Source organism: Camellia sinensis, chromosome 9, assembly GCF_055761805.1.
Source record: "Camellia sinensis isolate YWXY chromosome 9, ASM5576180v1, whole genome shotgun sequence".
Taxonomy (NCBI): Eukaryota; Viridiplantae; Streptophyta; class Magnoliopsida; order Ericales; family Theaceae; genus Camellia; species Camellia sinensis.
Genome location: NC_138969.1, coordinates 12474267 through 12546355, shown reverse-complemented (window position 1 = coordinate 12546355; position 72089 = coordinate 12474267). Strand labels below are relative to the sequence as shown.

General features: G+C 34.2%; 2 protein-coding genes across 3 annotated transcripts; both read right to left on the bottom strand.

Moving 5' to 3' along the window:
* Positions 1–15401: 15401 nt before the first annotated feature.
* LSD1 (LSD1 zinc finger family protein) lies at positions 15402–25476 on the bottom strand. 2 transcript variants are annotated; one of them, XM_028206681.2, is made up of 7 exons: positions 24950–25476; positions 23525–23638; positions 19903–20013; positions 18689–18801; positions 16299–16379; positions 16127–16198; positions 15402–15789 (listed from the first exon to the last, which is right to left on the bottom strand). In XM_028206681.2, exons 2-7 carry the CDS (start codon positions 23634–23636, stop codon positions 15748–15750), a joined length of 531 nt encoding a protein of 176 aa, XP_028062482.1. In that variant the 5' UTR covers positions 23637–23638; positions 24950–25476; the 3' UTR covers positions 15402–15747. The 2 variants fall into 2 exon arrangements, with proteins under 2 accessions (XP_028062482.1, XP_028062485.1); XM_028206684.2 differs by lacking the exon at positions 19903–20013 and having other exon boundaries at positions 24950–25459.
* Positions 25477–33621: 8145 nt separating this feature from the next.
* LOC114265854 (vacuolar protein sorting-associated protein 2 homolog 2) lies at positions 33622–49372 on the bottom strand. Its single transcript, XM_028206680.2, has 11 exons — positions 49099–49372; positions 48485–48529; positions 47688–47722; positions 47561–47611; positions 46580–46684; positions 46387–46458; positions 46166–46237; positions 45761–45841; positions 45623–45658; positions 45469–45527; positions 33622–33909 (listed from the first exon to the last, which is right to left on the bottom strand). The coding sequence occupies exons 1-11, from the start codon at positions 49130–49132 to the stop codon at positions 33849–33851; spliced, it is 651 nt and encodes a 216-aa protein (XP_028062481.1). The 5' UTR covers positions 49133–49372; the 3' UTR covers positions 33622–33848.
* Between the last annotated feature and the right edge of the window lie 22717 nt (positions 49373–72089).

The window sequence follows — 72089 nt, the reverse complement described above, 5'->3', positions numbered from 1 at the left end:
ATAGTCCATCTCTATTCTTGACTCTGAAACTTCGTATTTGTTTTCTGTTTTTTTATGTCTTTTCCAGATCTGTGCCTTTAATCTTCATCTTCATAGCTTTAGGTTTGGGATTTGTTTGTAGAACCCACGACTTAGGGCAAAACTGAAATATTCCCTACAAATTTCTGTACCAGCCTAAACCTAGGTCTTTGCCGAGGTCCCTTCAACAAGAAACATCTTCTTTCTGAATTTCAACCCTTCTAATTCAGGCTGATATCATGGGCATGTAGAGACATAGGGTAGATACCCCGACCAAACTTGAGTACTTTAGGCAGGAGTTCTCCATCCCTGCCGATGTCCATCTGAGACTGGCTGGGGATAATGACTCCATCATTCCTACAGAAAACGCCATGCCCCTTCCCATTGTAGCTTTTACTGAGTGTGGACTCCGGCTCCCACTCAACATCATTTTTCGCGAGATCCTTCATTATTATAAGTTGAACCCCATGCAGCTGGTAATCAACTCTTATCGAGTGATTTTTGGTATTATTGCCTTAGCTAGACAAGAAAACGTTAGGATCACCTTAGCCGATATACAGTAATGTTACACCATGTGTGCCCTGAACTTGAAAGAAAAAGGCTTCATTTATTATCTTAAGCCGAGGTCTATAGAATTCAAAATCGTAGCCGACCTCCCAGACTCTAACAAGGGGGCTGGAGATGACTATCTTATTACCTCGGGAAATTGGGAGTTTGCTCCAGACGAGGACATCCATCTCTACCCTCTTCCCCGATCAGTTTTAGAGGGCAAGGGTAAGAGCCCTGCATTTAGCTTTACCAGTTTTCTTTCAAAGTCTTAAATATTCTATCTGTTTCTGACGCCTGTTCTTTTTGCAGCTGTTCGTCAGCCACCAAAAAATTTTCGCCAATCCTTTGTCCCTAGCAAAGACTTGAAGAGACTTCTGGATTTGCCAATTGAGAAGCGAAAAGCACCCCTGCTTCTCAACTTCATCCCAACATACAGATCAGCTCTCCCCGACATCCCCAGGAAAAAGAAGAAGAAGAGCTCATCTCCTTCCTCTACTACAACTCTTCCAGTTGCTTCATCATCGCGAACAGACCAAGGATCAACCTCTGATCCAGTAGAATAGCCGTCGACCTCGGCTCCATACCTCATTCCACCATCCCAAAGAAAACGTCGTCGACGTCTTGTTCTTGCATCCGAGATGGGTCGCGCAAAGCCAGTTGCTACAGACCTCCTAGCCGACATTCCATCATCCATTGATGAACAACCAACACAAATCTAACCTCCAAAAAAACCAAAAAGAATAAAGAAAGCACAACCGAAGGCGAAAGTGGCCCAAGTTGAGACTGAGGACGCTTTGCCAGCCTCACAACTGGCTCCAAGTCAGAGAACTGCCTCTGTCCCTTCGAAGAGGTCTATCGAAGTACCTTCTTCTGAATTTTCCAAATCAAAAAAGCCGAGGTCATCCGCAACGACTTCGGGGTCAAAGAAACCAGCTGTCCCCTGGGCCCCCGAGATCACCCTAGAGGATAAGCCTGTAATGGCAAGTGACAGTGCCGACGATATTAATGTCGGCGTTGCACTCAGTACCACCTTACTTCTCCCAGGCGAATTGGAGCGGAACGCCAAGTACAGCGAGTATGAAAATTATGCCTTGATGTTACAGCACTCTGTTCAGGTAAATGTTTTCTTCTTGGCAAATTTTTCTTTCTCTTTATTTCACACTTTGAATATCTTTTGATATCTTCGTTCTCTTTCAGGCCATCCAGCACGCCCATTCATTTTCAATGCAGTCTTTTGAGAATCGGCAAAAGCTGGCCGATATGAAAAAAGAGTTCTCTTCTATTCAAAAGGTCAATAAAGGCCTTGAATAAAAAATGAAGACGTTGGAGGATCAAGCCGAAGCTACAATTAAAGCCCAGAATAATGCCGAGGAGAAAGCTGAGGCTGCTGAAGCTATCAGAAAGGTGGCTGAATCTCAAAGGAGAGAAGTCGAGGAGAAGATGGCTCAAGCTGAGAAAGAGCTTCAGGAGGCCCTGGCCACCAAAGAAGCTGAAATCAAAGACGCCGATGAAAAGGCATATTCACAGGGTATGGCCGACGTCACTGAGGCCTACAAAAAACAAGTGAAGGAGGCATGCAACAAGGGTTTTACCCTTGGTTGGATGTCCTTTCTTAAAAAACTTAATATTCCTGATGACTCTCCACTGCGAAAGACTGATGCCATTCCCTTGCCATTTCCTCCTGTCCCAACTCCAAGTGAAGATATAGGCGAATCTGATGCTGAGGATGAGGCCGAGGAGGAAGAGGACGAGGCTTTGATAAGAAAATCAAAAGATGCTGATGGGGCCAAGTCCCTTTCTCAGAATGAGCAAGTCTTAGACTTGACTCAGGATGAGGAAGGTGATGAGGTTATCCATGAAGCTGTTCCCGACATCACACCAACTGACATCCCTTCTGAGGTCAAGACTGTTGAAGAAACTCTTCAAGAAATTGACGCCGAGATAGAGGCAGAGAAAGAGGCCGAAGTGGTGTCTGATCTTCACACTCAATCAGCTGTTGGGGAGGAGTCTTAGCTGTTTATGTTTTCTTTGTATTTTCTTATTTCTTAATCTTAGGGAACAATGTATGTTCTTTGTATGGCCGATGTGCCCCCCTTTTTACTTTGAATGTTAATACAACTTTTTCTCTTTTATTGAATGCTTGTACTCCTATCTTCTCTTCCTTGTCTTCATATGATTCTATACTTAGAATATTCTGCATATATGTAAACATTCTTCTTTGTACAATCTTCTCGGGGTAACATACCTCGGGTATGCCACCTGATAATTTACCTCGGCAAATACTTGTCCTGTAAATCACTTTATAAGTTTCAACAAGGATAAACATGTAAAGGTTTAATTTTTGTAAACTTTTCTCAAGTTATAACAAGTGCTAAACAATATATTGGCTTAACTTCAACTTATAAATTGTTACAAATTTCAACAAGTGAAGATAATCAATTATCTCGGCTTAACTTCAACTTGTAAATTATTACAAATTTCAACAAGTGGAGATAAATAATTATCTCGGTTTAACTTCAACTTGTAAATTGCTACAAATTTCAACAAGCGTTTAAGCATTACTTTAGTTTGGCTTCAACTTGTAAATTGCTACAAATTTCAACAAGTGAAGATAAACAATTATCTCGGCTTAATTTCAACTTGTAAATTGCTACAAATTTCAACAAGTGAAGATAAACAATTATCTCGGTTTAACTTCAACTTGTAAATTGCTATAAATTTCAACAAACATTAAGCATTATTTCGGTTTAACTTCAACTTATAAATTGCTACAAATTTCAACAAGCGTTAAGCATTATTGTCTTCTCTTTACTCCCAATGTGAACTTGAGTTCTACTTGGGTTCTCATTATTTATAAACAATCATTATGTATCTTTTATCAATTCACAAGTCTTGGAGAATTCTGCTAAGATTTTATTGATGATGTTTGGAAAAAAATAATAAGGAACATCTAATGATAGAAAAATTTCAAATTACAAGTGTTCCAAGGTCTTAGCAATGCTTTGCCCTCATTATTTTCAAGCCGGTATGCTCCATTGCCCAATACCGAAGTAATTCTGTAGGGACCTTCCCAGTTTGGGCCAAGCTTGCCCTCTCTTGGATCCTTCTTGTTGCCAATAACTTTTCTCAGGACTAGGTCGCCAACCTGAAAATCCCTTGGATTGACCTTCTTATTGTAAGCTCTAGCAAGTTGCTGCTGGTATGCTACGAGCTGAATTGCTGCTTTCTCCCTTCTTTCTTCTAAGAGATCCAGATCTCAGGCTAGAAGTATATCATTTGTGCCATTCTTTACTCCTTGGGTTCTGATCCCTGGCATGCCGATCTCCAGTGGGATGACTGCTTCTGTGCCGTAAGCCATGGCAAAGGGGGTTTCCCCTGTTGATCTTCTCGGCGTAGTTCGATATGCCCAGAGTATATTGGGCAATTCGTCTACCCACTTTCCTTTTGCTGCCTGCAGTCTCTTTTTTATCCCATCCAAAATTACTTTATTAGATGCTTCTGCTTGCCCATTGCTTTGGGGAAAACTTGGTGTTAAAAAGTAATTCTTTACCTTGAATTTCCCACAGAAGTTCTTGATGAGTTTGCTGTCAAACTGCGTTCCGTTGTCGGCAACTATTGCTCTTAGAATGCCAAACCTGGTGATGATGTTTCTCTATATGAAATTATTGACATCCACATCTCGGATTTTGGCAAGAGGTTTTGCTTTTATCCACTTTGTGAAGTAATCTGTTGCTACCAGCAAGTACTTTCTTTGCCCAGTTGCTTGGGGCAACTGTCCAATAAAATCCATGCCTCATTGGGCAAATAACCATGGACTGGATACAGGGTTCAGGTTAGCAGCTGGCTGGTGTATCAAAGGCGCAAACCTTTGGCATTGTTCACACTTCTTCACGTAGGCTTCTGCATCTTTTTGCATATAGGGCCACCAATACCCCTGGGTAATGGCCCTGTGAGCTAGTGATCTGCCCCCAGTGTGGCTTCCACAAATCCCTTCATGAATTTCGTAAACAAAATCTTCAACCTGCAAAGGGTGTACGCACCTCAAAAGAGGTCCTATGAAGGACCTTCTGTAAAGATGTCTATCCGCTGTCAGATTGAATCTTGCCGACTTCAATCTGATCTTGTGTGCCTCCTTGTGGTCTTCTTGCAGTTTTTCCTCTTTTAAGAATGCAACAATTGCATCCATCCAGCTTGGACCCAAGTTCACGCATATTGCCTCTTGCTCTGTGATCGGCTGTTCTATGCTCGGGCTTGACAGATAGTCAATCATTATTGTTCTTGTTTTTCCAGTTTGCATTGAGCTTGCCAAGTTGGCCAACGCATCGGCGTGGTTGTTATCATCTCGGCTGACTTGAAGAAATCGGCAATTGCAAAAAAAGCTTGCCAGTCTGATGACCTCCTTTGCGTATGCCGACATCCTCTCATCTCGGGTTGCAAACTCTCCTGTTGTTTGATTTACTATAAGTTGTGAATCACAAAAAATTATTATCTCATCTGCTTCTGCTGCCACTGCTAGCTTTGGTCCTGCAATCAGTGCTTCGTATTTTGCCTCATTATTTGAGGCCTTGAACCCCAATCGAATAGACTGTTCCAATATCTCCCCATTAGGAGATATTAACACTACTCCTGCCCCCGCTCTTTGTCGGTTTGAACTCCCATCGACAAACAGGCGAAAGGAGTCGTCGATATAAATACTGCAGGGTCTTAGTTTTTCTTTTCCTTGTTCTTTTGTCTTTGGGTGGGCTTCTACTTGCTTGCTTGGACATCATTCATCTCGGCTCAACGGAGCCTGATGTTCGATGGATTCCGGCGTGAATTCTGCCACGAAGTCAGCCAAAACTTGGCCCTTAATTGCTGTTCTCGGCCTGAACTTCAGGTCGTATTGGCCCAAGGCCACTGCCCATCTTGCTATTCTTCCAGTTAAGTCTCCTTGTTGTAACAAGGACTTCAGTGGGTGTTCTGTCAGCACTATAATCTTGTGCGCTTGAAAGTAATGGCTCAGCTTCTTTGAGGCCATTACTAAAGCTAGCGCCAATTTTTCCAAGGGTAGATACCTTGTTTCTGCATCGGCTAAGGTTTTGCTTACATAATAAATAGCCCTTTGCTCCCCTTTTTCCTCACGAATTAATACCGCACTTATTGCATGTTCTGAAACGGCTAAGTACAAAAACAGCTCTTCTCCAGGTTCAGGTGTTGAGAGGACTGGAGCCGTGGTCAGATACTTTTTTAGGTCGGCCAAGGCGGCCTCACATTCCTCAGTCCATAGGAAGTCTGTGGCCTTCTTTACCAGGTTGAAGAAAGGTTTGCATTTGTCCGAGCTTCGACTTATGAACCTATTTAGGGCTGCAGCCCTTCCAGTAAGCATCTAAACTTGTTTTGCCGACGTTGGGCTTTTTAGCTCTAGGATGGCCTTGATTTGATCTGGGCTGGCTTCAATACCCTTTCTTGTTACCAAGTACCCCAAATATTTACCTGATCTAACTCTAAACGCGCACTTCGATGCGTTGAGTCGGAGCCGGTATGTTTTTAGTATCTCAAAGACCTCTTTTAGGTCAGCAAGATGACCCTTTGGATCGTTGGTCTTCATGACCATGTCGTCAATGTAGACTTCCACTGTTTGACCAATCAGATTTTTGAACATCTTGGTTACCAACCTTTGGTAAGTTGCTCCTGCGTTTTTCAGCCCAAAAGGCATTACCTTGTAACAATACAGTCCTTTCAGGGTGATAAACGCAGTCTTGTCTTCGTCTGGGGGGTACATGGCTATTTGGTGGTATCCTCTGTAAGCGTCCAGGAAGCTCATCATTCCATGTCCAGATGTGGCATCTACCAACTGGTCAATCTTGGGTAGAGGAAAGCAGTCTTTGGGACAAGCTTTGTTCAAGCTTGTAAAATCTACGCAGACCCGCCATTTACCGTTCTTCTTCTTTACCACTACTGTGTTGGATAGCCATGTCGGGTAATGAACTTCTCGGATGGCCCTGGCCTCCAGAAGTCTGTCCACTTCTTCTTCTACTGCTTCGACGTGCATCAACGTCGGTCTTCTGGCTCGTTGAATCACAGGTTTTGCCGACCTATCGACATTCAGTCTGTGGCAAGTGACCTTGGGGTCAATGCCAGGCATTTCGTAAGGTGTCCAGGCGAACACCTCAATGTTGGCTCTTAGAAAAGTCTCCAACTCTTTTTCTTCCTCTTCGGCTAAGCCCGAGCCGAGAAGAAAGAAGCGTTCTTCATCCTCATCCTGAACGAGGATTTTCTTTAACGCCTCTTTGCTCTTCTCGGCTGGTTCTTTGCCGATGTCTTCTAGGACTTCCACGTCCTCGTCTTCAATTTCTGCCTTTTCTGGTTCTCGAATGTTGCAAGTGGATTTCATTGCTGCCATGGAGCAATTCTTTGCTGCAGTTGATCTCCTCTGACTTCTTCAATCCCATGCTTTATTGGGAATCGCAGTTGTTGATGCAATGTTGAGGGAACTACCTCCATTGCATGCAACCATGGTCTTCCCAAGATGATGATATATGGCGAAGGTGTGTCAATCACCATGAATTCTGTCCTGATCTTCTTAGTTCCAGCTTGTACTTCTAAGCTTGTTGTGTCCAGTGGCCACGTCGGCGTTCCGTTGAAACCGACCATCGGGCCATTTGATTGCTCCAAGTCATCAGGATGAAGGCCCAGTTCTTTGTAACATCTAACGTACATGATGTCGCAAGAGTTGCCTTGATCAATCAGGATGCGTTTCACTTGGCACTCTCCAACCTGGAGGGATACTACCAAGGCATCATTATGGGGATGTTGGACCATCTCTAAGTCGGCTTCAGTAAACGCTATTGTCGGTCCTTGGCATTTTTCAGGCCGAGGTCATTTATGTCCAACCTGGTTCACGTGCTGCAGGTGTCTTACCTTCTGGGTCTCCCCTCGTATGTCGTTTTCGTTCACCTTTGAGTGAATTACGTTAACTACCCGTGGTGCTCCTGCGAGTGGTTGCTGTGCTGGGGGGGTGGAGCTGCTGGTGCTTGAGGCAATCTTGCTTGTTCTTCTCTAGTCCTGGCTTCATCAACAAGGTCCCTCGGATGTCATTGCCTTACCAAGTCTTCTAAGTGTGCTTTTAGGGCTCTGCAGCCCTGAGTTGGGTGCCCTTCTTCATTGTGGTAAGCACAACGCCTACCGACGTTTCTTCCCATGAATTCCCCTGGTGTTCTTGTCGGTCCTCTAAAATAGGGTTGGTTTCGTATTTGATCCAAGACTTTATGGATCGGGACTCGGAATATAGTCGTTACTGCCTGTTTCGCCTTCAAGTCCGTTTCTTGCTTGGTCGGTCCGTTGCTACCTCGGCTTCGCTTCAGCGAGCCGTTTCCTTTCTCTTGCTTTATTTCTTTATTTCCCGACGTATCTTCCTCGGCTCTGGCGTATTTCTCTATTCTCGCAATGAGTTCTTCCATGCTTTTTGGCAATGTCTTTGCCAAAGATTTCCGTAATGGGCAGTCATTTTTCAGGCCGTTCTTGAAGGACACGACCGCCACCTCTTGGTTGCAATTGGGTATTCGATTGAACACCTCGTAGTACCTTTTTGCGTAGGCCCTAAGGCCTTCATCCTTGGCGATCTTTAAAGCCATCAGTGCGTCAACCCTCAAGGGTTGAAGTTTATTTGTCACAAACCTGGTCACAAACATCTCGGCCAGGCCTTCCCAAGTCTTTACACTTCCCTTCGGTAGTTTATGGAACCAATCTGATGCAATTTCCCCAAAGGATGAGGGGAATACTTTGCAAAGCAACGGCTCGTTCCCACTATATAACGCCATTGAATTCAGGTATAGGCCAACGTGAAAATTGGGATTTAACTTTCCATCATATATTTGGAATCTCGGCATACTGAATATCTTTGGTGCTTGAAACTTGTCCAGTTCCACCGAGAACGGTGTCTTCGGCTTAACCGGGGAAGTTACCTCGGCTTCAGCATTTTGTTACTTCCTTTTGAGGTAATCTCTCAAGTCTTCTTTACTCCTCCCTGGAGCTCGGCTATCTCTGGACTTCAATCTCTTCGGCACACTACTTTCGGCCTCATGGTGGGCTCGTTTGATCTCTCTCCATGTGTTGTATCAAAGCAGAGCGCCTGCCCTTGAACATGCCGATGTTCTTTGGGCTCTGGATCCTTCGCGTGATACGTTCTTCGGGACTCCTCTCATCTCGGCTCTTCTCATCCGCCTTCCCTGGAAGGTCAGTGAGAGTGCCTTCCGCTCCTGGTGTGCTGAGGAACTTCGCGGATTGTTCTTCTTCCTCCCTTCTGGGTGTTAGTTGCTGGCATCAGCGTATCCTGCAGCGGGTATGGTGGCTGCATGACACTATTTTGCATCATGAAGTTGACCACTGACTGTAGGTCTGCCAACTTGTTTGTCAAGTCTTTTACTTCCTCATCCCTTCGTAGGCACCTATCCCACCATACGTAAAGGTTATCTTCGTTATAGTACTTGCTTTGGTCTGTTCTCTTCGAAGTGTCACCCTCCTAGCCGACGTCTTTCTCTCCGTGGCCCTAGTCATGAGTTTCTGCATTGTGGTTGTCTCCTTCAACGTCAAGGTCAATTGGTCTGCCACTCCCAGCAAGAGTGTCGCCCCCAATGTTTTCCTTCTGTCCGCTACTGGCCATCTATTCTTCTAAGTTTCCCACAGACAGCGCCAAATTGTGTGGGTGATTTTCACACTGCCCGTCTAGTAATCAACTAGAGAGGACTGGCAGAATAGATGGCTTCAGCTAACCTGTAACAGAAAGAAAAAACTCCGGCGGTGGTTCTTCCACCCAGGGGCACTCCGACGATCAAGTCAGTATATCTCTCAAAGATAATCAAGTGCTAAACTTGCTATTCAAAGCATAAAATTGCGTACCTTAGACCCACGGGGGTGCCTCTCTTTTATGGCCAACTCAATCCTGATCCCACTAAAAGCCTAACTTCTATGGACTCCCATTCAGTGCGTACTTTGGATTTCTCAAGAGATAAAGATAAACTCCCTAAGAGCTTTATCCTTATCTTAGCTAAGTCTCCTCTTTACTCTAGGACTCTTGTCCCTCATCTTTTATCCATTTATCTCGGATTCCGATATCTTCAAATATAACCTCGGCCTTGCCGAGATAACCTCGGCGTCACAACCTGGACACGTGGCACTTCGGCTGACACGTCGGCATCACTTTGCCACGTGTTGGTATTCAGAAAATACATCCCCACAAGTAGCATTATCAATTGCCCCATCGATTAGTATTGGTTGGAAAAAAAATTCATTGAAAAAAAAATTAATTAAAACAAATTATTTGAAAAAAAAAATTAATTGAAACAGAAAATTGTTAGTAAAATTTTTAAATTTTTGTTTAAAAACCAACGTAAACTCATTTTTTGAATTTACGTTTTTTTCTCAAATTTACAAACTGAGACAACCATTTACAAACCAAAAAAATTATCAAATAAGTTTTATTTAATTTTTGTAAATATAAATTGAAAACTAAAAACGAAATGGTTACCAAATAGGCCTCAGATGGTAAAAATATCGTAAAATTAACAAATAATTAAATAAGTTACCAATGTAAGAAATGATTTATTAAAAGATTCTTAGGCTATGTATAGTTTGATTTTTAGAAATTTTTTTTAAAAATTAAAAATTAATTTGGTTTAGAAATAGAAATAAAAAATAACAACAATGATTCATCCCCCCTTTTCCCCCACCCCCTTTGACCCCCTCTCTCTCTCATTGGTTACCTTTTCTTTTTCTTTTTCTTTTTTTTCCTGCTCCTCCAATCACCACCCGCCACGTGGCAAAGGGGGGGGTGAGGGGGTGACCCCCAAAAGGGGGTCCCAAGCATTATTCAAAAAATAATTATCATTTCAGGGTAAAAAATAATTATCATTTTAACTTTTGGGCAGGTTATATACATACGTATAGCTGTTTCAATTTAATTTGTAAAAATTTATTCATAACCACTCGAAAGATAAAAATTATGTAAAAATGATAATTATTTTTTATTTTTTATTTCTTAACCAGATTAATTTTTAATTTTTTAAAAAAAAATTCTAAAAATCAAATCATACATAGCCTAAGAATCTTTTGATAAGTCATTTCTTACGTTGGTAACTTATTTAATTATTTGTTAATTTTACGATATTTTTACCTTCTAAAGCCTGTTTCGTAACCATTTCGTTTTTAGTTTTCAATTTATAATTGCAAAAATTTTAAAAACTGTCATAAAAACTTATTTGATAATTTTTTTAGCTTATAAATGGTTGTCTCAGTTTGTAAATTTGAAAAAAAAAACGTAAATTAAAAAAATGAGTTTATGTTGGTTTTTAAAGAGAAATTTAAAAATTTTACTAACAAAAAAAAATTTCAATTTATTTTTTTTTCCAATTAATTTTTTTTTCAATGAATTTTTTTTCCAACTAATACTAACCGAGGGGGCAATTGGTAATGCTATTTTAAACCTTACGGAGGGGATTGTAATTTCTAAAATGTGAGGGGTGTCAATGTAATTTACCCAATGAGGGCAAAATTGGTATTTAAAAAAATTAAATTGCTGAGAGAGAAATCTGTAATGAAACTTTAAACCTCAGGGGAGAGATGTAATTTCCAAAAGGTGAGGGGAGAAATTGTAATAAATATAAATCTCAGGAGGTGTTAGTATAAACACTAGTGATTGAGGCCTCGAAAGTTTGCCTCGAAATTGCCTCGAATGCAATCTTTTTTTTTTTTTTTTTTTTTTTTTGTTTTTTCTGGGCTAAATCATTGTAGAAAAAAATAAATAAAAATAATAATAATAATAATAATAATAAGCAAAGCATCAACCCAAAAAAAAAAAAAAAAAAGAGCAAATTCGAGGCAAATTTGAGCCAAAAAATTTGAGGCCTCAATCATTTTTGTAGTATAATTTATCCAAAATAAAATGAAATGGTGTTTTGAGAATGTAGTAAAAAGCTATGTTTTTTATTTTTTTATATATTTTTTTGATTTTTTTGGTGTAAAAAAATAGAGAAGTGGATATGACTCAAAAAAAATTAAAAAGTAAAAAAGCTAATTTTTTAACCTGTTGTCAAAACACCCTAAAATAGAAATAAAATAATAGTAAAAATGAAATACATGGTCAAATAGAATGAAATGCTCATTCATATTTCACTGTTTGGTTGATATTGTGGGAATTGAATGGCCATACTTATATCCTAATCTCATGTTTGATTTGTTAAGTAAATTTAATAGAATAGAATGGTAACAAACTAATAACTACTATATTACATATTGCATATTAATCATATTAAATTTAAAAAAATTTAAAAATAAAATCATTAATATGAACAAAATAATAAATTTTTTACAAAAAAAAAAAAAATAGTAATGTCTTTTAAAAAGAAATTTTTTAATTTGTCAACAAGAAATAACAATCACTTGTGCAGTGTTTATGTATTGAATAAAAATTAATTTTTCAAATTAGTTCACATTTCAAAAAAAAACATAAAATGAAAGATACAAATCACTTAATCTTGTGCATATGAAACAAAATTTAAATCAAGAAAAAAAATACAAACAAACTATATATATAAAAAAAAATAATGTGATACATATATATATATATTCTATTATACATTGAATATGATTTCATAGAGTTATATATATGTGCCTTACAACTAACATCTAAATAAATTGAAACATAATTTAAAAATATATATATATATATATATATATATATATATATTGATCATGATAGAAGAATAATGATGGAGTTATGTATGGCTGATTGTTTATGTGAGAGTATTCATAGAAAGAGATTGAAGAGAGAGAGAAGAAAAAAAAATTGCCTCAAACCATCATTTTATTTTTTATTTTTATGAGAGAGATCGTTATTTTATTTTATGATGATTCTCTATTGAAATAGAATTCTTTAGCTTCTCATATGTATGAGAATATGTATTCTTACTTTTTTTTGTTAGAATCACTTAAATAAAATATACCAAAATGAGGGAAAGAAAATAAAAAATTAAAATAGACATTCCATTCAAATCCATTCCATCATACCAAATGTGCTTTTTAAGTGTGTGATTAGCCTTTCTTTGAGTTATTTACAGTCTTGCCATTATTGGGTTGTTTGGTTGCAGTGTTAGGTGTGAACTGTTTGGGAAGTGACAAATATATGGAAAGCCAGATCTTGATTCACACGTTTTGTTAAAGCGAGTCACGCGACTATTTCAGGGTTTGGTTGCATGAAGCTCTATTTTTTGAAAATTAATAATTTAAAAAATATATATTTAAAAAATATCAGTATGTTTAGTTTCAATTTTCTGAAAATTAATTTTTTTATTTTTTATATTTTTTTATTTTGAGTGAATATTTTTAAAATTTTAAATAATTTTTTTATTTTTTAGATGCACCTATTTAAAAATAAAATATTTGTAAAAAAATATTTTAAAAAATCAATAAATACACGAGAATACGAAAAATATATTAAATTCTCATTTTTTAAAATTTTTTTTTGGTATTTGGTAAATTTTCTAAAAAAAAAATCACAAATATTATACTTTTTAACTGTATTTATGTTAGCTATATCTAAAATTTTTTTAAAAAATGCTTAGAATATTAAAAAATTCAGTGAAAATAAATAATAAAAATGGAAAATAAAAATTTTCAATTTTTTGAAAAATGAATTTTAAAAATCCAAACCAAACAACGTTATCGTTTTTTTGTAATTTTTGTTGTAAAAAAATGATTTTTTTTTCCTAACTCGAATTTAAATTGCAAAATGACACAATATTTTTTATGATTTATTAAAAATTATTTAAAATATAGATTCTCCCCTCATATTTGAGAAATTATATCTGACTCCTTGAAATTTCCAATTGCATAACAAATAGTCTTGATGATACAGTTTGTGATGGTAGAACGGGTCGGACAGATCCACGCTCCGTAAGCCTATGTCCGAATGACCAAGCCCACCTAAAGACCTACACAAGAGTTCAACGGGGAACGGGAAGTCCCCCAGCGAACCCTCTGACGAACAAGTTAGGGAGAGAAGTGGAGTGTAGAGATGGAATAGAGATAGAAAAGCTTAACCTTCTACATGTCTTCGACGTCTGTTTATATCCTTTGGTAATCATTACGTTGTCTCTTTCGACCTATCACCTTGGCCGAAAGTCTATGCTGTACCTTACGTTGTTTAGGGTGAGGGCATGTTGTCCTGACGGAGAGGGGTTATCGCAATAAATGCTGTAAGGGGGCCTCATTAATGGCGATATGCAGTGGCAATAACTTTGCAGATCTTTGTCTGCTGATGTGGCTTGCCCTTTTCTTGCCATGTGTCTTGATGCCATTGGTTCTAATTGCTACATGAGGCTTCGGCAGTGCTGGGCTTCAGCATTTGAGATATGTATTGGGCCCTAAATGATGGGCTCTAATCTTTATGGGCTTACCCATGTCAAGTCTCATCCATTAATTAACCGTTAAATCAAACTAACCGAGTATATTATAAACAATAATTTTTTTTCCAGAAATATCTATATTAACCTTTATTAAGTTAAACATATCATTTTCTTTCCTTTTTTTTTTTTCTTTTTTTTTTTTTCGCCTTATCTCACCATTCTTATTCTCTATTATCGCCCAACTATTAACACTACCTGACCTAACCATCAATTTGATGGTGAGTGGACCAAAATGAGGATATGATAATTTTATTTTAGTATTAAAAAATATTTGGATAATTTTTATTTTTTTTTCCCTGTTAGAGCAGTTGCAGAAATTTTTTTGACAAATGAGTACATGTAATTTCCACAACATGAGAAGTGAATCTGTATGGGGGATTTGGGTAACTGAGTTCTGTTAGCCTTGCTGTGGAGTTGCAGTAACATCATGGTACTGTTTTGGATTTTAGTATTTTTTATTTTTTAATATCATGTTCCCTTTGTTTAGTTATTTGTTAGTCATTGAAGTTACCTCTGTAATTTGTTGTACTGTTATTTTGATGTATTGTTTATTTTTGTTGTGTCTATGAACCCTTTTATGCTGGTGGTCCCTCCTGTTACTCTTGTAATTGAACTGAAACGCCTTGTTGAGAGCACTGTGAGCCTAATCCTAATTCCACTTCCGTGATTCAAATAGTTCATCTTTTATTGTCTCATCAAATTAATTTTTTTTTTTGCATAAATGATCTACTCAAAAAACACTAAAAGACGAAGAGCCCAAAGCACCAAAGTGAAACTCGAATTAGCCTCCAAATATAAAAAGTATAGTTCATCTTTTATTGTCTCATCAAATTATTTTTTTTTTTTTTGCATAAATGATCTACTCAAAAAACTCTAAAAGACAAAGAGCCCAAAGCACCAAAGTGAAACTCGAATTAGCCCCAAATATAAAAAGTAAAATGAGCGTTGAAGACAGTGTGTGAGTGCAGTTCTTCTTTCAAAATTTTGAAGTTCAATGAAAATCCTCTCATCCTATCCTCCAAGACTTGAACCATAAAACGACATTCCAATTGATTCCATACAACATATAATAGCTAACTCTTAACGCCAAATGATACTAATCCTTGAGTAAAGCTCACTCTTGAAACTTATTTATAGTCAACGTTCACAATGACCAATTCTATCAACGCTGGCCTAATGATAGCCCTTTCCCTTCTACACTTCACTTATCCATCAATATTTGATACCTCAACTAGTGTTTTAATTCAACCTATTAGTATCTTAATCCGACATGCCTGTTTTCCTCTGATACAACAAAGCATGCCAACATTAACACCTTAAAAAAAACAAAAAATAAAAATAAAAATGGAGCCCTAATGCTACAAGTCATATCACATACTCAACGAATCAAATGCATTGAAGTCAAGAAAAATGGCATCTCCATTGAAAATAATTTTCCAATTGCCAGAGATTTTATGAGCACTGATAGAAATAATTATGTTCCAAACAAATTATTCAATACAGCATCACACAAACACATCATCTTTTCCAGTTACTATCCTCTCAATATAAGCCAAACAGTCTCAATTTCTTCAAAAACTCAATATATCCCCAATGTTGTAATAACATTAATAATAGCCAATTCCATTCTAATATGCACACATATCTCCACATCCCTCTTCACAGCTTTAGGAAACAATAATTCCGAACTAATAACCCATTAATTAATATTCCACAGGATGAATCATGGAATTTGCTTTGATCACTTCTTGTCCGTCGTGACGCCAACAACAACATTGCTCACCTATAAAATTCACAATTATATCAGTCATCTGTGTCTTCTATGAAAAAACAATGTGCACGGCATCCAATCACAAAACCAAACACAAGTCTACTGCATGAGGTGGGGACCCACACATACATGAGCGAATTGTGTCTGATTATGTGAATCTTTCACAAAATAAAAGTGCCAGAGAATCTGATCATAGTTCTTCTATGTGCACAGAATCCGATCACAGAACCAGATACAAGTCTCTCACATGGGGTGGGACGATCGGATTCTGTGAATTTTTTGCAAAATTAAAGTAGCAAGTACAGGAGGGTAGGATGAAGCGGGGGGAAAAGTAGCAAGAAAATTGTACCAATTTGCCACTTTCATCGACCGACATGGGATTCTCGACAACAACGGTTTGGGTCTGAGAATGAGGCATTGCCTGCAACAGATTCAACAACGTTAAAAGGATTAAATACGGAACAAGTATAATAAGATAAACCATATAAAACTTTCACTTGGTGAACTACAAATTAACTTACTGCTGAAGTGGAGGGCATTGATGCAGGGGTAGTTGCCCCATTTGGTCTGTGCATAGGAATGGGAACCCTCACATTGCCCATCTAGAGGATAAATAAGAAAGAGAATTGAGAAATACTCAGCAGTGGGCCAAAAACAATAACAATAATAACAGCAACATTGCATAGTTGCACTACGGAATTTGAACTAAAAATACACTACCTAATCTGACAAATTTAAATTAGCATTGATTTCCAGGAATAATGATGTGGATTGTGGACCATTCAAAATGCTCAGATGCATCTTCACAGAAAATAAATGAATTCAGAACTTCTATTTGGTATCATTTTCAATTTTTATGTTCCTGTTTTTCGTTTTTCGTTTTTCGGGGAAAGGAAACAATGAAAAGTTTAAAAACATCTTGTTTTCATATCATTTTCATTTTGTGTGAAAAATAGTGGGTGTTTGGGAAGTAGGTTTTTTTAGTTGTAGGATATTATTGGAGAAAATTTTTTTTGTGTTTGGGAAGATGGTTGAATTTTTTTGTGGTTTGATGTAATGTTTATGAGAGAAAAAGTGAAATGATTATGGGGTTTGATGTGATATTTTGTTTGGATTTGTTTTTTTTAGTTTTGTAACCAATTTGTCTTTTAGTGAAAAAAAACCAAAAAACCAAGTGCCCAAACACCGCCATAGTTTTCCACCTTACAAGTGTTCTTTTATAAAAAGAGGTGTTTCCAGAAAATTTTCTCAATAACAGTTTCGGTAAACAAATTGAAAAACAAGCTTCTGGGTCAATTTTTTTTCTTATTTTCAAGACAAAGAAAACAAAAAACAATACCATTCGCACCCTTAGCCTACGGGTCAAATGTGATAAAAGATGTTCAACCAAAACTCTTTTAATCGTTAATCAATAACTAATAATTAGGGTAAACCACGCTGACTACCCCTGAAGTTGAAAAAAATAAGCTAAGTCACACAAGTTTTACATAATTACACCAATATCCCTTTTAATAAGACTAAAACAAAAAAAATTAATACAAGAAATATGTAAACACATGTAGGATTAAAGGTAAAATCTACATTATAGTATAAAAGGGATTACAACATCATTTTTCATTCAAATAACTAACAAATGACTAATAGGAAGGAGGATATGAGTTAATTAAAACCTAAGGGAGCACAGTATAATTATGTCAAACTAGTGGTGTTCAGTGTATTTTTTACAAACCTCAAGCGAGGTAAATGTAATTTACCCTTACTATTATTATTATTATTTATTATTATTATTATTGTTGTTTACCATGGTTCCATTGAAGAGAAAAGTATTGGACTTCGTAAATATTCTAGGATGAAATATTTAGAGCTTGTAAGACAATAGGGAAGGTACTACTGTTCCTTAATGTCTAATGATTGTCATACCCAAGCTTTGGGTTCAAGTCTTCATAGGAGCTTGAAAACCATCTTCATCCACTAACATCACTAACTACAAACGAAAAACCCTGAAGTGCCAATACAACAAAGTTCAACGAAATGTAAAAAAGCCTTGTCCAAATTATTTTGGCTAGCCTACAGTAAGGCTATTTTACCATTGTAGCCTGATTAGAGTCATAATTCGCATCCACCATTTTTAAATCCCCTTTCTTTTTTCTTTTTCTTTTTTTTTCCCTTTCTGATAAGGAAATAAAATTATATCAGGAGAAAGTGCTCATGCAATCCATAAAATGAGTAAGAAAAAGCAAAATTAACGTGGCGCTTGGTTGGGGAATTTGGGAGGGATTTGGAAACGGAAAGGGAAAAGGTAGGTGAAATGTAAATATATTATTTCTCTTTCTCGTTCCAAATCCCTCAACCAAACACAACGTAAAGAAAAACTAAGTTTGGAAATTGGTTGCTTTGAAGCCAAACTCAAATGGGATCAATGAAAAACATGCATAATTAAATTTTTGCTTAGTAGCCTTATTTATAATTATGTAGACCAGGTATTACTCTAGTTGGTAATTTGCAGAATTTCTGAACATGGGTTGTTGTAGGTGTCACCTATGAGTCGTCATGTGGTCAAGTGCTGTAATTGAGTTTTTTTATTTATAAGTCTTATTTAGGATTAAATTGTTTTTAGAAGTAAAAAGTCAATTGTTTCCAAATAAGAACTCAAAATCCTATTACAAAATTAGTTCTCAGTATTCTATTTAAAACCATGTAATGCTTCTAATTCAATAAAGAATATGTCAGAGAATTTTCAGAGCTTTTGAAGTCACTTTGGGATAGTGTGATGCGATTCTAACTCTAGGTGTGATGCCAAATAATATAATAATAGAGAAATCGAGAGAGGAGAGGACTATATCAAATAATAAATGATGGTATGATCTAGCAACGTTAAATTAAACTATTAAGCAGATTTCCTTATACTCACATTAACATTTGTAATGTAGTGGCAAATGGCACATTTGACGGATGGAGCTCCATAAGGGTACATCAACGTTGTACGGCAATTTCCACAGTTAACATGAGCAAGTTGGTTAGACGCTTTTGCATACACAATTATAAACCAAAAATTAGCCAGAAATAGTCAGTCAAAGAACGAAAATCTAGAGAAAAAAATAAGATGCAGCATGATTAGAAAGTTGGAAACTAGTAGTACAATCCAAGTGTCCAATCTATGAACAAAAAGGTACAAAGGCACATGCTGGTTGTCTAGCATAAGTAACAATTGGACCAAAACAAAAACAAAAAGAATTCTACATATTTACTTCACCTGAATTCCTACAGGCTTTTTTTGGTTTGCAAGTAAGGCAAGTGTCAAGTATTTTAGTAAAAAAGAGTGGGCCCGTACCATGTAAAAAATACTTCACAGATATAATTGTCACTAGCCACTACTCCGATTTTAGGGCTCAATTTCCCATACTATCATGCAGGACAAAAATATAAAGCCATGGATCTTTCCAGATCCTTGCACATAAGCTCTGAAAGTTACCATATGGACTTCTCCAAAAGAAAACAAAACAAGGAAATAAAAAATAAATAAATAAGAGGTTAATAAAATCTGTTCTTCAAAAAATGCCTGCGGTTTTCTGACTTTGGTGGTATCCAATAACTTCAAGACGAAAAATTCCTTTCCATGAGTTGTGTAGACTAATACACAGATCATAAACTTGCCACGGCAGAGAACCACAATAGACCAGTTCCTATTTATAGAATAACTAAATTAATAATTTTGCGTCTTATGTAGGCAACGGTGTCAGAGGATGGATCTGAAAGGGTTCCTGATAATTCAAACATCACCATTCATATCTAGTATATCTAAATAGGTCTTGTGACTGTTCATGGAAATGACACAAAGAAAGAAAAGTCATCAAAAAAAAGGAGGAAGAAGAAGAAGAAAAGGATGTATTGAACTGTCATTTCCCATTTTTCCTTGAACTACGCTATTAAAAAAAATGTAGGAGGACAAAATTTAATGTCCATTGAGGTAATGAGGAATATTCCCATAAAGAGAGTTTGGTTGAGGCCTGGGGCTGCAGGGGGAGCAAACATCAGAAATGAGATTACTTAACCCGAGCATTGAAATTACAATATATAGAGGGGACTCATCTCTACATGCAGATAAGAGTCACCAAACAGTTGTACCTGGTGCAAGGTTCACTGTTTGACAGCAGGAGCATCTCACATTTGTAGCCCCACGTGTATACATAAGCCATGTACGGCAACCTCCACATATGAGCTGAGACATCTCCATTCCTGCATGTTTTGCAGTAGCTTAGACGATAAAGCCAGAAAACTCAGTATCTAATTCCTAGAAAGTGTCTAATCTAATCTATAAAATGATTCCAATGCTCGCAGCCCTCACGAAGACTTAGAATTATGAATCTAAAATGTGAAATGTGTCCATGTGATGCCTGCCCTCAAGTAGAAATTAATAGAAAATGTGTCCCTTTTTTTTCCCTCTCAGATTCACTCAATTTACAAGACCCAAATGAAACCATGTCTATATCAAACTGCCTATGTTGCATTTGGGGACAAGCTTTAACTCAGATATGTACAATACAGCATCCTTAGTCTTGTTCAACAGAGCAATCTATATATAGAAAGTCAAGATGTAAGATAACACTTCCCAGCGTGTGCACCCAGCAGTCCATATATAATTCCAGTATCAACAGTCTGTCTGATTAACAATTATTTTTGGGTGGAGGGGCCACATTGATCAAATACGAAAAAAGGCTTGTCAATGAGCATGAAATGGGAATGAAAGTGAGCATGCTAATCCGCCACCAAGGCAAGTATGCAAGATGAGATGGGAAATGAAAGTGGGAGAGGCAACACATTACAACCTATGAAGCACTGGGTACTATGAAAATATTGCCATACAAGTATCACGTACTTACCCAGTACAAGTAAGCGTATCAGTATGGCTGCACATCTACCAGATTGACGAAAGACTTTGGGTACAGGACAGGTATGGCTCGGGTAGGGGATTGGCACTGCTCAAGTACTTTTGTGGATACAATGGGGCATAAAAGTATTTTTTTTTTAAATATAGGGTTACTAGAATAATTATACTGTGCTTATCTTTGTAATTATTAAAAATGTAAACAAATAATTGGGATTCTTTTTCTGACCATTACAAAAATACTTCAATAATTTTTTGCATTTGGTTTTTTAATTATTATATATTATGTACTACTACAAATTATAAAAATATATATATATATATATATATTTTTATGGACATAAACCATATCCTACTTTTTTTAATTTGGCCATGTTAGTGCAACCACACCCATGCTTCCTAGGTTACAAACAAATAAATCCATTGATGACTATAAATCCAGAAAGGTTTATGCCACCACAAAAATGAAATGCAACAAGATATATTAAAGAACAACTCAAAACATTGTTTTGACTAGTGCAGAACCATCAGTTTTGAGAGTAGATTCCCCTCGTTTGACGACGCTTCATTTTAGCCTAAAAGTCAAAAAGTCGCTTAAAAAATCAAAAAACCAACAAACTATACAAAAAAGTCAAAAATTCTCTTCTCTCTACGTTTTACACGTGTTTTCGTAAAAAGCTAAAAAGTCATCCCAAACATATTAGTTTTTTTTACCTCATATTTTTGTCAAAAAGCCAAAAAATTACTAAAATAGCATGTTTCCCCAAAAGTGGCCTTCCGATAAGTCTTAATCAGGAACCATATGCAAAGGTTTTCCTTTTCTTATCAAGCCATACTCTGATCTGATGGATGCATATCAAGGCCAAATCAACAAAAAATGGTATTCGTACGGCAGAAGTCATGACCAAAAGTAAATAGAGAGAAACTAATTATAAATCCCACATGATCAAACCCATAAAGCGATGATAAGTTCTTCCCCAACCTCTTGTTCTTAGTGTACTCCTTATAGGCTATTTCTCAAAGAATTTAATTTCAGCATGTCAATCTCCATTTCTTTATGGGGAAGAAAAAAATATACAATTGTAGTTAACATAGATGAAAAATTTTGACATCTCCATATGTTTAAATCGTTTCTTTTTTCAACGTAAACAATTTTGTTTCAAGAAGCACAAATACACATACAAACATGGACACAAGACGTGGATAAAACACGATACAGACATGCCACCAATTTTCAAAAAATCATAACACAACACGACATTGACATGGCAACAAAATAAATATATAAGTTTATGTATATACATGAAAATAATACAAAATTTATTAATTTTTTACATTATAAACAAATTTTTATTTTACTATATCAAAAGATTAAAGAAATCTGTTTCCCCATTCTATATGTTGGAGAGAAAAAAAAAGTGTGAAGATTCATAATATTTATTATAGAAAGCTCTATTCATAAACAAACTGAAAATTTTAGGCTTTAGATTCCTGAAATTGCAAAAATTAAAAGAGGAGGGATTAATAGTTTTGCATCCACATTATTTTGATCTAAATCATTAGCATCAAAAAGTTATTTTCTTCAAACATGTGATGTGTCTCATGTATGTCTAAGTGATGGAAATTTATCAAAAGTGTGTCCAATTCTGAAAAATAGAAAATAATAATGGGACACATTTGGACATATCTGCAACAAGTGTTTGTGTTCGAAGCAAAAGGAAAACACAACACCTTAGAAGCCCATGCTTCTTGGAATATAAGCATGTTAACCTCAATTTTTAATCCATGTTCTGTTGTAGTCCAACAGGAATATAAATGTTTCCAGTGATTGCATGGAAATTACACAATATTTTGATCCTTGGTTGAAAAACCATTGAAATTTTAGCTTTCCTTTTCCTTGATACCTAAGACTCATTTATACATAGAAGGATGATGGTGTAAGAGGGGTGCTTCAAGTGTATCTTTTCTTTCCAGTTTATCCTGTGATGAAATTAAAATGAAAACATTACAAGGTGGGACAAGATCAGCCAGGTGTTACAGTTCAAAATGTTAAGCAATTAAGAAACAATATGTTGACAAATTGAGTGCGGATGGATGTGTGGTACGGATGTGTGGTAAAATGAGAAAAGACAAAATCAACGATGAATAAATTTGTGACATAGAAGTACCATCTATTGGCACGGTTTTTAGAATAGTCCTATTCAAATTGCGATTTATTATGATTCATTGCAATTCAGTTATGTTTTTGTTTTTGTTAGCATAATACATGAAACAATCTCTTTTTTGTCTCTCTATCAAGAAATAAAAAAGAAATCAATTAATTATATTGATATATGTGATTTTGCATGGTTAAACATATATACAATTTAGTCATATTGATATCTACTTCATTTTAAACACTATGTATATAAATATATAAAATTATATAATAAATTAAATAAAGTGAATCTTACGATTCACTATTTCAAAAGCAACAATTTATTATTCGATTTGCCATTTGATAACAATGCCTATTGAAGACAAAATGAAAGAAAATTTTACTAAGGTGATTTGGCTCTGGGAATGAAGACCAATAAGTACACCAAGGTAGAGTGAAAGTATCAACTGTCCACATCCATAAGTAGTAAATGGTTGGTCATTAGGTTAACTAGCCAGCATTATACATTGTTTGACAGTAGACACCTGCACAACTAGTTGCATTTCCATGCAAGTCATCAATTTTTCCCCCCAATATTCACTACCAAGAATTCACACAAAAACAACAGAAAGGAAAGGACCTTGTGAGAAGTGTTAATTAATAAATGCACATGTTGATGCTCTCAGATACTAAATCAGGTTAAAGTAAAAAGTGATAGAAGATACCAGGAGGCGGGACTGAGGTTATTGCATTACATAATGCACAGCAGACATTTGATGCTCCTCTAGGGTAAAGAAGAATGCTCCTACAACCACTGCACACTATCTGGCTCTGCATATCTGTGATGCCAAAGTTTCAAAAGTCACCACGACACCCGGTAATCATAATGGAAATCTTACAAACCCCCACAAAAGAAATTACTGAGCATTTTTTAAAAGTAAGCCCAAGATAGTGGTGCTTCATTTAATATATCGAAATTAATCAATTTCTATAAAAGTCATAGCAGTACCAGACTACAATTTTTTTATGTCAAATTTTTATAGGAGTTGAGAAAGTAGAAGAAGATATGAAGAAAGATTTATGCACCACACTTCAACCAAAAGAGAATATGGCACAACTCTTTGCCAAGAGCTCTTCATCTAATTAACTTTAGCCAATTGAGTTTACAACAAATAAAATTAAAATAAAAAATAATAAATAAAAAATAATAATAAATAATAATAATAATAAAGAAAGAAAGAAAGAAAAGAAGAAGAAGAAGACGAGGATAACAAGTAAATGAAATGCACTTTGTCTCTCACTAATGAATATTCGGACTGTGCATTAAGAACCATTACCAGAACAACAAGAACATGATAATGCAAGAGCCACTGTAAAAGCATAAAGCATGTTTAAATATTGATTAAGGTGTATTAACAAAAAGCACAGATTGGACCAAGTCTTTGATCTAGATTACATGAGTGGGCCCGAGTCTATGTCCTGAAATATTCCATCATGACTGGATAAGAGTTCTACAACTTTACAATTTCTAGGAAAGCCCAGCCGGTTGTGCATATTTTGGAGTACCTTTAACTAAGGCTGCAAATCAACTGAACAAATGCTTTTGCTCAGCTCATAAGTTGGTTTGTTCACTCAGCAGACAACCCAAACTTGAGAACTATCTTTAAGCTGGCTTCATTAATAACATGTGTCCAATTTTATTATTTTATTATATATACATACGATTGGTTAACATCATTTTCTATAGTTTGTACTGAATCTTAACCATTCTCGATTCAATTTGATTTACGATTCACAAAATTAGAATTTCAATTCATGATGCAATTTTCAATTTCACAACTATGTTTGTGAACAATAATACATGCTGAAGAAGTTTAGTTGATGTACTAACTCAATATTATTCATCTAGGTGGAAAAATCTGAAGCACTACTCATAACAAGTGAACCAATAAGAAGTCCCTCAAACATAAGAATATAAAACAGGAACCAGCAACAAAATCTACAACAAAAACAAAATAAATAAATAAAATTTATAATACGGATCGTAAAAACCATATACAATTCACAAACAAAACCCATATCCCACAACCCAAATCGAACCAAATTTGAGAAAAATCAAAGCAATTGAGAAGAAAGAGAAAAGCGATTACCAAGAGATGAGGCTCCTCAAAACTTCGAGTCGAAGTGACCAATCCGATGTGAAATTGAAATATGCCCTAGACGGAAATGATTAGGGGAGAGAGAGTCAGAATTGGGAGATTTAGGAACGATGATCGATCGAGGTTTGTCTGCGAAAATTGGATTTTCCAAAGAGGGGAATTAGATTTTCCGATTGGGAAACGGAAATGGATTTGGAATTGGAATTGGATTTGGATTAGGATTAGGGTTAGGATTATTATATATATATATATATATATATATTCTTCTCGATGAAGATTTTGAAATTCTTTCCCTTCGGCGAGATGATCGTGTTTGGGGAAGAAGAAAGAATATCTAGAATCTGTCGATGAGAAGAATATATTATTAAAATTGGAAAACTTTTTTTCTATTTATGTTTCAATTTTTGTTGTTCTTGTTGCCAAGTATAATAGGGGCTTGGTCAAGTCTATATTTTGTTTTTTTTTTAGCCGAAAAGGTCAAGCCGAAAAGGTCAAGTGGCTGTATTTAGGTTGGGAATAAATTATTTTAATAAGTTTTTAGTTTTTTAAGTTAAACTATGAAGTAAAAAAAATTAAGATATTTAGGATAATTTTTTAATTTTTTATGAAAAGATTTGTAAAAAGTAGACAAAAAGTAGAATTTTTGACAAGATTTTAAACTTTTTTAATGACTTTTTAACTTTTAAACTAAAAAATAATGTTACCAAATGAGACCTTATTAATTCATTTCGAAGATAAAATAAAATATAAATAAAGAGTACATTATAATTTGGATTCTGCTAAAGATAATGTTAAAAAAATAAATTTTAATACATATTTCATATATTTTTGTTCATTTATATATATATATATATATATATTAGGATTTTTTTTAAATTTATGATATTAAGGTTTTATAAGACAAAAGACATATAATATTTTCATAATAGTTAAGATCCTTCAATATTTTTACAGAGAAAATTCGATTTACAAAAATTTTATCTGACTCAAAGAAATTTTATCTCGACTGAAAAAAAATTTAATTTTCTATCATACTGGAGAAATTTTAATTTTTTTTGAAAAATTAAATAAATTTCTTTATGAAAATTTAAATTTTTCTGAATCAAATTTTCTCTGTGAAAATGTTAAGGACCTTATCTAATAAAAAAAATTATCTTAAATCTCTCCTGTTATACAAAGTTAAATAGTGATGTTTCACTAATTTTTCTTTTTTTTTTACATGCATATCACTATTAGGGGATTATATGGATTAATCATTGTCCTAGTTAATAGTTAATATTTTTTTTTTAATTATATTGTTTGACCATCTCTTAAAATGTTATTTTTTTGCTAAATAAGTAAAAACTAAATATTATTTTTCGTGTAGAGAATGTCGTTAGAATACTACAAACCATTTTATTTCTAACAGCTTAACCTTTTACAAGAATCTATCTATACATATATATATATATATATATAACATATCGCTCAACAAATTTAGACTCTTCACTAATTTATCCTAAGAAAATTATTCGTAGGTCCTGTTTGAAATATATATATATATTATTTAATCTAACAATTTTTTGAGTGGATCTAAAAATTCTATACCTTTTTTTCTCTCACTCTCTCCGCGTTTTTTTTCTTATACTTTACGTTTTCCTTTCTCTTTTTTTTTTTTACGTTTTCCTCTCCTTCTCTTTGTCATGTCCAACGACCGAAGATCACACCTTCCTTATTCTCTTTCTCTTTCTAATACTATATAGTCACCAGTGATCGACGACCACCATTGATTGGAGTTCATCGACAACCATCGACATCAACTCGTTACTTCATCATCACCGACAGCGAAGAAGATGAGTAAATCTACTCAAAACTGATGTAGATCTGCTCAGATCTTGTAGATCTGAGTAGATCTACATGAGATTCCACTAGATCTAAACCACAAATAGTTGTCGCAGTACAATATTCTTTCTATATCTATTCTTTCCATTTATTTCTCAATTTTTCTACCTTTTTTTCTGTTACACACGCTTATTTTTCTGTTTTAATGCAGAAAAATTTCAAGTTCTGAATAAGTTGTTTTTAAGTTTTAGTTACAGGCGGCGAAAACTGTAAAATTTTAAAGTTTCAACTTTTTTTGATGCTAAAATGAATCATGCTCTAAAATTACAAAATTTTACAGTTTTATAATATTCTTTAGAACTATGAAATTTTTCAGTTTTATTACATGTTTTCCAGCTTAATAGAATAATGTTTTGAAAGTGTAACATTTTATAATTTCAAAGCTTACTTTTCAGTTTGATCAATATTACAAATTATTTGCTTAGTTGTTTGTTGTTGTTATGTTAACTATAATTTCTTCATTTATTCTTTTTTTTTTCCCGGCAATATTCTGAATATTTTGATGAGTCTCCGATGATGTTCCTGACAATTTCCAATGACGTTCAGAACACTCCGGTGAACTTCCGGTGATGCTCCGACGACTTTTCGGTAATGTTGAATGTTCTGGCAAGTCTTCGGTGAGTCTGATAGAAGTTGTTGAATGTAGCAACAGCATTTTTAAAGTGATACAAATAATTTTTAAAAAAAAAGAGTTTTTGGTAACAATTAAAAATATATAGAACTAATTGGTACAAGTATTTTGTTTTGAAATTAGATGAATTTTAAATTTTGTGTATGAGACTTATTGATAAGTGCCCTTAATCCTGTTATAAAGCCAAACAACACACTTGGTATAGATGAAACCTAACTTCTCTATAACAGTTTCTTACCTTAAAAGAACTAACTGCTTTAATTAATAATTACTGATTTAAATGTTTACACGCTTTGTATATGCCCGCCCTTCTAGTTTATCCCCACAAAACAAAAGTTTAAAATAGTCCACTAAATTTTTTTCATAATAAAAAAGCAAATTTTAACAAAAGAATTTTTTTTTAAGATTCCTGATATTAAGATTTTATAGTATAAAGGACACTAAATACTTTTATAATGTCAAACGTCCCTCAATATCGATCTAGAAATTTTCTGAATCGAATTTTCTCTGCTCAAATTTTCTCTGGACTTCAGAGAGAAATTCTGGTTCACAAAGAATTTCTCTGGACTATAAATTTGAATTGTTAAGAACTTCTCTAAACTATAAATCTGTAGTTTATTACAGGGTGCATTCACAAGGTTTCATTATTATTCAGAAGCAAAAAAGAAACAATAATTACAAGCAAACCAGAGAATTTGGGAAAGATGAGGAATGAAGTTGGAAGAAATTTTATTTGGTTGCCTCTTTAGATGTTGAAGAAACTTCAGGAGCTTTATTCACCACAGGCTTGGGTTGTATTAGGACCTCTGGTTCTTGATCATGCTCTTCATCTGCCTCTTCATCACCTTCATCAAGAATGTCTTCTTCACTTTTACTTTCTTGTAATTCAACATCATATTTGAGTGATAGTTTTCCAAGACTCGTCATTTTTTTAACCAGCTATCAATATAATGCCACAAGTGAAAAACATATAAATCCTGAACTGCTCAAAACCAGGAAAACTTCACTCACCTCAACGAGTCTTTGTTCCAAATACTAAGAGTCGCTACCTGGATTCATCTCTTCCAAACCAGGAAAATATTAAAAGATAACAAAACAAAAGAGAAAGGAGTTATTAATCAAGAAGTAAAAGTCATAATTGATATATGTATATGTATTTATATTACAGGGTAAATCTGCATCAGATACAAATTCTAAAATTTTACATAAAAAGCTTGTTTCAATCAAGTATCACAATATTAATTGTCAAATGGTCTTCAATTGATAGCATGAATGCAAACAGAAATTCCAACCCATCTTCATTCTTGGACCTTGCTTCTTAATATTGTGAAAACAAGTTTCAACTTTTATGACTACATCTCCTATGAATTGAGATAGAACCAACCCAAGCCAATGATTCTATCTCAACAAGCAATCATTATTCTACAGAAAATACGAACCATTGTCAAATATGGTGCAACCCTCAAATGTTATGGCTAGAAAGTCGTTCATAAAGAAATTATTGTCTTGTCAAAACTAAAGTTTCATTTGTCTCAATGGAAAATAACAAATTAAAAGTCCATCCTCTGAAAATTCGATCCAAAGAAAATTGCCAAATCAAGAGAAAATTCAAGGGTAATCTAGAGAAAATGCCAAATCCATAGAAAATTCAAAGATAATCCAAAGAAAATTGTAAAATTCATAGAAAACTTGATCCAAAGAAAATTGCCAAAACCAGAGAAAATTGCCAAATCCAAAGAAAAGTAGCCAAATCCAGAAAAATTCTGGCAATCCAAAGAAATTCAACATCGTCAATACAAAATTTCTCTGGCTTGTAGGAAACATTGTATTCAACACTGTCAACACAAACAATATATGCATACATATATATATATATATATATTTATATTTATCAACAATTAGGAGAAAGAACTAACTTTTTTTTCTTTTGAACTTGAAGACGTTGTAGAACCTGAGGACGTTGCTTCCGGTGTTGCCGCTGCCGAATCCAGCGGAGGAGGAGGAGCCAAGGCATCGGCAGCGACGACGCATACCGGCGGTGGCCAGGGCTGAGTTGTGGGGAGCCATTTTAGTAAGGGGGCCAGGATGAGAGGTGGAGGAAGAGGATGATTGGGACTGCGATATGCCCCTTGCCATTGTTGAAACAGTGCCAAGATTTCGAAACAAGAGTGATGAAAAAAATAGAAGAAAGAGAGAAAGAGTCGGAGACTTTAGACAGAGAAAGAGACGTAGAGATCGGTGAGTTGATTAGAGAGAGTCAAATTTCTCTGTAATATATGGATGTGAGATTAAGGGACCTTAGACATCATAAAATAATATTGTGGACCTCTTTCATTATTAAAAATGAAAGAGGGACCTTATACTAATTTTCTCTTTTAACAATTGATAAACACATAAGTTTTTAAAATTTGAATTTTTTCTTTTAAAAAACATCTATAATTTTTTTTTAAAATAATGATCAAATCCAACCTTAATGATGAAAATTTGTTGACTTTGGCTTTAATTATGAATTTTTCCTTGTATTAGTTGGTTAAAATAAAGAGAAATTTTACATATTCAATTTAGCCCCAAAAATCATTATGTAATGCACTAGTCTCCCGATATAGAATCGACAAGCTTCATGTTTACCTCTCATTGACATTTAAAAGTAAACACGACTCTTTTGTGATTTGTCTAATTTTCATATGATAAAATGGGTCCTAGATTTTTAGTGATCTCTATTAATTTCACAAAAGTTCAAGAAGTGTAACAAACTAAAAAATTTACAAATCAGTATAAAGAAATCAAAGTAATTACAAAATATAGAGGTCCAAGTAAATCTGTGTTCTTCCATATTTTTACAATTATTTCTTCTAATAAATATGGGGATGAGAGATGTTGTTGTGCCTTATGACACAGTAGCCTTACTGTGAGGGCTTCTAGAAGTATTTACCGAGTATATTTTGAGATCTAAACCGTTCATATTCTAAAATTTGTCGAATATATCATTCATATAAAAAATCAAGTTAATTGAACATCTATAACCCCATGATCAAATCCTAATTGTTTTTAAAAAATTATTGAAATCATATTAACCGTTTATTTTTTAAAAAACAAATGTGCTCTTATTATGAAGTTACAAATGTCTAATTTATTTAATTTTTTATATGAATGATCTACTCAATGAATCTTACAATATTAGTGGTTCAAATTATCAAAAAAGACTTGAGACACACCCTCAATGAGCCTCAGAACAGCCTGCTGTCCCAATTCCATAAAAATATGAGCACAAAAACAACAAAATTAATAAATGATGCGGGGGGGGGGGGGGGGTGGTTGTTTACCTCTGACTAATGTTTAATGAATTGTTTTGGACTAAAAAGCCATTTCTTATATCCATATAAAAAATAAACATATTTTTTTTGGGGGGGAGGGATGTGTTCCAGGTTTTAGGCATTAAACCCAAAATTTAGGGATGGCAATGGGGATTAACGGGGTGGATATTAATTCCCCATCCCCATTCCCCTATAATAAATTTTCCCCATTCCCCATGGGTACTACCCTCCCCATTTCTTAATGGGTTTGGATTTTCCCCAACCCACTTTAATCCCCATTTTTATTTTATTTTTATTTTTTATATTTAATGTTAACAATTTTTTTTTTTTAAAGGTTCACAACAAAAGCTAAATGTACCTTCAATTTTTTTCTTTCTTTTTTAATATATTTAATGTTAACAACAATTTTTTTTTTATTTTTTTATTTTTTATTTTAAGGTTCACAACAAAAACTAAATATACCTTCAATCTTTTTTCTTTCTTTTTAAATATATTTAATGTTAACAACCTTTTTTTTTTTTTTTTTTTAAGGTTCACAACAAAAGTTAAATGTACCTTCAATCTTTTTTCTTTCTTTTTAAATATATTTAATGTTAACATTTTTTTTTTTGGGTAAGATTCACAACAAAAACTAAATATACCTTCAATCTTTTTTCTTTCTTTTTTAATATATTTAATGTTAACAACTTCTTTTTTCTTTTTCATTATTTTTTTTTTTAAGGTTTTAGCTAAATATACCTTCAATCTTTTTTATTTCTTTTTTAATATATTTAATGTTAACAACTTATTTTTTTATTTTTTTTTAGGTTCACAACAAAAGCTAAATATACATTCAATCTTATTTATTTTATTTGGTTCAACAACAAAATCAAATACACATTAATTAATTAATTAAAAAGTTTGTTTTATAATAATCAAATATATAATTTTGAGACAATCAAATAAGTTTTAGTAATTAAAAAAAATGTGGAAGAACGTGGAAGATTAAAAAAAAATTACAACCATCTCTCTCTCTCTCTCACTCTTTTCTCCTACATGTTATAAGAACCTGTTTACAATGTTATAAGAGCCTGTTTGAAGAAATAAAATGTGAAAGTACCTGTTAGACATTCAACCATCTTTCTCTTAGCAAATTTGAACCATTCATTTTAATTTATCCAAAATCTAATTATACCTTTTAACAAATCTGAACCACTCATTTTAAGATATCTATGCCTTACCACACCCAATCCATCCTCCATCTTCTTCCTTTAGTCCCCACGAATTTTGTTGTTTGTTACTTTTAAAAAACAAAAAATATTTTTTCAATTAAATTTTTACTAATTTCGCAACACCATCACCACTATTCTCACCTTCATCACAGCCACTACCATCACTACCGCCATCACCCCACCACTATGTCACAATCTCTACTTTCACCTTCGTTTCATCACCACCACCACCAAATATAAAAAAATGTATTTTTAATTTTTTTTATAAAAATATTTTTCATTAAAAAATATTTTCTATCTAAATAAATGAAGCATAACATTGGGAAACAAGCTGATTTCAGTTAAATCTGTTCATAACTAAGAAAAATTCTTTTATTTAAAAAAAAAATTATTTAGTACAACTTTGTATCCCCTTTTTGTTTTTCCAGCACATAAATCTTTGTACCCATCCTTTCTAACCAATCACGACTCATGCTTGTTTCGATTCTCTACAATTTTTCTATTTTCAAATACATTCATATATATATATATATATATATGTTGTATAAATTGTGTGATAACATAAAACAAATAGATTCATACTCATTAATTGAAATTTTAGAACAAGCAAACCATTCTAAAAATTACAATACATAACAAAATAAAATAACATAAAAAAGCAAACTGAAACATGCACTAGACAATATCCTTAATTTTTTTAAATAAATTAAAAAAATTCTAGATATGCATAAAATTTGACAAGAATAATGTGACAATATTAATTAAAGTGTATTTGATTTTATTGTTGAGCCAAATAAAATAAAATAAGATTGAATGTATATTTAGCTTTGGTTGTGAATCTTAAAAAAAAAAATGATTGTAAACCTTAAAAAATAAAAAATAACAATAAAAAAATAAAATAAAAAAAGATTGAATATATATTTAGCTTTGGTTGTGAATCTTAAAAATTAAAAAAAAAATGATTGTGAACCTTAAAAATAAAAAATAATAATAATAAAAAAGATTAGAGGTATATTTAGCTTTGGTTGTGGATTTAAAAAAAAAAAAAAAAAAAAAAAAAAAAAGAAAAAAAAAGAAGAAGTTGGTTGTGAACCTGAAAAAAATAAATAAATAAATAAATAAAAGAAAAAAGATTGAATGTATATTTAGTTTTGGTTGTGAATCTTTAAAAAAAAAAAAAAAAAAAAAAAAAAAAAAAAAAAAAAAAACATATGGGGAAATTAGTGGGTATCTATCCCCAACCCATCCCCTGTGGATATTCAAAGAATATCACCTACCCTACCCAATGGATAAGAAAAAAGGGGAAAAACCATGTATTTGGGTTGGGTCTCCATGGATACCCACAGGGTAGGTTATCCATTGCCATCCCTACCAAAATTACAAGTCATTTTGATGAGTATGCATTGTTTCTAACCCTTAATTACCATTGAAAAAAAATAAAAATTATTACCCTAATTTCAAACCATGTCCGTTTATTCATTACGGGTACCCATTTCTTAAAATTAAAAAAACAAAAACAAACAAAAAAAAATAAAAAAAGAATAATGATAGGTATCATGAAAATGATCATAAAAGATTCTCCACCACCGTTAGATTATACATAAAAAAAACACCACACCAATCAAAGGATTGAAACTCTTGATGAAGCATTTCATAATATTTTTTTATGATCCCTAGTATTATTCTAAAAACCCACAAACGTCATAATTGACAATAGTATATAGTAACTGCAACAGGAGAAAAAAAAATTATATGACATTCTAGTCTTTAAGAGCACACATTGTTTTGCAGCAAAGAGACAAGTTATACAAGATTACGGGGATAATTTAAATTCTGAGGTATGGCTATCCAATTCAGATACGTCGAAGAGAGGCCAGCCTCTTTTCAAGATCCTCAACATCTGTACTTTCCGAGCTGCATATTCATCAAAAAAATATTTTTATAATAAGTTGAAATATGTTCAAAATTTGAAATCAAGATCAATAGAACTTTTCTATATATTTTTTTTTGTTAACCACCACCAGGGTAAATAATTTAACAAATCATTCTTGTCCTCAACAACCTTCTATCCAAATAATTTAGTACAACTTAAACATAAAATAAGATTAGTTACCGCGTCTACTCGATCATGGCAATTTCTTTAGAAGAACCACATGAAAGGGTTTTTCTGCAGCCATGAACTCCAATTTGTCTTCAAAGAATAGTCATCAACACAGGATGACGAATTTTCTCAAACATGTGTTCGTACATAAATATTATGGGAAAAGCAGAACAAAATCAGCTATAACATGTTTGTGGTGTGAAGCAACTAATCACTTGCCACTCTCTTGCTGGAAGCATATGTTTCCAGGATTGCAATTGACACTGACTAATTGAGACACTAAAAAAATTCTATGTTTTGAGGATTGCAATTTCCTTTCCACATTGCAATTGACACTGACCAATTAAGACAATCTGAAAAACTTCTATATTTTCCAGGATTGCAATTTCCTTTCCATGTTGCAATTGACACCGCCCATTGATGGCTTGCAACCAACAACCATCATATGTTATCTTTGTCGATACTATCTATTGTGATTGAGGCACTACAAATTAAGAACACAAATGGAAACCAACAAGGGCTCTAAGGGTCCGTTTGGATAGATGTGGATTTGAAATGCATGGATTTGACATTAATTGTTGAAGGAGAATAACTCAAGCTTAGGTTTTGATAGTTTGCCTATGGATTTCAAGATTCAATTTAAGCTTTATCATGATGGATTTGAAATCTATAAAATATGCAGCTTGGTTTTTGAAAATGTCTTACATTTGGTTGAAATGGTTGAGTTTAATTTTAGGTTTGATCCAACAATGTAGATAGTATAGTTTATTGAGTTTAATTTTAGGTTTGATCCAACAATGTAGATAGTATAGTTTATTGAGTTTAATTTTAGGTTTGATCCAACAATGTAGATAGTATAGTTTTTTGAAAAGTGTCAATTTTAGCTCTCCAAAATCTAGCCAGCTACTCCCAAATCTCGCCAAACCGAAATTTCTGCAACAATTCTCTCTCGTCTAACCCAAATCTCTATCGCCTTTGTTCCAAAACAACTTTTTAAACCTCAACCTAAAATTCTTGAATTTGTACATTTTAAAATGATTAAAAAAATGTCATACTCAATTTATATATTGGACCATGTTTCATTTATTCAAAAGAAAAAAAAATAAACAAGCAATCAGATCAGTGTTAGCTTTTATAAATAAAAAAAGAAAATTACAAAATGTAATAACAAATAACCAACCAGATAAATATTGAAATTTAAAATTGTTAACACTACTACCCATGATTTATGATTTTTCAAAGGTATTGTCATTTATCTATATCTATAAAATAGGAAAATTCCTTATCTATCTTTATCTATTTGCTCTATTTATAACTAATTTTTCTTTATTTGGAAACAATTTTATTTATTAGATGCAATTATTCTTTTTCATTATTTGCAATCAAGAATTGTAAAACTCTCATTCTTCCCATTGATGCTGGCCAAATATTGAATCCGATCATCCTCTAACTTCTAACCATCATCAATATTAATTCACCATTAATCATAGAGTACGTAAACCTAATGTAAAGTAAAACTTGAGTTGGTTTTATTGAATCCGATTAGGGACATACCACCAGTCCAATTCAGGTGCATGTTTGAATTTTGTGAATTTTTTATTAGTTTTATTTTATAATTATTATTTTCTTTTTGCTAGCATCGGTTTTAAGATTCTTAATCCTTTACATATATTTTTACATATATTTTTATATATATCTATTTTAACAAAAACAGAAAGTATATGAATCGATAGATAAGAAAGAAAGATAGAAAATGGAAGAATGATAGGTGGGGCAAATGATACATGACAATCTCTTTCTATTTTGGTAGATTTTTTTGACTATCTTTTTTTTTCTAAAATTATATATTTTTATGCGTCATGTTTCAAAAAGGTGCATAGAATAAGAGTCATGTTTTTCCCTTAACTTCTATTGTTGAAAAGATGAGCTACCTTGGTGTGAATATGAGACAATTCCCTTTCATGATACATGCGTTAGACGATTTACAAAGATAATTGAACTTTGTTTTGATTATTGATTTTAAATAATTGTTATAGAAAATTGGACAAGATCTATTTTACCTCAAAGTGGTATGGCATGATATAGCACTTTATCCCCTATTATTATGGGTCTTATTATCCTCTGATGTAAGGAATTAGAATTCTGATTTCTCATCAATAGTTTAGAATTTTATGGGTAGCATTGTACCCCTATTCTTATGGGTCTTAGCCTCTCATGTAAGGAATTAGAATTCTGATTTTTTTCAATAGTTTAAAATTTTATTCTATGAAGCACGGACATGGACATGTGGACATGCAAATTTTTAAAAATAGGAAACACGACACGTTGGGGACACGCTCAATATATAATTTTATTTATTTATTATATGTAAAATTAAAAAAAATATATTTATGTATTTATATTTATTTATTATATGTAAAATTAAAATATATATATTATTTTTATTTATATTATTTATTATTTATTTACAAAAAAGGTAAAAAAGAAGATTAAAAGAGACGGTAAGGAAGAGAGAGAGAGAGAGAGAGAGAGAGAGAGTCAAACAAAAAATGGGAGAGAGCAAACAAGAGAGATGAACACAGAGAGAGGCGACAAATAGAGATGAACAGAGAGAGAGAGGAGACGAATATGAACAGAGACGAACAAAGAGAGAGACGAGACAAACAGAGAGACACGAAAAACATTCCTTGATCAGAGACGAAGACGAACAGAGCTAGCCTCGATCTAGGGCTTCAACAGGTTCTTCCCCTTTCTCTTTCTCTTTCTCTATCCTCAATGGGTTAGGGTTTCCCTCTCCTGGTTAGGGTTTTTCTCTGTTTTCAACGTGGTTAAGAGTGTCTGAAAGAGTGTCCGCTTGCAAAAATTCAAAAAAAAAAAAAAAAAAAACATGGCACGTAAGGTCGAGTGTTGGACACGTGTCCACCGCGTGTCCGACACCCATATACTGCCTCCGGAGAGGTATCCGTGCTTCATAGATTTTATTTCATTGAGAGTGCCTTTAAGCACAGGCCATTCTCTAGTATATAAATATATATAAATTTAAACATGCACCTGAATTCGACTGGTTGTATGTTTCATTCTTCATTAAGTTTGCATACTCCATGACTAACAATGACGTTATTACTGGCTGGTCATACCTATGTCTACTTTCAGCAATGGCTGGGAAGGGGTGGCGCTAGTCATAGAAGGCTTTAGGCTGAGCGATGAAAGGGTATCTCAACCTAGTGGTTCGAAGAAAGCGGCGTCCACTTCTGGGTCAACATTATCAGTCGCCAACCGTGTCCGACACCCATACACTGCCTCCGGAGAGGTGTAGGTGTTCGTGCTGCATAGCTTTTATTTCATTGAGAGTGCCTTTAAACATAGGCCATTCTCTAGTATATAAATATATATAAATTTAAACAGGCACCTGAATTCGACTGGTTGTTATGTTGTCCCTAATCGGATTCAATAAACCTATAGCTTTTATTTCATTGGGAGTGCCTTTAAACATAGGCCATTCTCTAGTATATAAATATATATAAATTTAAACAGGCACCTGAATTCGACTGGTTGTTATGTTGACCCTAATCGGATTCAATAAACCAACTCAAGTTTCATTCTTCGTTAAGTTCGTGTACTCCATGACTAACAATGACATTATTACTATACCTATGTCTACTTTCGGCAATGGTTGGGAAGGGGCGACGCTGGTCATAGAAGGCTTTGGGCTGAGCGATGAAAGGGTATCGCAACCTGGTGGTTCGAAGAAACTGGTGTCCACTTCTGGGTCAACATTATTAGCCGCCAACCATAGTGAGTCGAAAGGGGTCATCCACACTAGGATGGAGGTTGACTAGTTCCAAATGTTGGACAGATTGTTGATGGGCTAGTTCTAAATGTTGGACAGATCGTTGGCAAGTAATGAATGGGTGGCAATGGCTTGAGTTTTGCGGCCATCTCGGACTGGGTTAGCCACTGGTGGCAGCAATCAGGGAAGGTGGAGGTGCGACCGTTGGGAGACAAGGCTTTCCTGTTTGGGAGACAAGGCTGAGGCGTTGATGAGACTGCGGTGGACAGTGGATGGGCATGATTTATTACTGAAATGGTGGTCACCCATTAGCCCTATTTACTTCAGGAAAGATCTTGAGGCCTGAGAAGAGTGTCTGGATTTGGGTGGTGGGTGGGTCTGCCTAATTCATCTCCGTGGGGAAGAGAGGTGTGCCGTGCTATCGGCAATCGGTGTGGCGGCTTTGTGGAGGCGAATGAGTCATTGGTGGATTTGGGCTCTATCAGGCTACGCGTGAGATGTTCGGAGAATACACCGGTGCGAGTCTCCCTCCAATGGGGTATGTGGCAATTCTCGTTGCCAGTATGGGTAAAGGCAGATCCAATGGTGAAGCTAAGATTGCCGAAGGTCGAGAAGGATGGGGAGCCAGTCCATACAAGGAAATAAGGAATTTGGTGCAATCAGAGCATAGATTTCTGTGAAGATTTGGAGGGAATGAATATATGCGGAGGGGGGGACCCAACATTTGGGGTTTGATGTGGGCTAGACAAATGGGCCTGGGAAAGGCCCAAGAAGCTAGTAAAGAAGATATGGGCCAACAAAGGTGGGCATTGACAAAAAATAAGGAGAATCAAGAGTGGGGCCATGCAAACATAAGGGTGGGAACTTCAGCTCATGATTCAAGCCCAAAAAGGGGCCACCAACCTATGGGGATGTAGGTCGAGTTGAAAAAGATGTTGATTGTTGTGCTTTGAACAAGACAAATCCAGGCAAGATGTAGGTCGAGTTGAATCGGAAAATGAAGTCGACCATTAACGACGGTCAAAGGTGACGTCGGGGTTGGAGTTGGTGGTTTGTCGAGACTCACCTGATGATGGACATGGGGCAAGGATGTTTGGCGGATGTGTGGGGAACAACTAGTCCTCAGGCGGAGAGTTCGAAGTCGAAAGGCAGGGAAACGACAGTAGTGGAGAGACGCAGGCCATGGTTTTACAACCCTTAGCGGTAGAAGAGAGTATGTTAGAGGCAATTCTGGGACAAAACCAAAAGAAGTTTGAGGTCAACAGTGGGTTGAATGGGGAGAAGGTTCCTTCAGCTGAGGTAGTGTCGGAGGGGGTGCTGGAATGCATCAGCGAAGTCAGCCGTTTGAAGGCTATGAAAAGGAGGCATTGTGACTGTTTGCGGCAGTGGAGGCATTGTGGCGACAAGGGGCTCCTAGTCAGGTGGTGTCTGGGTCTTTTGTAACTCCTTGTAAAAGGAATCGGGAGCTTAAAAATCTGAAATGTACGTGAATTACGATCACAGAGCGAATAATGTGGGATGGGAGGTAGAAGAGACCATGGGGGACCTTTGTTGTTGAAATGAAATTAAAAATCTTATCTTAGAATGTGCATGGCTTGAATGACAAGGATAAGAAGTGGCAGTGAAGGCAGTGCTGTGGAGCGCAAAAGATGACATTGTGTGTTTACAAGAAACGAAGATGGAGGTGTTGCGGATAGAGTTGATTCGGGAAGTGTTAGGGGGGCAATTGTGGAGTGGACATTTCTGTCGTCGTCAGGCACGACGGGTGGGGTTCTTCTTTGTTGGGAGGTCGGAGGTTTTTTAGTATCCTGTTTGTTCCGATGTGTGGAGGACAATTTTTGGTGGGGTTTTACTGGGGTGTATGGGCCAATACAGAATTCAGAGCGGGAAGTGTTCATGGAGAAACTGGATAATATTGCGTTTCAATAGGATGTACCATCGTGTGTGGGAGGTGATTTTAATGTTGTTCGGTGGTCATCGGAGAAGGTGGGGAATACTCGGAGCTTGGTCGCAATGAGGGCCTTTTGTTCATTCATAGATAATTTGCAGTTGGTTGATTTACCTATTCAAGAGGGAAGCTTCATGTGGTCAAATGGGTAGAGGTTGTCTCGAATTGACCGGTTTCTAGTTACTGGAGGATGGGAGGAGCATTTTGCAAAGGTTGTTCAGATCCGTCTTCCTCGGCCAGTGTCTGACCATTAGCCCATTATGCTTGATAGTAGGGGGATTCAGTCTGGTCCCATGCCATTTCGCTTTGAGAATGTGGTTGCAAACAGCATGCTTTCTGGATTTGGTTCGTGGCTAGTGGTGTAGCTATGTGTTTTCTGTGTCTCCTAGTTATGTGTTTGCTCATAAACTAAAAATGCTTAAAGGAGATTTGAAGAGGTGGAATAAGGAGATGTATGGTCGGTTAGAGGGCCAAAAAGTGGCAGTGGTGTCCTTACTCCAGTCCTTGGATGAGCTAGATTTGAAGAGGTGGAATAAGGAGATGTATGGTCGGTTAGAGGGCCAAAAAGTGGCAGTGGTGTCCTTACTCCAGTCCTTGGATGAGCTAGAGCTAGTGATGATGTCAGGAAGGAAGCGGTTAAATAGGACTTTGTTCATATTTCCTGTATGGAAGAGGTGTGTTTTAGACAAAAATCTAAGTGTTTGTGGTTGAAAGATGGGAATTGGAATACAAAAAATTTTCATCGGATGGCGAATGCACATCGGAGGGTTAATCAGATCAGTAGGATGTAGGTGGATGGCCGAGAGATGCATACGGATGTGGAGATTAGGCAAAGGGTTGTGGGCTTCTATCAATATCTATTTCGACACCAAGAAGGTGCATGGAGGTCGGGTTTGGTAGGTGTTCAGTTTCATGTGATATTAGGAGAGATTAGGGAGAAGTTGGAGCGAGCTTTTACGGAGGAGATGTTTTGGGGCTCTAGGGGCTATGAGTGGTGATAAAGCCCTGATTGTTTTTTATTATGATTTTCTTCCAGCATTGTTGGAGTGTGGTTAAGGGAGATGTGACTGTTATTTATTATGGTTAAAGGAGATGTGATGGCAACAATGGTTTTTTATTATGGTTTTCTTCCAGCACTATTGCAGTGTGGTTAAGGGAGATGTGATGATTAAAGGAGATGTGATGGCAACAATGGAGGATTTTTTTGAGCCTGGACAATTTGAGAAAAGTTTCAATGCGGCTTTTTTGACTTTGATTCCTAAGAAAGGAGGGGCTGAAGATGTTTGTGCTTTTAGGCCTATTACTTTGTTGGGGAGTGTGTATAAGTTATTAGCTAAAGTCTTGGCAGCTATGGTGTTTAAGTCTCAGAATGCGTTTGTGGGGAGGGGAGACAGATCCTTGATGCAGTATTGGTTGTCAATGAGTGTATGGACTCTCGGATTCGTCAGGAGCGCCCTGGTTTGATTTGCAAATTGGATATTGAGAAGGCGTTATGACAATGGGATCGTTGTTTAGGGCTACTATTGGTGTATCTCATTTGTTGTATGCGGATGATGCTTTGATTTTCTGTGGTGCTGAAGCGGAGCAAGTAGGACATTTAAGATGTGTTTTGCTTTGCTTTGCTTTGCTTTGACAAGGTGTCGGGCCTCCGAGTCAACTTGCAAAAGTCAAGGCTTATTCCAGTTGGGAAGGTCGATAGGGTGCCCATTCTAGAGGCAGTCCTAGGCTGCATGGTCTCGGCGTTGCCGATGTCATCTTTGGGTTTGCCGTTAGAGGCCTCATTCAAGGCGAAGGGGGTGTGGGATGGAGTGGTGGAACATGTTCAACGTCGTTTGGTAGAAATGAAAGAGTCAATATCTTTCGAAAGGAGAGGTTGACATTGATTAAGAGTGTGCTGAGTAGTGCCCCGACCTATTTCATGTTGGTCCATGTTATCCATTGATTAAGAGTTTACTTTCGTTTGGCGAAATGGAAGTGACAATATATTTCGAAAGGAGGGAGGTTGACATTGATCAAGAGTGTATTGAGCAGTATCCCAATCTATTTCATGTCGGTCCATGTTATCCCAGTGTCAGTGACGTAGCGGTTGGAGAAGCTTCAAAGGGATTTTTTGTGGGGTAAGGTACCATTTGGTTGATTGGGGGGCAGATATGTCAACCTAAGCAAACAGGGGGTTTGGGTGTGAGGAGGTTGGTGACTTTTAATAGAGCTGAGTTAGGGAAGTGATTATGGTGCTTTGCTTTGGAGCATGACAGATTTATGGCGGAAGGTGGTGGCTTCTAAGTATAGGGTGGGAACTATGTTACCAGAAAATGCTAATACCCTAGTGAATTACGTATATTGATACACACATTCCAAAACATGGTACACTTCCGTTTCAAAAAATAAATTTAGTGATCCGAAACAGTTCCCAAATTTTTTTCTAATATACTTACTTCCTTAAATGTTAACTTTGGAGAAAAAAAAATCAAATAAAATCTAAGATGAGTTTAGTTTTGACAAGACAAAAATTTAAAAATGGGTCATAATTTTCATAGAAATGATTTGCTAAAAAATTTTATTAGATACTTAATTGTTAAAAGAAAATTACTCTAAAAGTATCTTAAATTCTTAAGTATAATATATACAAGTTTACTCCTATCGAACCACATTTTACAGCATGTGACATACTACGTTCACGTCCTTGTTTCGTGTACCAGAACGATCCACGTTCTAGGTAACATAGTTGGGAAAGGGATCTAGCTGGGCAGGGTAGAGTTTTGGAAGTGGGTAGGGCAAGGTGGGGGATGGAATGAGGGTGAGCTTCTTGAAGGATAGGTTGTGGTGGGGTTTTGCTGGAGACTCGCTTTCCTTTGATTTTTAATATTGCGATTGATCATGAGGCTACGGTGGCTTCTTATTTAAGAGGTGGAGGTGTGGTGGTTTGGAACATTCAGTTATAGTGGGAGGTGCAGGATTGAGAGGTTGCTCAGTTGGTGGAGTTGTGGGGTTTCTTATATGGTTTGGGGATTACTGGGGTGGGACAAGATGTTATGGTATGGAATAGGGTGGGGACAAAGGGGCAGTTCACAGTTGTGTCAATAAATTGGGGTTTGGTGGGGGATTGTATAAGGGTTTTTCCTTGGAAGAGTGTTTCGATGCCGAAGGTTCCGTCAAAGGTTGCTTTCTTCATGTGGACGGCAGGCTCAGGACGGAATCTCACATTGGATAATTTGATGCGGCAAGAGCATGTTTTAGTGAATTGATGTTGTATGTGTTGTGCTGATACAGAGTCGGTGGACCATCTATTTCTTCATTGTTCGGTGGTTTCGTGCTTGTGGGGGGTTTTGTTCACTCTTCGAGATTGTTTGGGTTCAATCGAAAGGGGTGTTGGACTTGCTTTAGATTTGGCGGGGTGTTCGGCTTGGGCGTTGGTGTCGATGTCAGCGAGTGTTGTTGTTGGCGCCATTCTATTTGATGTGGCTTGTTTGGTTGGAACGGAATAGGCGCACCTTTTTAGAGGTTTCTCATGGTGTCTCTTGGTTAGAGAATCATCTTCTTGTAGTTATTCTATTTGTCTTTTTAGATTTTTTAGACGATGTATGGTTATGTATGGTGCTTTGTTTTCTGTTTTCCCCTATTGGAGAGGCCGTTTTGTATTTGTTGCATCATCTTGATGCTTTCTTAATAATATTTGTTTATTTATCCCAAAAAAAAAAAAAAAAAAAACAATGATGACTAGAAGTTAGAGGAGGATGTATTTACTACACTAAAATTGCATGTGTATAAAAAGAATGAGAGTTTTACAATTCTTGATTACAAAAACAAAAAAAGAAAAAGAATAATTGCATCTAATAGATAGAAATTGTTTTCAAATAAAGAAAAATTAGTTACAAATAGAGTAAGTGGATATCGATAGATATTGAATTTTCCTATTTTATAGGCATAGATAAATAAATGACAATACAGAAAAATGGTAATACTCACCTTTTAAAAACCATATTTCATGGTTTTAAATTTTAATATTTATTTGGTTACTCATCTTTTAAAAACCATATTACATGGGATAGTAGTGTTAACAATTTTAAATTTTAATATTTATCTGGCTAGTTAATTGTTATTATATTTTGTAATTTTTTTTATTTAGAGAAGCTAACACTTATCCGATTGTTTGTTTGTTTCTCTTTTTTTTTTTTTTTTTTTTTTTGAACAAATGAAATATGATCGAATAGAAATTGAGCATGACATTTTTAATCATTTTAAAATGTAAAAATTCAAGAATTTTAGGTTGAGGTTTGAAAAGTTGTTCTGAAACAAAGGCGATAAAAATTTGGGTTAGGGCGAGAGGTTTGTGGCAAAAATTTGGGTTTGACGAGATTTAGTGTAGCTGGTGAGATTTGGGGGCAACTGAAATTGACACTTTTGGGCTAGATTTTGTGAGTTCAATAAACCATCTACACCGTTGGATCAAACCTAAAACTAATCTCAACCATTCCAGCCAAATATATCTTTAAGACATTTCAAAAACTAAGCTGCTTTATTCTATAGATAGTATAATAGGAGGAAGCAACTAGAAATTGCTATAGACAAAAGTCAATCATGGAAGCCATTTGGAGTTATTGGAGTTGCAAATTATTACAACATTGGAGCTTCTTTCAAAGAGAAGTCAATTTAGAATTCGGATGTGGAAAGGTCTTGGAGGTTTCTATGTTCCTAATGTGGTGGCTCACATTGCTACTGACAGAGAGGCCCTGTTTAGTGACCACTTGCAGTTGCTTGATGGTCAGGTTTTTTGGGATGTGGGTGTTGGGGGGGGGGGGGGGGGGGGGGCGGTCTTCAGAGAGAGCTCAATGTTGGATGGTTGAGGTCCTCTGGCCAGTTTAATGTGAAGTCTTATTATTATGCTACTCTAGCAGGCATTAAAAACCCGTCTAAGGTGTTTTTTTGTTTTTGCTTTTTTTGGTGTGCTACGGATGGGAAGATTCTTACCATTGATAATTAGACTAAAGGTATTGTGCGTTAATTGGTATTGTATGTGTGAGCCTGATGAGGAATATGTGAGCCAACATGTTTCCATTGTGAGTTGTGTGCCTTGATCCCAGGGCCGTTCAGGATAGTATTGGGTGTTCTCCCTAGGAGGGTGGGGGGAGCTCTCCTTTTTCTTGAAGGGGAGCTCAAGTGGGGAAGAAGAGGAGGAAGGCTCTCATTCGCTTTGATGTGGCTCATTTGGAGTGAGTATTGAGTAAATTACTAGCCTCTAATCAATTCTTGGATTTTGTAGATACTTTCATGAAGGTTTTGGTGCCTCTTTAATGAGATTTATACTTCTTCATCTTTAACCATTTTTTTTTTTTTGGGATTAATTATAAAAAATTAAAAAAGGTAAACAACACTTCTTTTTTTAAGTACCAAACAAAGATTCCTTCAGAGATTTCCAAGCCATAGATTTCTCTTCAAATTTAAGTGGTACGTACCTAGGAACAACACTTTCTTTAATGAGATTTATACTTCTTCATCTTTAACCATTTTTTTTTTTGGGATTAATTATAAAAAATTAAAAAAGGTAAACAACACTTCTTTTTTTAAGTACCAAACAAAGATTCCTTCAGAGATTTCCAAGCCATAGATTTCTCTTCAAATTTAAGTGGTACGTACCTAGGAACAACACTTTCAACCTTCTTTGATGCAATCCGGCCTTTTGGAGCTGAAGATAACTGTTAAAAAGAAGAAGTAGGATCAGAAATCATTTACATCGCCGAAAATGAGATAAAACCTAATGTCATGAAATCCATGTGGTATGGTGACCAACCTGTGATGCGATATCCACACCAATCTCATCAAGCACCTACGGATGAACAATGCAAAACAAAGATCATGAGCAAAGAATTGGAGTGTAGAACATCAGAAAATTAAGAAAAACAGTGACTGAAAGTTACTGATATTGCACCTGGTTGGTTAGCTCTTCTGTTTCCTCTTCAGCCTCATCTTTATCTAAAGTTTCATCAATGGATTCTGACATCATCTCAATCTATATACAGAACCATCCACATTTAAGATATTTTTAGGCACACTCGTTAAAAAGAACAGATTTAAGCAACACATTTAAGGAGAAAATTTGTTAGCAATCTGTGCGCAACTAACTTAGCCAAGTCATGTACGAAGAGGAGTTCAAGAAGTGTTGCTGAAGTGTCTGATATTATGAATTTTAAATTTTAATTAAGACACGTCGAAGAAGTGTCGGACACTTTTTAAGAGTGTACTCATGTTCAACACAACACGCCTCCTCCATAGTGGAAGAGTATCTTGGAAGTAAGAGATACAATGGAAGATAATTAAGCAGTAGGTACTATACCGTCATGTCCATTTGTGCTGACTGCTTCTGGAATTCTCTTATTACTTTAGCTTGTTTTGCAGGGGCCATTTGCTGAAACGGGGAAAAAGAAAAGAAGGGAAAACAAATTAATATGATAACAAAGCCATTCTGACATGTCTCTCATAGAAAATCAGTTTTTATAAAGTGCAAAACATATGAAGCGGACATGGGATCATTTCTCACATCCTTCAAACGCATACCTTGTTCATAGCAACCATCGCTTTAGTTGCACCTTTCATTCCAGTAGAAATAGAAGTGCTCGCATACAACGCCTGTAGAAGTAAGGAAAGAGAAGAAAATATAGGTAAACAATTCCATAGTAAAAGAAAAAAATAATATTAAATAAAAAAGATACTAAGATTTTGGACAATAGTTTTTGAACATAATAATGACCTGTGTATGAGTTGCTACACCTCTGATTTGGGCGCGACTCCCCTGCAAATTTGTAATTTGTTGCCGCAGTCGAACAAGTTGACGAGCTAAAATTCTGGTGGCAGCCTGAGAATTACATAAAAACAATTGGTAATTATAAACTGAAGATGAAAATCCCTATTTTGAAAATCGGCAACAGGATTCAAAACAAAGTTACAGTTCGTGCAGGAAAAATTAGTACATTTTGTCTGTGCATGACTCAAGTAAATTTGTGAACTTAGGAATTTACAGGTATTCTCAAGAGTATTGTAAATAATAAATGTATGTCTATGCTCCAAGGGCTACACCTCAAACAACGGTCTGAAAATATTGTTACCATAGACAATGACAACACGAAAGCTAAAACAATATATAAGTTTTCTAAATCTAATACATGTTTCCACATGCTCCCTTAGCATTCAATTTGTGTCATCATTGGGTCACAACTTACATCTAAGAAGCATAGACACAGATACAAGACAACGATTTTCAAAAAATTAGAATACGGACATGACAGAGATATGCAAAAGTGTAAAAATTGTATTGGGATGTGTAACAAGTGTATATAGAGATATGTAAAAGTGTTTTGAGATATGTGGAAAGTGTGGGATTATAAATATTTCGGTGATTTGCAATTCTAAAGCTATCATAGTAGGACGCTTTTAAAAATATAAAATAAAATAAAATATAAAACCCACAAAAGTGTTATGAAGGTGTGTCTAGACATAGGATAGGTATGTCTGTAAAGTGTCGACAAATCCTCAAAAAAAAAAAATTAATTAAAAGTTAAGACAAGCCACGTGGGCATGTCCAATAGGTGAAGAAGTGTGTCCATGCCGTGTCTGTGTTAGATACATGTCAAAGATAGACACAATACCCATTTTTTGGCATGTTTGTGCTTCCTACATCCACAACATATGGTGTACTAACTTGAGTAACATCAAGAAATGAACTTAGACTTGCCTCATTTCCAGTTTTAGCTGTTTTCTTGATCTCTGCAACTAATTTCTTTTCCTGAAATGCCAGATTCAGATAAAAATACAAAGATCATTGAGGAAACTCATATAAACTGTAGCTGATAGCAACATACCTCCATCTGTAAAGATGCAATCTCACGTTCAATGCCTGCAAACAAGTACAACAGGATATATAGATCAAGCTGTCAATTATCCAAATCATAATCAACTGGCAACTGTCTCATAGGAGGAAAAAAAGACTTCTTTTAGGATTAGCCCCTTGTACAGTTATTGGCACCTACTACAACGGGGTTGTCTGTTGCAAACCTTACCTACCTCTACCACCACTGCAACCTCACCTCTTCCCCCTTCCCCTTTAATTAAACAACAAGTCTTTATGAAACTCTCACGAGTCAAATTTGAGCTACAAAATCAATTTTTAGAAATAGTTTATTTGTTGATTGTGCTGTAACGCACAAAAATTGACTTAAAATTTTTTAGATTGAATTATTCGTATGCTGCATTAGCTAGTTATGTGATTTTAATATTTTTTTTCACCCTCAGTTTTTGTTTTCTTTTTGAACTTTCCTAACCTGTTCAATCCATAAGAATAATCCAATTGACTCGCCAGATTTGAAGCTAGCTGACCCAATCCGACCCATGCACAAATCCATCCGTTCTCATACACAAATCCATCCTTTCTATGATTAACTCTTAGTTTGATCCTAGTCATGGTTCATTTTGTTACTAAAAAAGGAGGATCAACTAGTGACTGGCAGTGCACAACAATTATGATTTTTCTCCCCCTTGATAAGGGGACAACATTTATTTATTCATTTACCAATAATATTTCCATCAAAACAAATAGACCACAAATCCAATGCACAAACTTCTATAAGGGGCAATAGAAGGGGCAAGAAACCGACTGTACCTCTGGTGGCAACCGACATTTCTCTTTTGCTTGTGCGAAGTGCATCTGTCAATAGTTTAAAATCGGAAAACTTCTAATTAGTATATCAACATTAAAACGTAAAACTTCCATTGAAAAGAAATTCTACTAAAAACAAAATAAAATTACTCCCTAAAGGGTGAGACTAAGAAGATTTTTTGCGAACTAAGAAGAAAAAATCACAAAATTATCCTTATTGAATTCAATTTAAAAATAATAATAATAATAATAATAATAAAGAAAAAAAGAAGAGGTTTAGGGCATTGAGGAAGAGGAAGTATACAGTGAAGCCCCAGATTAAAGTAAAGTTCAGGTAGAGCAAAATCTGAGAAATTCATGACAATGCCATAGAAATGCAAGTAAAAGGTCAAATCTAGAAATCCAGAGAAAATGTAGTAACCCTGATGAGTTCAAGATTAAAAACAAAAAACAACCCAGATGAGTTTAAGATCAAAACAACCCAGATGGGTATAAGATCAAAAAACCCAGATGAGTATAACTAGATAGAGATTAAAGGAAAAACACTATAAATAGAAGAAAAAAAAAAAAAAAGAATTAGAAGAAGAAGAAGAAGAAAAAGAAGCAAAAGAGGGCACCTTTGGGTGAGGTTTTCTTCTTGAAGATGTTCATTGATGCTTTTCAACGACCAAGCACGAGCTCTTGCTCGATTGAACGGTGTAGAAGAAAACCCTAGTCCCTAAATTTCGAGGAGGAAATGAAAGATCCGAGTCTTAGCGATGATGATGACCCGTTGAGCTCTCTCTCTCTCGCTCTAAGCTGGAAGATTGCGGCGATGGCCTAGTGGAGCGTGCTCTACTGTTTCCACACTTATCCAACGGTACGCATCCAAGTAGCCGTTACAGCTACTCTATTTACTAAAATGCCCATCGTGTTCGTTTTGATTGGCTTAATTGTCTAAAATGATGTTATTTTGGATAGTATTTTTTTTTCTCTCTTATATCTCTGAAACAAAGGGAGGGAGGAAAAGAGAGAAGAAGAGAAAGAGAAAAAGAGAGGGAGAGAGAAGAGAGAGGCTCCACCCATCATAGGTACCTCTATCCTCTGTGTATATACACAGATTTATGTATACATAGATAGATCTGTGTGTGTATACACACATCTGTATAGATCTGTGTACCTATCTCTCTCTTTCTATCTCTCTTTATTCCCCGATCTGTATAGATCTGTGTGTTTATAAATCTATCTATCTCTCTCTGTTTTGAGTTATGGAAGTAGAAAAAGAAAAAGAAAAAAATAAAGGAAGAACAGATATAGGATGACAGGTGAAGAAGTAAGGAAAAAAAAAGAAGATGCCAAAACGTGTTGATGATGATGTGGTGTTGTTTGTTGTTGTTGTTGTTGTTTAGAGTCTAATTTTTTTTTTTTTTTGTGGTGATTGTTGGTTGTTGTTGATGATGATGTGTTGTTGTTGATGTTGACACTCTCTAAGAATGGCAACGGGGCAGGACGAGGCGGGGCCAGGGATCACCCTCCCTGTCCCCGATCCCAGAAGATTAAAAAGTCCCCGTCCCCGGCCCCGATCCCTGACGGGGAAGGCATCACCTCTCCCACCCACGCCCCAGCCCCCGCCCCCGCCCCCTAACGGGGATCGGGTTTTCCCAACCCCGAAAAATCCCCGACAGACCTGTTCACAACACACAGACACACACAGACCTATTCACAATATACACACACAGATCTGTTCAACCAAAAAAAAATAATAATAATTTTTATATGGAATGAATTAACAACAACATCATCAATAATAAATCATCAAGACAAACAACATCATTTTCATCAACAACATAATCAATGGCAACATCATAAAAAAAAAAAAAATAGAGACAGATGGTGGCGGATGGAGGATCTGCTCAGATCTGAATAGTGGAGGGAGGATCTGTTCAGATCTGCTGTGGCGGATGGAGGAGGAGGCGAGAGGCGACGGTTCGGCGGTGGCTTGGAGGAGGAGGAAGTGACAGAGGAGGATGAGGATGAGGATGAGGCAGTGACAGCGGAGGAGGAGACGGTGAGGCGACACGGAGGAGGCAACTCAGAGGACGCCATCGCCGACGAAAGAGGCGGTGAGCAAGAGCGACGACGCCATCGTCGACTGCATGCGGAAAAGAAAGAAAGAGAGTGAGTGAGAGAGAGGCGACTCAGAGGAGTAATTAACAAAGGGGGGCTTATATATATGAATAAATTAAGGGGTATTATGGTAATTTCATTTCGAGGGAAAAATGGAGACGGGGCAGGGGCCGGGGACGGAGCCGGGGTGAGTCCGGGGCTGTGAAAGCTATCCCTGTCCCCGGTCCGAAACTAATCGGGGATTCAATTTTAAATACCATCCCCATCCCGTCGGTGGTATTTTTCGAGAAAAAACCACTCTTATCGGGAACGGGGGGTCGGGTTTAAATTGCCATCCCTAGCTCTCTATGTCTCTCAGTTCCCCAACTCCCACTTCTTTCTTTCCCCTCCTTCTTATTCTTCTTCATCTTCAAAGAGAAAAGAGAAAGAAAAAAAAAAAAATCCAAAACGACGTAGTTTTGAAATTCGAGCCAGTCGGGCCAGCTCCCTCTCGAACTATCTAGCAGCGCTGTTTGATTTAAGCTTCGTTTGGCCTAAGGTTTTTTTGTTATTTTATTCCAAAAAAAAAGAAGAAGATAAAATGGGTTAAAAGATTAATAAAATAAAATGCCACATTTAATTCATAATTATTTTATTTTTTTCACACAAAAATCGAAAAAGACCATCTCAAACTAGGCTTTTTAACTCCAAAAGTCAAAAAAATCAAAAAGTCAACCCACATCCCAAACGGAGGCTTACCAACGGACATTAAGTTTTTATTTTATTTTATTTATGAGTAAAGTTAGGAATCACAAATACTCCTTTTATCCCAAAATAATAATCCTTTTGGGGAATTTAACTTTTTTTTGATAATATAATAATTATATTTAAAAAATATTAATTTTTTAAAATTATTCTTTGATATTACAATTTTTTGAAAATATTGATTGTCATAATTGTACTTTTTGTATTGTTAATAAATTTAAAAGAAGGAAAAAAAAATTATATTAGTTTATTCCTTGACCTTTGAAATGAGATTAATATTTTAGGATAATGAAAAATAAAATAAGAGACAAATATTTTGGAACGGAAGAAATATTCAATTCTACCAAATATTAAGGCATTATTTGGTATAAACTAAATAAATGCATTTATTTAGATAAGTGTAGTTATTTGAATCATATCACATCTCTATTTTTTTGTACATCTTTTTGTAAAAAGTATATTTATTTAGATTATCCCAAACAATCTCTAAAAAATGTGAGAGATGATGTGATCCAAAATGGGTTAAAAATTAAAAAATGACTTTTAACCATCTTTCCAAAATAATCCTAAATGTAGTACCCACTATAAATGTTTGATAAAACATTTAAGATCATTTTTGTTTATTTATTTATCACTAGCGAATAATTAAGGAAGTTATATACAATTGAATGTTAGAAATTTCTTCATAAATTTGAATCCCAAGCTTTCATTATAAAAATTTAGAGGTATAATAAAATTATTTGATGTTAAAAAGTTAATAATCAAAAATTAAAAAACAAAAGTATACCTCCCCAATTTCTAAATAACAAGTTTCTTTCAACTTATTTAAATGCTTTCTTCCTTATAAATTATAAATAATGCATCAAATAGACTGGTACAAAACTTCAAATTAAAATAAGTTATAATTAGTTGGAAAATATTTAAGACTCACAAAAGTCTCACAATTATACCCACAATGATGTAATATTATATGTGTCAACTTTTGATTTGTTATACATCTAATAATATAAGGCTCACCCTTCTACCACATCATTATGGGGTGGCTTTGTGAGTTAAAAGTGTGGGTACGTAACATTACTCTAATTAGTTACTTTAAGCGGCAACAAACAACCCAAATTACTTGAGCTACGCTTAATTTTCTAAATGCGTAATTTTTGGCATAGTAATATTAAATGTATAGAGTTAGAACATTGAAATTGTACAAAATAATGTACTACATATTTGAAATTTATTTTTGGTATCACGTAAGTCACACTTAAAATAAATTTCAATTATATTTTTTTGTATGCACTTTATATGTTTTCCTTGTGTGCATTTAACATTAATTTGTTTTTAGATGGGTATTTTTTTGTGCATTTTTTGTTTAGTTAAACTATCATTTTCCCTTCAAACTTTCTTAAATTTCAAATTGATCGGTGAACTATGTTGGTTCTATTTCTTAATCTCTTAAATTAATTCAATTTCTTAACAAAAGTAGTAAGAAAATTTAAAATAAGTTGAGTTGAGATGAGTTGCATTATCGTGCTTAAGATCAACCCACTAAAAATTTGTAATAACCCCGACCTGTAATTAACTGCTAACCCACGATTAAAGATGCCTAATAAGTAATTAAGATGAAATTTTGAATTATTTGCATATGTGTTGTATTATTTGTGTTTCTATCTGTTTATCGTAGGAATATCTGTTTGAGATTCTGTTAAATGTTGCAAATTGAAGGCCTTATCGGCATTCGATCAAGAAATTGACTTGATTTATGTGTTATTTAGAATTTTTTAAAATTTTATGGTAGGTTCAATTAAAATTCGATTCTGAACGAATAAAGTAGAATAAAAATAATCCCACTTAGTTATCTTCGACTCAAACCAATTAAGTTTCATTAGTTGAGCCTATATAAGGCCTCTACACCACCTAGATTCATCTTTTCTTCATCATTTTTTGAGACAAAAACATAAGGGAGAAGAGAGAGAGTGAAGAGAAGTTTAAACCCAAGGGAGGAAAGCTAGCATTTGGAAGGAACTTTGGAAATTTGACTTCCTAGCTCAAAGAATTAAGCATCTTAAACCCAATTAAACACATAAGGTAAGAAATCAAATCTTTAGTTTTGTAGTTGAGTTGGTTCATACATGAATTCAAGAGAATTGAGCTAAGAGATGCAAGAATTGAGCTTAAGAAGTGGAAAGGAAGATCAAATTATACATGTATGTGCATTTCATTGCATTTGGAACATGTTTTCTAAGAAATTCTCTCATGCATGTAAAAAGTTGAGCTTAGTTGTAGAAATTCATCATATTTTACATCCTTTTATCCCATTTGATTATGTTTTGGAAGTTTTAAACCTAAGTCAATACATGCATAGTATGTATACTCATAATTCAAGTTTGAATTTGAAGAATCCACTTGCTTTTGGGCCTTGATTTTGAGTATTGATTCTTAATTTATGATGTTTTGCAAGTTTACAAGTGATTTCTTGAGTTTTTGGCCCAAAGGAACATGTTTTACAATTTTAGAATTTGAGTTTGAAGCTTGGTAGAGCAATATGGAAATTCCAGATTCTACTTTTCCGCACTCTGTATTTTGTGCCTCTGCTCGAGCGACCAAAAGTTGGCTCGAATGTAAAATGCATGCTTCTAGAAGTTTCCAATTTTTACAGACCACTCGAGTAACAAGAGTTGTGCTCGTGCGAGGACCTCAGTCTTACGTTCGAGCGAGTCTCGAGCGGAAAAACTAAGCAACCAGTACTTTTTTAGAGTTTACAAACCACTCGAGTGAAAGAAGTTGCGCTCGAGTGACCGGTCACATTTTTGCATGTCCGCTCGAGCGAAAGAAGTTGCGCTCATGCGAGACCCCTATTTTCAGCAAGTTTTTTGTTAAGTGTTTTTAAGAGCATTTTGACATCCTTATTGTATCCTAGGCACTACTAGGCCAAGAATAAGACATAATAATGAGGATAAGAAATAAAAACACACCAAGCTAAGAACGAACTAAGTTAATGATTCCGTGTATGTAATTCAGTGTGTATTTGTTCTGTAATTGTGTAGATCACACGCCACAAGATATCTGATTTGTCTACTCTGTCTGTCTACTTTCGAATCCATCTGTGAGTAATAATTTAATAAAGCTATGTTCAACTTTATTTATTTTCTGTATATGGATTAAGATCTGTTTTATAACATGCTATATATTCTGTACAATGAATGATTGTCCAATTCCTGATAGGCGTTCGTGGCAACAATTTCATGGCTTAAGTAAGTTTTCTGTTCCCAGTCTGAAGGTTCCTTTATGGAACTGACAAGTTATCCGTACCCAGCCGGAGGTTCCTATACAGAATTGATAAGTTATCTGTTCCCTGTTCGGAAGTTTCTTTATGGAACTGACAAGTTATCCGTACCCGACCAGAGGTTTCTATATGGGATTGACAAGTATGACCCTTGTTGCTCTGTATGTGATTTACTAGCTCTAACGGATGTACTATGTAAGATTAAACATGAACTCCGATTTCTATTTATGATTCGAACAAGAACGAGCATATGAATCTGTTTCTGTTTACTGAATTAGTTATGGGATATCATTCATTTAACCATTTACTCTGTTATTATTCACTGGGCTTTCGCTCATTGTTTATATTATGTATGTAGGTGAGCAAGCGCGTGACCAGGCCAAAGCTGTTGCCTGGAGAGTTGGGTCAGCCAGCCACTATACCTCCCGGGAAGGTTCCCTTTAAGAAATCAAGTTTTTGTGGTTCAAGCTTTTAAGACCTATTTTCCTTTTTGGTGTAATACATTGGGCTAAGTCCTACTTTTGTTTCATCTGTCTATGGGAATGATGTGTGACTAATGTCTTTTTATGGCGTTATAAGTGTGTTTATAAAGTTTAAAATTATCTATTCCATATATGTTTGCACAGCTCGATGGACTATGTAAGTTTATATATTTGCTTCCGCAGCCTCTTATATTTTGTAATTCTGTTCAGAGATCTTTGGTGATTCAAGGATTACTGGCTGGTTACGATGCTAAACCCTTAGGGGCGGGTTTAGGTTGTGACAAAATTAGTGGAGCTCAAACTCGAGTTTAGCTCAAATTAAGCTTAAATAATTAAGTTCAAACTTGGTTTGTCTAGTATTTGAAAATTTCATGGTCAACTCAAGTCAAGATTATATAATTGAGTTCAGATTCAAGTTAAGTTTTGAAGGAAAAAAAAAAAAAAGAAAACCTAAAATTAATAAGCACATTAAGAGAGAGAGAGAGAGAGAGAGAGAGAAAAGAAAGATTACGAACAAAATATTAAAAAAAATATTCATATTATTATTAAATTTCCTCAATCAAATGTATAAATTTATGCAATCATTAAATATAAACAAAGAAATAAAATAAATTAATGAAACATATTTGAAATAAATTTAAAAATAAACATTATATATTCATTTATTCACGAAGACTAATTGAACTAAGATTGACTTTACTCAAGGTCGACTTGATTACTAAATCAACTGAGAATTTTAACTCAAGATTATTCATTTAGCAAACCGAACTCAATGGTTGAAACTTTAACAAACAAGTAGTCAATATTTCGATTTCCCAAATTCGAATTTGATTTTTCTTTAAAGCAATATATAGATTTTGCATGAAATTTCTAGATATGATTACAACCTATGTAAAAATCAAGCCATTTGGGCATGCCTTCCTAAGGACATCATTTTTCACAAAAGGTATGTATATGAGCAAAATAACCAAAGGCATACAGAACACCAAAGTATTATATATTTGTTCTATACCACATATTGATGATGACAAAATATCATTGATATATTTAATTAAATTTTTTTTTTTTACTTAATTATGGAAGAGACTACACTGTTGTGATTTCTTGTTCACTCTTGGTAGAGTTTATAAGGCACGCGTGAAGTGAGCATAACTTCCAATGGGGTTGCCTTAGGCAAGGCCATTCCTAACCCTTCAATCATGTCCACCTTTGTCTTCAATGTAGCCAAATCAAAACGTTGAAGCACACGACCAAGCACTAAGTACTTGAAACATTGTCCTCTCAAGTTCATTTTCCCCTTCTCGGTCAAAAGCCTCTCTAGTTGGAACTCATTAGGGTTAGTCCAGGCCTTCGGTTCTCAGTGCAACTTCCATAGGTTCACTATTAAGCATGTGCCTTTAGGGACGTAGTAGCCAGCCACATGATAGTCTGATATGGCCTTACACAATAGGGATAAGGCACCATGAGTGTACAGTCGTAGGGTTTCTTTGACAATGGCTTAGAGATATGGCAAGTTGTTGATGTCTAATTCTTCTACCCATCTTTGTCTTCCAACAAGAGTGTCAAGTTCTTCTTGGACAAGCTCTAGAGCTTTATTATCGTTTAGAAATAAATAAAGTGCCAATATCATGGGGTTACTAAGGGTAACTGTAACGGCCCTAAAATTTATAAACCCTTATATAATCAGTTTTATTTAATATTTATTATTACCAAATAAATCTATTTCTCATAAGAAAACTCTTTAAGGAAAATATTGTCTTTCATTAGGTAAATCTCATTCTCATTGAATTATATTAAACTATTACATCTTGTGCTAATAATACAAATTATAGTTCAAAAATTTGAGAAATCAAAAGTAAAGATGTCCTAATGGCTTACAAGTTTCAACGGCAACAACCACTTGATTACACAAGAAGGGTGGACATTTAGTCCCAAAACACATTAGTTCCGAAGTTTTAACAAATAATATTCAATGAGCTCACGTGCTCAATTAAAAAAAAAACTCCACCACCTTGTCACTTGGGCAGAGTCACACCATCAAGTCTTGAAAGTTTTGTTAAATTTAGGGTGAGCTAATACTCATTAGAAATACTATTAACACAGTACATAAATGATTGAAATGCATATGATCATGTTATGCACGTGCCATAATAAAATCATTTTTTTTTTGTTTTTAAAAATCAATAATGTTCAATGTACAATTTTTATTCAAAACTCGTCATAAAAACCGGAGCAATAAATATGCAATGGTATCCAAAGTAAGAGCCGCAAAATCATTCATATATATATAAATTTTTATACTAAAAATATCCTCATATTTGTCGGTCATTAATACAATAGGGTGATGGGCACCCAAAATACAATCATTTTCCCACTTTTGCCGACTCATAATATGGTAGGATCAGTGGACACTCAAAAATATTTTTCCACATTTGTCCGGTGATAAGCTCAAGACAAGGCAATTAGATAATTTGACTTCCCGCATGGGTCCCAATACAATACTCATCACATTTTCAAAATGTCACGCCCCAATTTTAATTATTCGGAAACATTACCAAAGCCTGTAAATTTAGGTCCATTTTTTTAATACATTTACAAATATCTATTACACTTGAGTAATAGATTCACAATGATACATGTTCTCTCTCTCTCTCAATAAATATTACAATGACAACAATACATGTCAATCTCCTACTGTGCTACAAATAAATAAATACAAATACAAAATCCACTTCCTTTACATCTACCATGAAGTTATACAAAAAGACTCAAGAACCCCATAAATCTTCAATCAAATAATCCAAACTTCCTTCCTATAAAAAGATAAAACAACAACGGGGTGAGCACTAATGCCCAGTAAGAATCTCATAGTTCTCAATCAATAACTAACACACATATAGAAATAATCATGCATGAAAGATGATACCATATAGTAAGATGACATTTGTAAGTTCAAAACATTATGCAGAAAGTATATTTTCTTAAAATTTCACCTGAGCCTTTAAGAAAACTCCTTGCCATAAATGTAGTCTGTCATCATTAGGAATCCATAGATTCTCTTTGAAAACAAGTACACTTAAGGAAGAACATCATCTTAAATTTATCAACTCAATTCCAAATTATTCCTCATTTTGTTTCCATTTTAATATTCCACATTCCATTTCCATTCTAATATTACACATTTCATTTCCATTTCCAATTACCATACTCCATAACATCAAAATCCAAAGGATTAGAGTTCAACATGACACAAGAATCACAAACCCCTTTTTAATTCAATTTCTCAATTATTTACAAAACAATACTCATAATCTTCCCTTTTGTCACAAGCAATCCATTGAGTTCATCATCACTAGCCCCTAATCCAATTACCCATGTGATGCCAATTTCAATCCTTAATCCATTTTCTTTCAGTTCATTTTCAATTCATTTATTCTTCTCAATTCATGAGTTAATTTCATTATCTTTTAACAACCAAACTGAGGCTATAACTCAGTGGTTTTCCAATCATACACAACACACATAAACACTTCAAACTATCATTTTACAAAAATTTCGTCCGCGGGATCGACACCCATGTATAAATTTCGGGACTTTCACCCAGGACACTCCGGCCAACTTAGTTATAATGGAATCCATCCCCTTTCTCCTCCCAAACAGTGGAGTCTATCCATTTTCTCCTCCCAAACAAACATACATATACAATGTATTTAAACACATAATCACACATAGAATATATCCCATTTCTTCTTCCAAACAATCATACATATACAATGTATTAAAACACACAGTCATATTCAATGACAACCATTTCTCAGACTTATCATATTATTTACTCTTTTCAACTAGCACAATACATGTGATCCAAAACATGATTTTCAGAATGAACAAGTGCACTAAAAACATAGCACAAGAATTTCCAAAATATTTTTTCAAAACATACAGTTTAAATCCTCAAAATCCATTGCGTGCTCCATGATATGCATGATTTATAAATAGTCCGGTTTGCCTAGCCAACATGCAATTTCTACAACAATTATAGCTATATCCTCCATCGATAGCCCAAAATAAATATATCTAAACCGATAAATAAATTCCTTTAATGATACGCTTTTCCAAAATCTCATGTGGGAGTGATAATGCATATCAAGCTCCACCATCATCATTAATAATCCTCCGATTTCACATTTACAATGACAATTTCAATTATTTATACAAAATGACAATTTGATCCATTTAGGGCAAAACTCCCTTCTTATATCAACCAAAACTCAATACAACCCAACACAACTCAACTTAATTCAACACAATTCAACATTGTCGACACACTTCAACATAATCAATACGATTCCACATAATCACCACAATTCAACATATTTTAACTCAACACCATTAAATATAATTCAACATAATTCAAGGTGTACTCTTAAATTTTCATTTCATCATTTCATCCCAAGGCTCATGTTATCCATATCATTAACTAATCCTTTTTCCTAAATTTCATTTCATATCATAGCATGATTTACAATATCCATAAATAAGGTTCAATCGCTAATTTTTAACATGATTTTCAAACATTTCCAAAATTCAATTAAACTTGTATATATACAATTCAATACCTCAATTTTATGATTCTACTTTTAATTTGGGCAAACTCATTATTTATCATCATAAATCAACTTAGGGTTTTCAAGAAAAATCAAGAATTTCAAGAAAAATTCAAACTTTTTCCACCTTTACTTTTTATTCCAATTTTCCCATTGATTATACACCTAGGGTTCATAATCCATAATCTAAACCCAACAATAGAACCCCAACTCTTCAAACCCTAAATCCCCAATTTCCATGATATAGCACTATATGCTCAAAATGTAGATTTTGCATTTATATACTCAAAATACTACAAATCTATCTATTAATGTAAGCATTGAAGGAGAACTAGGACCCCTACCTCAACATTGGAAGCTAAGGGTGAAGACCCATCTTCAAACTTCAATGAAATCCCCAAAATAATCGGTCAAAGTCTTGATCCTTGCTTGTTCTTCAACCTTGATACAAAATCCATGGTGGATTGTTGGTAAGAATGGATGAAATCAAAGTTTTGGAGGCTAGGTTTTCGGACATGGAGGAGGAGAGAAGAAAGAGGATGAAAAAGTGAAGTCTTTGGGCCAAAATGTCACTTTATAATGTCTGTCAGCAACTTGGTCGCTCGAGCGTAGGGATGGTAATTTAAACCCGGCCCCGACGGGGACCCGACCCCCCGACCGCGATTTAAGCGATTTTTCCTCAAAAAATACCCCCAACGGGACGAGGATTGTAGGAACCCACACTTTATGTCCTCATCATGTTCATGAGCATCGGTAAGATTATGACTTGTTTAGCTTGCATGTGTATGTTGTGATTTGTTTCGCTTGAGCTAATGCGATCCATGTCTTGATTTGAAGCCTTGTGATTTGTCTAGTGTAGTGTGCTTGTCTTGTTTCTCCCTTAATGCGAAACATAGGTTACGCCTTGCTTGAGTTATACTAGCCGATGTTATTCCAATGCCGAGGTCATCCTTAGTCTAGTATTAGTTTCTTGAAACCCCTTGTTGACCTCAGTCCTTGCCTTGACCACATTAGCCGAGATGTTACCTTGCACCCCAGTGATCTCGTCCTGGAGCGGTATAACCTAGGCCGAGGTGTGGCGCATCTAGGCCAAGATGTGGCACAGCTTAGTCAAGTGTTGTCCTTCCTAGCCGAGGTCATTGTCACCTTAGTTGCCGAAGTCCTTGTTAGCCGATGTCACCCCTTGCCGAAGTGTCATTCCGTGCAGACTTGTTAGATATGCCTTGTTGTTAGCCGATGTCATAGCCTGTCAGAGAGCCCATGCCGCTTTGCTTGTTGAACACCCATCCACCATGCCTTGTCTGGCCTGTCAGCCACCTTTTCAGGATGAACCCAACCAATCGCCGCCACGTGTCTCAGCAGAGGGTTAACCCCAGAACCGGGTATAGAAAACTATCATTTGGTGTCATAACCTTGTCTTGTAGAGAGAGAAGCTCTAGGAGGAAGAAAGAGTTTTAGAGTGAGGAAGTAGATCTTCAAGCTTGATTTCTAGAGATCCAACCGTTAGATCCGCATTCTAAGGTTAGATTCTTGATCTACTCGTAATGTTCTTTATGTTTATGTTATTGCATTGCATGATTGAAAATGATTTGTAAGCCATGCATCGTTTTGAAGCTCGATTTTAGAAAGAGAAAATGACATTCATGTGTTCTTCAAGAAAGTCTTGTTTTGATCCGAAAGCTTTATGCCTAAATTCACGTTTTGTGTTTGTTCTTGCATGATTTCCAAGTATGGGTACCCAGGTCCATGTTTTCAAACTCATAGCACGAAAACCTCAGATTTGTGATGACAGATTATGATCAAACATTCGTATTTTTTATGTTTTCACACCCATGTTCTTCATGTTCATCAGCAGAGGGGAACCCAGAGTTTCCCGATCTCTTTTCCTTGCATGTGGCCCTCGGGAACACACCTCGGCAAGGAGGTGTGGAACCTCGGCCTAGACCTGGTTGGTGCCCAGCATGTTTTCCGAAAACATTTGAGTACATACGAAACTTGTTGAAGGTGCATTCAATAGGCTTGCCCTGTGTTTGTAGGACTTGGGCTTGACTCGACCCCGACGTGTGAAGAAACTAAGTGAGTGGTATTTCTAATAAAGCTATGTTACACTTGTTTTGATAAATCTGGTTTTGCCTTGTCTTGAAAAGTATTTGATTTAGCATGGATGACTATCCCTATTTTGTATATTAAAGGCTATCTTGTTTTGATGACATTTCTTGAAAGTCCTTAGTTGCAGGGGACTATAATGCAACTGCACTCTTGTCTTGACAGTCCTTAGTGCTAGAGGACTCTAAACTTTCGCAGCACAGCTTGTCTTGACAGTCCTTAGTGCTAGAGGACTCTAAACTTTCGCAGCACAGCTTGTCTTGACAGTCCTTAGTGCTAGAGGACTATAAACTTTCGCAGCACAGCTTGTCTTGAAAGTCCTTAGTTGCAGGGGACTATAATACAACTGCACTCTTGTCTTGGGAATGTCATCGCCCTCTTGTATTAAGTAGATGTAATAACATCCAAAGAACTTGAAAGGCCGGCAATGAACTTGACTTTTCTTGATTGTAAAGTATACTTTGTATTGGTTTGAAAGAAATCTTGGATATCAATCATGCAAACCTTTATTTCTAATATCATTCACTGAGTATCCAAGCTCACCCTCTCTATATATATGTAGGTGATGAACAAGAAGGCATTGAGGCCTAGACGTGATTGCCGATGTGTTTTGGGCGTATAGCCGACATGTTTTGGATTTGCGTTCTGCATCGTCTTGAAGATTATGCTTCTCGGCTTATGTTCTTTGTTTGTTTTGGCATATGTCGGCTTGAGAAGCCTTTTAGTCAGGATGTGTTTTGTATCTCATTCTTGCTGTACCTAAATTGTAAGACCTGTAAAGATGTTTGATGTATGACATTCCATTGGACTTATGCACGGCTCTCATGGACTATTTAGATTTTGTATATGTATATATATATATTGCTTCCGCACTTGTAAGCCCCATATTTTATACTCTGATTGTGTGTGATTTTTGTAAGACGGCCTTCGGTAACCTCGGGTTACTGGCCATCACGGCACCAAACTACTAGGGGCGGTTTGGGGGCGTGACAAGGATGGTATTCAAAAATTAATCCCCGATCAATTTCGGGCCGAGGACGGGGATAAGTATCCCAGCCCCGTACCCGGCCCGGCCCCGTTCATCCCTGAAGCAAAATTATAATTTTACCCCTTTCTATATATATAAACCAAACAACTCTCTCTCTTTGAGTCTCACGGCTCTCATCTCTTTGAGTCTCACCACCAATTCTCTCATCTTTCTCCTCCACTCACTCAGATCTCTCTCATCTCTTATCAGCATCAACATCATCCAGATCCACCACCACCACCGATTTGAACAGATCGGTGAAGCCACTGATCTGAAGCCACCGATCTGAAGCCACCACCACCACCATCGATCCCTCCGTTGCTACCGATTTGAAGCCACGGCCATGACCAGGACCGTGAAGCTACCGATCGATGTCTTGATGCTGATAAGAAGCTACCGGTGTGAAGCCACCGACCGTGAAGCCCCCATTCTCTCTCTCTATATATATATATATATATATTTGTTGTTGATTGACGAACAATTTTTTTTTTCCAAGTTGTTATCTATATTATCTGTTGTTGTTGATGAACAATATTATATCTGTTGTGTGTGTGTGTGTGTGTGTGTGTGTGTGTGTGTGTGTGTGTGTGTGTGTGTGTTGAACAGATCTATATACATACAAATTAATTTTTTTTTTCTTTTTTGTTCTTGTGCTTGTATCTGTGTTAAACAGATTTGTTGGGGATTTTTCAAGGTTGGGCAAACCCAATCCCCGTTAGGGGACGGGGACGGGGACGGGGACAAGAAAGGTGAAGGGTTCCCCGCCGGGGATCGGGGGCGGAGCGGGGACAAGGATTTTGTTACTGTCGGGGATCGGGGACGGGAAGGGTCATCTCTGCCCTCGCCCCGCCCCATTGCCTTTCCTACTCGAGCGAATAAAAGCTCGCTCGAGCGAGCATACTTTCAGCATAGAAACTCGAAATTCAAACAGGTGTAACTCTCTCATTCGGACTCCGTTTTAGGTCGTTCTTGTGTCCAAATTGAAGCCCCAGAAACAAGCTTTCCAATGGTTCCAGCCTTACATTCAAATTCAAAGTATGGAAGGACAAAAGGGAAAAAGAGTGACGGCTGGTCAAAAACTCAAACTCAAATTCAAACTTGGGGCTTTTTATCTAATCTTACCTAAATACCTTGTTAAAGCTTTAATCAAGGTTCCAAACATCACCCAAGGGTCCTAAATTATAATACTTAAAGTTCCTTTGCCAACCCACCAATATCAAGAGTCCGACAACCATACAAGTTTTAAGGTGACGAGCACCACTTTGCATCAATCTAATGTGAGTTAAAATCCGAGTCATTACACAAAATCCGACTCAACTACCCAGACTTACACGCTATTTACCCCCTTTCAACATGTTTCACAAAAATTTTAAAGATTGTAATAATCATGTAACTAACATTATGAAAAGGTCACGGGGTGCCTGCGGCCCTTGTCTCCATGTCAAGCGTGCTGTGAAATAGCACCGTTTTTCTTTTTCTTTTTTTGGTGAGGGTTACATTAATTTCTGTAGGGTGAAAGTTTGCAAACTAGGTATTAAGTGTTATGCTAAAAACACATGGGGGTGATGTAGAGTTTGTAACCCATTTTGCATTTTACTGTATGGTTTATAATAGCAAAAAATCTGTGCTACAGACGGAGTGAAAATTTTGTATTTGTTAAATACAAAATATAATAAAATAAGATAATTCATTGGACAAACCAATTTATCAAACTAAATTGTATTTTTTTTAAAAGATTAATTTTGAAATTAAAATCAAACAAACCATACATGTTTTGACTGCTTCAAAACTAGCTTAAATGCATCAAAACTGAAATTGAAAGGAAAAAAATTTGTAATTGAACAAATCAATTTATCAAACCAAAAGTAGTCAAAACATGTATAAGATGTAATTTCTGAAACCTCAAGGAGAAATCTATAATTTAGTTAAACCTCAAGGGGGTGTAGGTAATTTGTCCATATATATATATATATATATATATAAATAAGATGTAACAAATTTAGTTGGAATGAGATTCTCACCATACCTCATTTCTTCATAACTCTCCATATCTCTCTTGCGGGTTCCGACGTCAACCTAAATCGATAATTCGAACCATCTACTTCGTAAGTTTTGTAGTAAAGGTTATTCATGAAAAAAATCAGCTTCATCGAACAACTATAAATACATAAATAAATCACATTCTAGTTTATAAGATGAATGGTTTAAGTTTACAATCATATAAGTCATTTATTTTATAAAATAAAATACAAATTATTTATATGTTTATAAATGTCTGATGAAACTGATTATTTACATGAATGTCCTTTATTATCAGATTTACAAGATAGACGGTTCGAATTATCAGTGCGAATTTGACTTATGGCCCATAAGAGACATATGAAGAGATTCAATTTATCATAAACTTCTTCGAACCTCTTGAATATTTATTTTAACTCAAATCAACCCGAGATGGTCCAAACTCCATCACAGAAATCCTTATACAAGTTGTCTAAGAATCTCTCTATCAAATAAAATACAAATAATAATCATATTGATGAAATAAAACACCCCTCTTTCGCATGTACATAATGGAGCACGAAGCTCTCTACTCCTCATATATTGCACAAGCATCAAGCCCTCCGTACATAGAATAATTTTTGGTACCATAAAAAAATTATAATTCAATGAAATTTTTAAAAAATAATTACAAATTCATGAAAAAATTTAAGAATTTAATTATTAATAATTATAAAGTTTATCATGAATTTGTAATTATTTTTTTAAAATATCACTAATTTGATATTTTCTAAACAATTTAGCATAATTTTAATATAAAAGTGATGTGCATCATATGTAAAATGAAATTTGCCTCCATATTTGAATTCTGAATAATTTTTTTTTTATTTTTTTTACATGTATAACACACCTGCTATATATATACCAACTTTAAAAAATAAAAAATAAAAAAATTAATGAATGTAATTCACCATTTAAACAATAATGTTACAATTATTATTTTTTTATATTATATTTGATATATAATAATCTTGTATGTCATATTCACCACTTTTTATATTTGATGGAGTTTATGTGGAACCCATTTCATTTATGCTGTGTTTGGTTAGGGATTTGGAAAGAAAAAGGAAAAATGTATGTGAAACTAAATGAAACAGAAGTATGTTTCATTCACATTTCACTTACTTTTTCCATTTCTCTTTCCCAATCTTTCTTCAAATCTCCTAAGCAAACACAACATATGTTATAAATATCTCATATGAAATGATATTTTTATTATGCCATATGAAATGGTAAATAGAGCATTATTGCCAAATGTATGAGACACAACCATTTCTATGTTACTAGTAATCACCCGTGCATAGCACGAAATTTTATAAAATCAATAATCACCGTATAAAATTTATTATTTGATTATAATTTTTAATATTTTTATTTAGTGTGTGTCTATAAATCTTACTTCACATCATTAAAAATATTTAATATTTCACATTATTGATTTTTTTTTTAAACTATCATACATTAAGTAAATTATCACATAAATAATAGCTAATTTATCTAAGAATTACTTCAGACAACCAAAAGTAGAGTAACAAAGGCATATTATAATTTAACAAAATGATTAATATTAAATAAAGGTAACGCTAATTTTGTTCAATCAATAGTAGATATTACATTAATCATCCTACATAGTATAATGAATTAAAATAAAATTAATTTTAATTCCCATTATATTCAGTTAGTGGCTACATTTTTTTCACATGTTATTTGTTTTTTTTGGTTATATTGATTCATTAAACATAAATAGGTTTGGAATGATTATAAAAATAAATAAATAAAATAAAATAAGATTTGGAAATGCATTAAAGTTGAATTGACAAACATAAAGAATATAAATATTTAAATTATTCAAAAAAAATTACCATTCTTAATATGGGATCTTTTCCATTTATTCAAACTCTGAATCTGAATAATAATAAAAATAAATAAAAAAAGAAGAAATTTTTGGTTTAGTTCTCAAAGGAAATGAATTTATGAAAATAAATTTAATCATGAGTTATTTTAACAAGATAATCAACAATAAAAAATCAACTGATGAATACATTTAAAATATAAACCTATATCTAATAAATTTTGATGTGTTCATTTTCAATCTAACATCTACACTAAAAAAAAAATTAAACACAATAGTCAATAAATAAGAGATTTAAAAATTGATAATAGTAGTGCTTTAAAAAAAAAAATAAAATCTCAATTAAATGACACATTATTAGCAAAAAGAAAAAAATAAAGAAAAAAAACAGATTGTAACAAAAAAAAAAAATTAAAAATAAAATAATAATATCAATTTACATAAACTCACTTTTTTACAAATGTAAAGACTCATGCAAGTACATATTTCAAATGTAAATCAAATATTTAAGACTTTTTGGCAATGAAAAGGGATCAGAAATGACTCAATGTTGATTTTTTTCCTTCCCCAATCTTCTGTTCATGGTTATTTTTACAGGAACTTGTTTTTATATTGAAAAGATTATGCTTAGACAAAACATATTTATAGAATGCTATCATATTTAAAATTTATACGAATAATTAATTGAAGATTTTAAAAGATAAAATATTAAGTTCACCTTGAAGATAAACTTTAAAAAAATTAAACTGAAATATATGAGAATTCTATAACAAATTAACAAAAGATAAATATAGATCGTTAAAAAAATTATCATCTTTTTGGGATATTTATCTCCCAATCTTAATCTTTTTATTTTAAATATTTTGTTATCTTTTATTTAAATTTTCATTTTGTAGTTCAAATCTAAATAGTTATATTTTTTATTTTTGCATATTTTTTCATCTCTATTTTTTTGTTATTCTTATATAAATAGTTATCTTTTTATTTAAAAAATTATCTAACTCGTAATCTTTTTTATTTGAATATTAATCTTTTATTTGAATTTTTATCAATTCAAAATATGGAATTGTATTAAATTTAAACTTTAAATGGATAATTAATTGATGATTTTAAAAGGTAAAATAATAAGTTCAACTTGAAGATAAAATTTAAAAAGGATTAAGCTGAAATATATGGAAATTTTACAACAAACTCATAGAAGGTAAATTTAAATCGTTAAAAAATTTATCATCTTTTTGGGATTTATATCTCAATCTAAATATTTTTATTTAAATTTTTTTTATCTTTTATTTGAATTTTTATTTTTCAGTTCAAATCTAAATAGTTTTATTTTTTTTTTGTATATATATTTTTTTCTTTATTTTTTGTTGTTGTTCATATATAAATAATTATCTTTTATTTTAAAAATTATTTGATTCGTAATATTTTTTTAATTAAATATTTTTTATTTAGTTTGTGTTTTTTAACATTTTTATTTAGTTTGTGTACATAAACCTTACTTCACATCATTAAAAATATTTAATATTTCACATTATTGAAATTTTTTAAAAAACTATCATATATAAATAATAGCTAATTTATCTAAGAATTATTTCAGACAACCAAAAGTAGAGTACCAAAGGCATATTATAATTAAACAAAATGACTAATATTAAATAAAAGTAACACTAATCTTGTTTAATCAGTAGTAGATATTACATTAATTATCCTTCATAGTATAATGAATTAAAATAAAATTAATTTTAATTCCCATTATATTCAATTAGTGGTTAAATTTTTTTTCCCACGTTATTTGCTTTTTAAGTTATATTGATTTATTAAACATAAATAGGTTTTGGAATGATTATAAAAAAAATTTAAAAAAAAAAGATTTGGAAATGTATTAAAGTTGAATTGACAAATATAAAGAATATAAATATTTAAATTATTCAAAAAAATTACCATTTTTAATATGAGATCTCTTCCATTTATTCAAACTCTCAATTTGAATAATAATAAAAAATTAAAAAGAAGAAATTTTTGGTTTAGTTCTCAAATGAAATGAATTTCTGAAAATAAATTTAATTATGAGTTATTTTAACAGGATAATCAACAATAAAAAATCAACTATTAAATACATTTAAAATATAAACCCATATCCAATAAATTTTAATGTGTTCTTCATTTTCAATCTCACGTCTGCACTAAATAGTTATCTTTTTATTGTTAAAATTATCTGACTTGTAATCTCTTTTTTTTTTGAATATTAATCTTTTATTTGAATTTTTATCAATTCAAAATATGGAATTGTATTAAATTTAAACTTTAAATGGATAATTAATTGATGATTTTAAAAGGCAAAATAATAAGTTCAACTTGAAAATAAAATTTAAAAAAAGATTAAGCTAAAATATATGAGAGTTTTAAAACAAACTCATAGAAGGTAAATATAGATGGTTACAAAATTTATCATCTTTCTGGGATTTATATCTCAATCTAAATATTTTTTATTTAATTTTTTAATGTTTTTTTTGAATTTTTATTTTTCTAGGATTTATATCTCAATCTAAATGTTTTTTTTTAAATCTTTTATTTGAATATTTATTTTTCAGTTCAAATCTAAATAGTTATATATTTTTTTGTATATATTTTTATCTCTATTTTTTTGTTGTTCATATATAAATAATTATATTTTTATTTTAAAAATTATTTGACTCGTAATATTTTTTATTTAAATATTTTTAATTGTTCATATATAAATAGTTAACTTTTTATTCTTAAAATTAAATGACTCGTAATATTTAGTTAACTTTTTATTTTTAAAATTAAATGACTTGTAATATTTTTTATTTAGTTATTTTTAATCTTTTATTGGACTCTCTATATTATTTTGTGGTTGAAATTTAAATATTTATCTTTTTATTTATTTTTTTTATATTTTTATCTCTACCTTCTTGTTGTTCATGATCTAAATAGTTATCATGATCTAAATAATTATCTTTGTTGTTCATGATCTAAATAGTTATCATTTTATTTAAATATATATAATCCTTTTGGCTTTTGAGATTTAGATAATTGACAAATAATTAAAATTTAAGAAAAGTGGGAGGGAAGACTTGCAAGGTGACACGAAGAAGAGATAATTCGTAAGAGTTTAACATTAAGAGTTTGAAAAATTCTCATACTCCACTACATTTGCTTTATCTCTATTTTTTTATTGTTCCTATATAAATAATTATCTTTTTATTTTAAAAATTATTTGATTCGTAATATTTTTTATTTAAATATTTTTTAATTGTTCATATATAAATAGTTAAATTTTTATTTTTAAAATTAAATGGCTCGTAATATTTTTAAAATTAAATTACTCGTAATATTTTTTATTTAGTTATTTTTTAATTTTTTATTTGACTCTTTATATTATTTTGTGGTTGAAATTTGAATAGTTATCTTTTTATTTATTTTTTTAATATTTTTATCTCTACCTCTTTATTGTTCATATCTAAATATTTGTTGTTCAAATCTAAATTGTTAATCATTTTATTTAAATATATAAAATTCTTTTGGATTTTGAGATTTAGATAATTGACAAATAATTAAAAATTAGGAAAAATGGGAGGGGAGACTTGAGAGGTGACACGGAGGAGAGAGAATCCGTAAGAGTTTAGCATTAATAGTTTGAAAAATTCTCATACTCTATTACATTTGCTTATATATATAGTATAGATGATGTGAATGTTCACATTACTGTCACTGTTGATTGTTGAATGTTGTTTAGTGCTTTTGGTTTCATCCTCTGTTTTTCAGCCAATTATATGTTCTTATTTGAACACCCAGGTCTTCCCCATAGATTTGATGGCAAGCGAAAGAGAGGGGAATCCCGTGCCAAAGCCAAACCTGATCAAACAGCTGTTCCTGAAGAAGTGAACATGAAAAAAGTTAATTACCGGTCAAATATATCTGGATTAGTCAAACTGTTAAAGGATACAAAAATTTACAAGTGGCCAATTGAAGTACCTTAGAAAAACACTGTTTTGGCCATTATTTGATTGCTTGATCAGTAATGAAGTCGACCTCAACCACTGCATGAAATATGATGGTGCCATTGTACGTATAGTGCAGACATTCAAGCCATCTAGTAAGAGGTTTTACATTGGGGATAAGAACATCCAGATTTTTAGAAGCGATGTATCAATGATTTTTGGGGTGGACTGCGGCACCAAGTCGATGTACCTCTCTTATGGTGCAAAACCAACAACCGGCATCATACACCAAATGTGCAAGGATGTTAGTCGGTTAAGTACTGCCAAAATACGAGAAATTCTGAGCAAAACATTAAAGGGCACAAAGAAACAAGACAATGAAGAGGTCGCAAGATTAGTTTGCATGTATGTATGCATTAAGCTATTCTTTTCTACGTCCGGAGAAACAATTGGATGGGCTTTCTACTCATACATGGACCCATTAGACAGCATGATAGAGTATGATTAGACTGAGAGCATCCAGGCAACCCTGATGGGTTCATTGGGTCAAAATTGTGGAAAACCAAGACAAGTCACTGGATGTGTGATGTTGTTAATAGTAAATCTCAAAAAACTTATTCTGTGTTTAATATGAACATTTACGGGGTCTGCCCACTCTGATGTGAATGTTCACATTTCTGGGTAATGGTGTGGAAGTTGACATCAGTGATGTAAATATTCACATTACTATTCAGTAATGTACAAACACACATTAGTAGATACTGGTGTAAACATTCACATCAGTGTAGATTGATGTGATGTTAGCACCAAAACAAATGTGGAACATTCACATTATTGATGCGAATGTTCACATTACTAGGCAATGGTGTGGAAGTTGACATCAGTGATGTAAACATTCACATTACTGTTCAGTAATGTATAAACACACATTAGTAGACACTGGTGTAAACATTCACATTAGTGTAGATTGATGTGATGGTAGCACCAAAACAAATTTGAAACATTCACATTACTAATGTGAACATTTACATTACTAGGCAATGGTGTGGAAGTTGACATCAATAATGTGAACATTCACATTACTGTTCAGTAATGTATAAACACACATTATTAGCCACTGGTGTAAACATTCACATCAGTGTTAATTGATGTAAACATTCACATCAGTGTTAATTGATGTGAACATTCACATTACTAGCCACTGGTGTAAACATTCACATCAGTGTTAATTGATGTGAACATTCACATTACTGATATTTGTTATTTGTTTCAGTACTGGTTGTGTGAGCATATAGCAATCTTACAACCCCACAACCCTAATGCCATTCCGCGATGTGTAAAGTGGGACCTCATAGCCTTACATAGCAACATGAAGTCCATATCTTTG

Bases quoted from the DNA above. Each gene is read 5' to 3' on its own strand.
- LSD1 (XM_028206681.2), bottom strand. From the start codon at position 23,636: ATGCAGAGCCAGATAGTGTGCAGTGGTTGTAGGAGCATTCTTCTTTAC. The intron at 20,014-23,524 runs GTATCTTCTATC...CAAAACATGCAG, and splicing joins AACCTCAGTCCCGCCTCCTG to GAATGGAGATGTCTCAGCTC. The intron at 15,790-16,126 runs GTACAATTTTCT...TGAATTTTATAG, and splicing joins TCGATGAAAGTGGCAAATTG to GTGAGCAATGTTGTTGTTGG.
- LOC114265854 (XM_028206680.2), bottom strand. From the start codon at position 49,132: ATGAACATCTTCAAGAAGAAAACCTCACCCAAAG. The intron at 46,459-46,579 runs GTCATTATTATG...TTACTTCTACAG, and splicing joins GTGTAGCAACTCATACACAG to GCGTTGTATGCGAGCACTTC. The intron at 46,238-46,386 runs GTATGCGTTTGA...TCCCCGTTTCAG, and splicing joins CGATGGTTGCTATGAACAAG to CAAATGGCCCCTGCAAAACA.